Source organism: Tachyglossus aculeatus, chromosome 22, assembly GCF_015852505.1.
Source record: "Tachyglossus aculeatus isolate mTacAcu1 chromosome 22, mTacAcu1.pri, whole genome shotgun sequence".
NCBI lineage: Eukaryota > Metazoa > Chordata > Mammalia > Monotremata > Tachyglossidae > Tachyglossus > Tachyglossus aculeatus.
The window spans coordinates 35,099,235-35,160,182 of NC_052087.1; the positions used below are offsets into that span (position 1 = coordinate 35,099,235).

The window sequence follows — 60,948 nt, forward strand, 5'->3', positions numbered from 1 at the left end:
GTGCTTGGCACATAGTAAGCGCTTAACAATAGAAGCAGTGCGGCTTAGTGGGAAGAGCACAGGCTTGGGAGTCAGAGGTGGTGAGTTCTAATTCCGGCTCCACCGCTTGTTAGCTGTGTGACTTTGGGCAACTCTCTTCACTTCTCTGTGCCTCAGTTACCTCATCTGAAAATGGGGATTAAGGCTGTGAGCCCCACGTGGGACAACCTGATTACCTTGTATCTATCCCAGTGCTTAGAACGGTGCTTGACACATAGTAAGCACTTAACAAATACCACTATTATTATAATTATTAGAACCAGTAGCTCCTAATTCTCCATCCTGTGCTCTTGCCACTAGGCTCTGTTACTTTTTTAAACTAGTATTTGTTATGCGCTTGCTATTCTTTCATTCAATCATTATTTATTGAGCGCTTACTGTGTGCAGAGCACTGTACTAAGCGCTTGGGAAGTACAAGTTGGCAACATATAGAGACGGTCCCTACCCAGCAGCGGGCTCACAGTCTAGAAGGGGGAGACAGACAACAAAACAAAACATGTTAACAAAATAAAATAAATAGAATAGTAAATATGTACAAGTAAAATAGAGTAATAAATCTGCACAAACATATATACAGGTGCCGTGGGGAGGGGAAGGAGGTAGGGCGGGGGGGACGGGGAGGGGGAGAGGAATTGGGGGGCTTGCTATGTACCAGGCACTGTACTGAGTATCGGGGTCAACAGACTGTCTCTATCTTTTGCCGAATTGTACTTTCCAAGTGCTTAGTACAGTGCTCTGCACACAGTAAGTGCTCAATAAATGCGATTGAATGAATGAATAATCAGTCTATATCCCACATGGGGCTCACAAGCTTAATCATCATTTTACAGATGAGCTAACCTAGGCACAGAGAAGTGAAGCAAATTGGCCCAGGTCACACAGCAGATAGAGAAGCAGTGTGGCTCGGTGGAAGGAGCACGGGCTTTGGAGTCAGAGGTCATGGGTTCAAATCCCGGCTCCGCCAGTTGTCAGGTGTGTGACTTTGGGCAAGTCACTTCACTTCTCTGGGCCTCAGTTACCTCATCTGTAAAATGGGGATGAAGACTGTGAACCTGATCACTTTGTAACCCCCCAGCACTTAGAACAGTGCTTTGCACATAATAAGCACTTAATAAATGCCATCACTATTATCATTATTAGTTAAGTGGCAGAGCTAGGATTAGACCCCAGGTCCTTCTGACTCCCAAACCCGTGATCTATCCACTGGGCAACACTGCCTCTTTCCCAGAATGCCCCCCACTTTCCCCCACAGGTGTAGCTCTCCCCACCACCTTCCCTTGCTGGCTTAAAATGTGACTCAGTGGAAAGAGCCCAGACTTTGGAGTCAGAGGTCATGGGTTCAAATCCCGGTTCTGCCAATTGTCAGCTGTGTGACTTTGGGCAAGTCACTTCACTTCTCTGCGCCTCAGTTCCCTCATCTGTAAAATGGGGATTAAGACTGTGAGCCCCCTGTGGGACCACCTGATCGCCTTGTAACCCTCCCAGTGCTTAGAACAGTGCTCTGCACATAGTAAGCGCTTAATAAATGCCATCATCATTGTTATTTAAAAAAACAGGTCCCAAAAGAGACCAGATGAGGAGGAAGGGTCAAGAGGCTGGAATGAGCAGACTAGATCCCAGAAGCCCAGTAAATGGGGGCCTAAGAGGGCAGAGAAGGTCAAGAGTGAGAGCAAGAGTCTCAGTTCCCCCATTTCCTCTACAGTTCCCTCTTCCAAAATAACTACCCCCATTCCCAGCTGCAGACCGGCAACCTAGAGAGAGGAGTAGCTTGCTATTCATTCATTCAATCATATTTATTGAGCACTTACTGTGGGCAGAGCACTGTACTAAGCACTTGGGAAGTACAAGTTGGCAACATATAGAGACGGTCCCTAGGGTAGCCAGCAAAAAAGCAGGAGGCTGGGGGGGATTAAGTAACTCGTTTCTCCCTTGTTCAGCTGGGAGCCCTTCCCAGGTGACCTCTCTCTGCTCACCCAATCCTCCCTCCTCCATATAAACCCAGGCTCCTTCCCCCTTCTCTGTCAGCAGGTGTTACCATGAGGCTGTCTCTTAGGCTTGGGGATGGAGGGCAGAGAAGTTGGCTGGGGTTTCTCTTGCTCCTCTCTGTGGGGCTTAGCTGGGGCTTCCAACACACATACGATTGCGGTAACTATGGGATGCAACTATTGGTTTCCCCACGGCTCGGCCGGACCATCCGTTTCAAGGTTGTGGGTAAGGAGCTGTTTTGGCTGTCTCTGGTTCTCCCTTGATTTCTATGCTCTCTGAGTTATTAGGATTTCCACCCTAGGAAAGCCCCTTTACTGGGTTGCCACTGAAGGGGAATACAATCTGTAGTTTCACTTCTTCCTGTACTGAACAGTTCCCCTATAAGGGCTCTATTTTATCAGAACATGGGTGAGTGGGGAGGGAGCTACAATCCCTCAACTACCGGCTCTCCAGGGCCAATGCTGGTGAGGGGAAAAGAGCTAAGATGTGGCTTCCTCTTTTTTCCTTCTTGCCTGTGGCCCAACATACCTTGTAGGTTTTTATGAACTGATCTCAGGGAAGGAGTCAGGGCTCTTCATGAGTGACTCAGAACTACATCCTGAGAGTGGTTACTGTCAGGACATTCTCAGTGATGGCGATCTTACCTGTTACCCCTAGGATAGGGCTTTTCTGCTAGATGGGAGGGTACTGTGCTTCTCATAAAAGGGGCTATTTATTCATTCACTCATATTTATTGAGCTCTTACTGTGTGTCGAGCACTGTACTAAATGCTTGGGAAGTACTATTCATTAATTCATTTGTATTGAGCATTTACTGTGCGCAGAGCACTGTACTAAATACTTGGGAAGTACAAATCATTAATTCATTTGTATTGAGCATTTACTGTGTGCAGAGCACTGTGTACTAAAAGCTTGGGAAGTACAAATCATTAATTCATTTGTATTGAGCATTTACTGTGTGCAGAGCACTGTGTACTAAAAGCTTGGGAACTACAAATCATTAATTCATTTGTATTGAGCATTTACTGTGTGCAGAGCACTGTACTACATGCTTGGGAAGAACAATTCAGCAACAAATAGAAAACATTCATTCGATCATATTTGAGTGCTTACTGTGTGCAGAGCACTGTACTAAGTGCTTGGGAAGTACAAGTCGGCAACATACAGAGACAGTCCCTACCCAACAATCAACATCAATCGTATTTATTTACACATGGGCTCACAATTTATTTACAATGGGCTTACAGTCTAGAAGGGGGAGAACAATAGGCTCACTGGCTAGGAGAGGGGAAACAGACTTCAAAACAAGTAAACAGGCATCAGTATAAATAAATAGAATAATAGATCTAGGCACATCATTAATAAAAAAATATAATTATAAACGAGTGACATGGGGAGGGGAGTAGAGCAAAGGGAGTGAGTTGGGGGGGATGGGGAGCAGAGGAAAAGGGGGGCTTAGTCCAGTCTGTCTTCTAGCTGGGTGTGCTGGCTTAAACCCTCTCCTCTTCTCACCCTCCCACTAGATGAATTTGGGACCCGCTTTGAAGTGACAAACTGCTCAATCTGCCTCCACTGGATCACCACCGACCCCCAAGGAACCGCAGTCTTCTCAGCCGGATACAAGGGCTGCCACGTACTGAAAAAGGAGGTAATGATAGGTTGTGGAAGGCGGGTAATCTCCAGTCCCTGGAGGCTACTACAAACTCCCCTTAGTTCCATTGCTCCCTAGAGGGTCTCTGACTAATAATAATAATGGTTTTAAGTGCTTAGTACAGTGCCCGGCACATAGTAAGTGCTGGGGTAGATACAAGCTAATCAGGTTGGACCCAATCCCTGTCCCACGTGGGGCTCAGTCTTAATCCCCATTTTACAGATGAGATAATCGAGGCACAGAGAAGTGAAGTGACTTGCCCAAGGTCACACAGCAGAGAAGTGGCAGAGAAGGGATTAGAACCCTTGTACATATTTACTATTCTATTTTGTTAATGATGTGCATTTAGCTTTAATTCTATTCTGGTGACTTGACACCTGTCCACCTGTTTAGTTGTCTGTCTCCCCCTTCTAGACTGTGAGCCCGTTGTTGGTTAGGGACCGTCTCTAGATGTTGCCAACTTGTACTTCCCAAGCGCTTAGTACAGTGCTCTGCACACAGTAAGTGCTCAATAAATACGATTGAATGAATGAGTGAGCCCATGACCTTCTGAATCATAGGTCTGTGCTCTATCCACTATTCCACACTGCTTCCCTACTAGTTTCAACTCCAAAAGGGTAGCTCAGGTTGTTCCAGAGGGAGATTAGTGGTAACAGCTGACCTCTGAATCCAAGGCTTCACCCCCCTGGTCACTTCATCATTAGAGAAGCAGTGTGGCTCAGTGGAAAGAGCCCGGGCTTGGGAGCCAGAGGTCATGGGTTCTAATCCCAGCTCTGCCACTTGTCAGATGTGTGATTTTGGGTAAGCCACTTAACTTCTCTGTGCCTGTTACCTCATCTGTAAAACGGGGATGAAGACTGTGAGCCCCAAGTGGGACAACCCAATCACTTTGTATCTCTCCCCCCCCCCAGTGCTTAGAACAGTGTTTTGAAAATAATAATAATAATAATAATGGCACTTATTAAGCACTTACTATGTGCAGAGCACTGTTCTAAGCGCTGAATAATAATGGCATTTGTTAAGCGCTTACTATGTGCAGAGCACTGTTCTAAGCGCTGGGAGGGATGCAAGGTGATCAAGTTGACCCACGTGGGGCTCAGTCTTAATCCCCATTTTACAGATGAGATAACTGAGGCTCAGAGAAGTTAAGTGACTTGCCCAAGGTCACACTGCAGACATGTGGCAGAGCTGGGATTCGAACCCAAGGCCTCTGACTCCAAAGCCCGGGCTCTTTCCACTGAGCCACGCTGCTTTAGTAAGCACTTAACAAATGCTATTATTATTACTATCAGAATAGAACCACCTTAGATGTCCCCCTCCCCCCAGCCCTTTCTTGGTGACACACACACACTGTCTTCACAGGATGGACGTTACTACCTGAGAGTGTATGTGGAGGAGCTTCTAGCCGATGGAGCTGCTGATGGAGGCCAGGAAGTACAACTCATCTGTCCTAAACCTACTGACCGCCCCCGGACCCCTAGCTACTCTCTCACCCCTGCGCCGTCAACAGCTGGTCGCCGTCCTGGACAACCTGACTCTCTTCCTGGTCATCCTAGCCCAAAGACTGGCCGCCCCCATCCTGGCCATCTCCCCGCTACGGTGCCTCGGCCCTACCCTGTTCCAGTCTGGCCCAGCCCAGATGCTTCGGGGCCTAGGATCATCTATCCTCCTTTTGACATAGGTATGCTCCCAACTCTTCATCATCATCATCAATCGTATTTATTGAGCGCTTACTATGTGCAGAGCACTGTACTAAGCGCTTGGGAAGTACAAATTGGCAACATATAGAGACAGTCCCTACCCAACAGTGGGCTCACAGTCTAAAAGGGGGGAGACAGAGAACAAAACCAAACATACTAACAAAATAAAATAAATAGAATAGATATGTACAAGTAAAATAGAGTAATACATATGTACAAACATATATACATCATCATCAATCGTATTTATTGAGCGCTTACTATGTGCAGAGCACTGTACTAAGCACTTGGGAAGTACAAATTGGCAACATATAGAGACAGTCCCTACCCAACAGTGGGCTCACAGTCTAAAAGGGGGAGACAGAGAACAAAACCAAACATACTAACAAAATAAATAGAATAGATATGTACAAATGAACAAACTCTTGATACTAAGTGCTTACTATGTGTCAAGCAATGGGGTAGATACAGGATCAGCAGGCTGGACACAGTTTCTGTCCCATGCTTAGAACAGTCAGCGCTTACAGCAGTGCTTTGCACATAGTAAGTGCTTAAAAAATGCCATCTATTAATATTGGCTCACAATCTAATTGGGAAGCCATTTATTATTATTATTATTATTGGGGGCTCACAATCTAACTGGGAAATATTTTATCCCAATCTCACAAATCCATCTATTATTATTATTAGGGGCTCACAATCTAATTGGGAAACCATCTATTATTATTATTATTATTATTATTAGGGGCTCACAATCTAATTGGGAAGCCATCTATTATTATTATTATTATTATTGGGGGCTCAAATCTAACTGGGAAATATTTTATCCCAATCTCACAAATCCATCTATTATTAGGGGCTCACAATCTAAAGGGGAAATATTTTTATCCCAATCTCTCAGATGAGGAAGTGGGGTCATGGAGAAGTGAAGTGACTTGCCTACAGTCACACAGCAGACAAGTGGCAGAGGCAGGACTAGAACCCAGGTCCCCTAAATCCCAGACCCATGCTCTTTCCACTGGGCCACGTAATGCTGTGAGGCTCTATCATCAATCATATTTATTGAGCGCTTACTGTGTGCAGAGCACTGTACTAAGGCTCTAGACATAAGGAAGCCAATGACTAATTGAGTTTGAGCCCTGCCAGAGATAGTCTGGTCTCTCCTTCATCTAAGAGAAGCAGCATGGCTCAGTGGAAAGAGCCCAGGCTTTGGAGTCAGAGGTCATGAGTTCAAATCCCAGCTCCACCAATTGTCAGCTGTGTTACTTTGGGCAAGCAACTTTGCAGATTTTTGATGAATGGGGAAACGTGGCCTGACCATTTTTGTAGAATAATGCTCTGGGCAGCAGTGAAGTATGACTTGTAGTGGGGACAGATTGGAGGCAGGGAGGTCAGCAATAAGGTTGATACAGCAATCAAGACAGGGTAGGAGAAGTGATTAGATTAATATGGTAGCAGTTTGGATGGATTTTTAGCGAGGTGAAGGTTGAACTGACAAGATTCAAAGAGACTGAATATTCAGGTTGAAGGATAGAGAGGAATCAAGGATAATGCCAGGGTTATAGGCTTGGGGGATCAGTATTTATTAAATACGAGATGTCACAAGGGCAACAAATTGAAGAAACGCATGGCATTAATTGTATCTACTAGATAAAGTTTCTCCATCTCTATTCTCTAGTAGATAGAGAAGTGTGGCTCAGTGGAAAGAGCATGGGCTTTGGAGTCAGAGGTCATGGGTACAAATCCAGGCTCCGCCAATTGTCAGCTGTGTGACTTTGGGCAAGTCACTTCACTTCTCTGGGCCTCAGTGACCTCATCTGTAAAATGGGGATTAAGGCTGTGAGCCCCCCCGTGGGACAACCTGATCACCTTGTAACCTCCCCAGCGCTTTGAACAGTGCTTTGCACATAGTAAGCACTTAATAAATGCTGTTTTAATTATTAGTAGGAGCTTAAATGCCAGCAGCATGGTCAAGTGGAAAAAGCACAGGCCTGGGAATCAGGCCCTGGGGTCTAATTGCAGCTCTGCTATTTACCTGCTGTGACCTTGGTCAAGTCACTCAGTATCCCTGTACCTCAGTTCCTTCATCTTCAAAGTTGGGATTCAGTACCTGGTCTCTCTATTTAGAAGCAGCGTGGCTCAGTGGAAAGAGCCCAGGCTTGGAAGTCAGAGGTCATGGGTTCTAATTATGACTCTGCCACACCAGCTATGTGACTTTGGGCAAGTTACTTAACTTCTCTGTGCCTCAGTTCCCTCATCTGTAAAATGGGGATTAAGACTTTGAGCCCCACGTGGGACAACCTGATCACCTTGTATCCCCCTCCTTAAAATAGTGTTTTGCACATAGTAAGCGCTTAACAAATGCTGTCACTATTATGTGCTTAATAAATACCGTTATTGCATCTTTTTCTTTGCCTCTTGAAGAGGATCTAAAGGCTTGCCTAATGGCTGCTTGTATCATAGTGACTTTGGGCAAGTCACTTAATTTCTCTGAGCCTGTTACCTCATCTGTAAAGTGGGGATTAAGACTGTGAGTCCCACATGGGACAACCTGATCACCTTGTATCCTCCCCAGAGCTTAGAACAGTGCTCACATACTAAGTGCTTTACAAATGCTATTATTATCGCTCAATAAGAACCTGAGTGAGACCAGTTAAGCCAAAGACTAGGCCTAAACTGTCTTTCTCTCTGTCTCTGTTCCAGGTACCCACCTAACCCCAGAGCAGTGTGTAGTGGATTCTGGGCACATCCCCTGTACAGATGGCCGGAGCTCAGCAGCCTGTGTCCAAGCTGGCTGTTGCTATGATGAGTCAGCTGTGACTACTCCATGTTACTATGGCAACACAGGTATCCTTTCTCCTTCTAAAGGTAGAGAAAGCACCTCAGTGCCCCAGGCTGCAAGGGGCTCTAACTGACTTCTGGGCCAGACCATCACACTCTATGCTTCCTCTTCCTCAGTTACCGTCCAGTGCTTCAAAGATGGTCACTTTGCCCTGGTGGTTGCCCGAGATACCTCAGAAAACCCCATCATCCTGGACAGCATAAGACTGGCCTATGCGCAGGAGGGATGTGGCCCCACCCAGAAGACTGAAGCCTTTGTGCTATTCCACTTCAGTGTCACAGAGTGTGGGACGACTGCCCAGGTAAGAGGAGGGGAGGGCCTGCGTAGATTCCTCTTCCACCTCTCAGGGGAGCTCACCCCCAAACCCATCATGTGAAGCAGCGTAGCTCAGTGGAAAGAGCCCGGGCTTTGGAGTCGGACGTCATGGGTTCACCTACACATCAGGCAAAAACTCCTCTCTTGGCTTCAAGGCTGTCCATCCCCTCGCCCCCTCCTACCTCACCTCCCTCCTTTCCTTCTCCAGCCCAGCCTGTGGCCTCTGCTCCTCTGCCGCTAACCTCTTCACTGTGCCTCGTTCTCGCCTGTGCTGCCGTCGACCCCCGGCCCACGTCCTCCCCCTGACCTGGAATGCCCTCCCTCCACACATCTGCCAAGCTAGCTCTCTTCCTCCCTTCAAAACCCTACTGAGAGCTCACCTCCTCCAGGAGGCCTTCCCAGACTGAACCCCCTCTTTCCCCTCCCCACAGCACCTGTATATATGTTTGTACATATTTATTACTCTACTTGTACATATTTACTATTCTATTTATTTTTGTTTTGTTGTCTGTCTCCCCCTTCTAGACTGTGAGCCCGCTGTTGGGTAGGGACCGTCTCTATATGTTGCCAACTTGTACTTCCCAAGTGCTTAGTACAGTGCTCTGCACACAGTAAGCACTCAAATACAATTGAATGAATGAAATCCCAGCTCCGCCAATTGTCAGCTGTGACTTTGGGCAAGTCACTAAACTTTTCTGTGCCTGTTCCCTCATCTGTAAAATGGGGATTGAGACTGTAAGCCCCCTGATAACCTGAACACCTTGTAACCTCCCCACTGCTTAGAACAGTGCTCTGCACATAGTAAGTGCTTAACAAATGCCATTATTATTATAATCATCATCTCTGCCACAGGTGGTTGGCAACAGACTAATCTACGAGAACCAGCTGCTTTCTGGCATAGATGTGCGTGCTGGACCAGATGGTTCCATCACCCGGGATGGCGTCTTCATGTGAGTGAAGTCGTGGTGGGCCCTGAATCTGGAGAGGGCAGGATGGGGGAGGCTTAGCTCTTGGACAGCAAGCCCCAAATCTAAGTTTTCTTTCTCCCCTCCACTCCTGACTAAAGCAGCTGGTCAAATGTGCCCTGGGGCTGGGCCCTGAAGTGTCCCTTCATCCATGCAGTTTCGTGAGGCTGTGGATCCTGAGAGAAAAGTGTCTCATTTTTCCTCAAGGATGAAATACCTCCCTCCTACTTAGTGAACCCTATGCAGGACTGTCTGACCTAGTTAACTTGTATTTTAAACAGTGTTTGACACCTAGCCAGTACTTAACAAAAACCATAAAAAAAATCAGTGGTATTGACTAGAGAAGCAGCATGGCTTAATGGAAAAATCATAGGCCTGAGAGTCAGGACCTGGGTTCGAATCCCAGATCTGCCTCTTGTCTGTTGGGTGGCCTTGGAAAATCCCTTCTGTGCCTCATTTCCCTCTTCTCCAAAATGGGGATTCCATACTCTGTTTTCCATCCTACTTTAGCTGTGGGATCTGATCATCTTGTATCTACTCCAGGGCTTAGTACAGTATTTAGTACAGGGTAAGTGCTTTACTATAATTATTCAGCATTATGTTGTCTATCTCCATCTCTAGACCCTAAGCTGGTTATGGGCAGGGAGTATGCCTGCCAATTCTCTTGTACTCTTCCAAATGCTTAGTACAGTACTTTGCTCATAAGTGCTAAATGCAACTGATTGTATTAAGTGCTTGGAAGAGTACAACACAGTCAGTAGACACATTTCCTGCTTACAATCTAGAGGGTGGGAGCAACAGACATCAAGATAAGTTTATGGACTCAGAAGGCCTAGAACAATCCTCCCCAAGAGGAGGCTGCAGTGCCAATTTCACATTCACACTTGTGAGTTTCTCTGCTTATCCAGATGCTCAATTAGAACTCACTTTGGGCCCCCTACCCTGGGTTCTGCATGACCTGCTCTGGAATTAAGCAGAGGCAGGTACAAACTCCTACAGGAGACTCAAGTCGGGGGCTGAGAGGCTTCAGTAGCCAAAGGGTAGGGTGAAATCAATCACTTATTAAGCATTGTATAAAGTGCTTGGGAGTGTACAATACAACAGGATCTGCGGGCATGTTCCCTGCCTGCAATGAGCTTACAGGCTAGAGGAGAGGGATGGGCGGGGAGGGGGAATGTAAATCAATTGTATTTATATTTGTTGAGAACTCTAACAATGAGTAGAACACTTGGGAGAGGCCAAATTGACATTGGTAGGTAGGTTCCCTGCCCAAAATGAGCTTACAGTCTAGAGAGGGAAGCAGACATTAAATAAACTACAGATTTGTACATAAGTGTTGTGGGGCTGAGGAAGGGTTGAATAGAGAGAGAGAGAATCTGGGCAACTCAGGAGGGAGTGAGAGGGTTTAATCAGGGAAGGCAGATTTTAGCAATGCTATGAAAACACAAAATGAGTCTTGTGCCTCAAACTGGGTGGAGGAATTATAGACTTAGTACTACGGCCTTCAACTGGCACTATTTGATTGTATTTATTGAGTGCTTAGTGTACAGAGCACTGTACTAAACATTCATTATTGTATTGTACTCAACTAAACAGACATATTTCCTGTCTACAATAAATTTACAGTCTAGACAAGACCAAGGTGTAGAGATTGGGGGGTGGGGTGTTCCCCACCCCAATTCCACTTTCCATAGTCCCTGCGCTCTCCCTTAATCTAGCTGGCCTCTCACTGTCTCAGTAACAAATGGCCACAGATCTTTAACCGAAGCACTCCTTCCTCTTTTCCCCCTTGGCAGCCTCCATGCCCGCTGTATTTACAACGCCAGCGACTTCGTGCCCATCCTAGCAGAAGTCTTCCTCTCTCCGACACCGGCTCCGGCGGTCCAGACTGGGCCCCTCCGGCTGGAGCTGAGGATTGCTGAGGGTAAGGCCAAGCAGCAGCTGTTCCACTCAATTGGGGCCAGATATTCTGTTTTCCAATAGTGTTTCTCCCTCACATCTGAAAGAGGACTTCAGTGTGTTGATTGAGGGTAAAGGTGTTATGCTGAGACTCTTAAACATTTACAATCCTTTACATCTCAGAGCCCATCACAAGTTGTGGCTTGAACTGATAATGGGGATTTTATCCACTTTACAAATGGCTAAATTGCGACTGTGAACATCGTAATGTTTTGTACATATTTATTATTCTATTTTGTTAATGATGTGCATCTAGCTTTACTTCTATTTATTCTGATGACTTGACACCTGTCCACATGTTTTGTTGTCTGTCTCCCTCTTCAAGACTGTGACCCCACTGTTGGGTAGGGGCTGTCTCTCTATGTTGCCAACTTGTACTTCCCAAGCGCTTAGTACAGTGCTCTGCACACAGTAAGTGCTTAATAATACGATTGAATGAATGAAAGGCCTTCTGAACGCCAACTTGTACTTCCCAAGCGCTTAGTACAGTGCTCTGCACACAGTAAGTGCTTAATAATACGATTGAATGAATGAAAGGCCTTCTGAACGCCTTCCGGTTGGCAATGGGAGGCTCCCCACTTGAGCATTCCCCATCTCCTTGCCACAGATTACCACTACCGCGTCTTCTACACTGCCAAAGACTACCCTTTGTCCAGGGTGCTCCGGGAGCAGGTCGCCGTGGAGGTCCGGCTCCTCCAGAGAACAGACCCCAACCTGGAACTGGTTCTTCACCATTGTTGGGCGACTCCCAGTACCAATCCCTTCCAGGAACCTCAGTGGCCCATCCTGTTGGATGGGTGAGTGACAGATTGCTTTCCTCGGGGGAGGGAGAGGGGTTTACACCATCACCGGGGCCTCACCAACCTTCTCCCTAGATGCCCGTATTCCGGTGATAGTTACCGGACCCAGCTGGTACCTGTGGAGGCCTCGTCAGAGCTTCGCTTCCCAACTCATCACCAACGGTTTATTGTTACCGCTTTCACCTTCGTGGACTCAGATTCCCAGAGAGCTCTCCGTGGGCCGGTAAGGATCGCTCTCCTGGGCCTACTAATGATGCTCGGAAGCTGGTGGGAAGACGTTCTCCTGAAATTAATCCTCGAGTTGGAAACATGTCCATGACTTAGCAGACTACATCTTAGTGGAATCACTAGTGGGGAATCGAGGGACCTGGTTTCTAATCCTATCTTATCACTTGCTTGCTATGTGACCTGGAGGAAGTACTAAATGTCTCTACTTCCCCTTCCTCATCTGCAAAATGGGAATTTAAATACCTGTTATCCCTCACCTCCCTTACACTGATTCCTTTGTGGGGCAGAGATTGAGTCCAACCTGATTATCATGTATCTAGCCCAACACTTCATCAGTGTCTAATGAATGATTTATTTTATTATTTTTTTAATTCGGCCCAGACACCTGCCCACCTCCGTGAGTCTGAACTAGGTTGTTTCTGCTCTGGATCCAGGGTTGAGATGCTCTCTGCTTCAACCCTGACCACCACAACAGAGTCTTGGGAGTCGGCAGTGCTGGCTTTTTTTTTTTTTTTTGTCCATTCAATTGTATTTATTGAGTGCTTACTGTGTGCAGAGCACTGTACTAAGCGCTTGGAAAGTACAAGTTGGCAACATGTAGAGACGGTTCCTACCCAACAACAGGCTCACATTGTTTTTTCTGTTTTGGGGTGTGTTTTTTGGGTTTTTTTTTTTTTTGGTCTGGGTTTTTTTATTTATCTTCTTTGTGGTGGTTGTTGTTTAAGTGCTTACTACATGCCAAGCAGTGTTCTAAGCACTGGGATAGAAATACTTTAACCAGGTTGTTGACCACAGTCCCTGTCCCACATGGGGGTCACAGTCTTAATCTCCATTTTACGGATAAGGTAACAGACATAGAAGTGAAATGATTAACCCAAGGTCACACAGCAGATGTAGCAATGCTGGGCTTAGAACCCAGGCCCATGTTCCATCCACTAGAACACATCTGGACCCCAGCCCTCCCTGCCAAGTGACTGCCCCTACCAATCAATCAATCAATCGTATTTATTGAGTGCTTACTGTGTGCAGAGCACTGTACTAAGCGCTTGGGAAGTATAAGTTGGCAACATAAAGAGACAGTCCCTATCCAACAGTGGGCTCCCAGTCTAGAAGGGGGAGACAGAGAACAAAACCAAACATATTAACAAAATAAAATAAATAGAATAGATATGTACAAGTATAGAGTAATAAATATGTACAAACATATATACGGGTCAGTCACCCTGAGTCTTACCAGTCACTCTGAGTCTTGGAGTCCAATTAATCAGCTCTGTCCTGTCCATTTTTTTTGTTTGGTTTTGAAGCAGTGTGGCTCAGTGGAAAAAGCCCAGGCTTTGGAGTCAGAGTTCATGGGTTCAAATCCCAACTCTGCCAATTGTCAGCTTTGTGACTTTGGGCAAGTCACTTAACTTCTCTGTGCCTGTTACCTCATCTGTAAAATGGGGATTAAGACTGTGAGCCCCTCGTGGGACAACCTGATCACCTTGTAACCTCCCCAGTGCTTAGAACAGTGTTTCGCACATAGTAAGTGCTTAATAAATGCCATTATTATTATTCTACTGTCTCCGTTCATGTTAACCAGGCAGGGGGGCCACTCACCACTCGGGCCTGTGGTCCTTCCGCTACCTCCTGTTGCTCTGGCAACATCTGAGAGCCATCCTCAGGAGACCAAAGGCCACCTTTCTCTCCTCCTAGGTCTACTTCTTCTGTAGTGCCTCTGTTTGCTACCCTTCCGAGCTGGAGTCCTGCAAGACTGAGTGTCACTCCGGAGCTGCAAGTGAGTCTTAACCGGGGTGGGAGAGGGAATCACCGGGTTGGTTTGGGGGTTGGAGGCTGAGTCACCCCTTCACTCCACCTTAGGACCTCAGAAAATAGGTCAACTTAAACACACACAGCCCCTTTCTACTAATTTATTTACTTATAATTTTGATATATGCAAATACAAGGATGCTGTGAGCCCACTGTTGGGTAGGGACCATCTCTATATGTTACTGACCTGTACTTCAAGCGCTTAGTACAGTGCTCTCCACACAGTAAGAGCTCAATAAATACAATTGAATGAATGCTGAAGTAAAAATGTCTAAATGTTTACTGTCTATTAATTAACTAATCACTGATTAGGGATGAACCGGTTGGGCCAAGCGGCACTTTACTTGTCGAGACTTCAAACTGTGAGCCTGTTGTTGGGTAGGGACTGTCTCTAGATGTTGCCGACTTGTACTTCCCAAGCGCTTAGTACAGTGTTGGGCACACAGTAAGCGCTCAGATATGATTTAATGAATGAATGTAGACTGTCAGAAGACAGAACTGCACGAACTGAAGCCAGGCTTGCCTGGTGCTGGATCATACAATGCTTGGCACATAGTAAGTGCTTAACAAATACCATTATTATTATTAGATATTTAAGTGCTTACTATGTACCAGACACTGTACTAAGTGCTGGGGCAGATACAAGCAAATGGGATTAGACATAGTCCCTGTCCCAAGTGGGGCTCAATCTCCATCCCCATTTTACAGATGAGGGAACTGAAGCAGAGAGAAATGAAGTGATTTGCCCAAGGCTACACAGCAGGCAAGTGGCAGAGCTAGGATTAGAACCCATGACCTTCTGACTCCTAGCCTCCTGCTCTATCCATCTACCTAGAGAAGCAGCGTGGCTTAGTGGAAAGAGCACGGGCTCCGGAGTCAGAGGTTGTGGTTTTGAATCCCAACTGCCCCTTCTCAGCTGTGTGACTCTGGGCAAGTCACTTCTCTGTGCCCTTCTGGACTGTGAGCCCACTGTTGGGTAGGGACTGTCTCTATATGTTGCCAACTTGTACTTCCCAAGCGCTTAGTACAGTGCTCTGCACACAGTAAGTGCTCAATAAATACGACTGATTGCCTGTTACCTCATCTGTAAAATGGGGATTAAGACCGTGGGACAATCTCATAGCACTGAGGTAGATACAAGGTTTAGAACAGTGCTTGGCACATAAGTGCTTAAACACCAGTATTATGCCGTGCTGCATCATAATGTTGGTCTCTCCCTCTAGACTATGAGCTTGCTGTGGGCAGGGAATGCCTGTTGACTGTGCTCTCCCAAGCGATTAGTATAGTGCTCTGTACATAGTAAGGGCTCAAACACAGTTGAATAAATGAATGAAAAGGCAGTTGCCACCAATGGAGATGAAACTTGAGCATGTTCCTCTCTCTCTCTCTCTCTCTGCTAGAGCACCGCAGATTTGTGACCTCCAACAGCACCAGGGTACTCCAGGACATAGTGAGCTCACAGGCCCCAGTGGACTTCAGGAGCCCAGAGGAGCAGAAACAAACCTTGGCTAGCAGAGGTGTGCATCAGTCCCATCCCAGGTCACTTCTTTCCCCACTGTCTCCTCCCCTCTATGCCCATGTCTCCCAAGTGGGACAGCCAAAGGACCAATCTAACACCCCTCAGGGTGGGGGGGAGTGTCCTATGAAACCCTTCCTCCCTCTGGGCAATATGGGGATGGGAGGAGACAACAAGTCTGGCTCCTGGGGCAAATGCAGACTCTCTGCTTCTTTGCCAGCATCTCCCTGGAGGTCGAGCCTTCTGCCCGCACTGTGGCTGGTTCTGTCTCTGGTGGTCATCGTGGCCCTGATGTTGGTCCTGGTCCTGTGGGGAAGGAGCCAGAACTGGCTGCAGAAAATTCAAGGCCGGTGTGGCCAAGGAGGTCGATAGCCTCAATAAAATGGGCCAATGATGCAGAAGCAGCTAGTGACTGAGGTGTATGTATTGATGTGGGGGCGTGGCCTGGTAATGATTTGGAGGGTGGAGAGAGGGTGCTGATGACTGGGGGTGCTCTTCCCCTTGGGTGGAAACAAATGCAGCTTCAGTATAGTTAAACAACCTGGCACTCTCTCTTTTTTTTTTTTTTTTTTTTTTAAAAAAAAAAAAAAAAACTCCCAGATCTCTGACCTTCAGCCCTCCCTCCTCTCCCTTGCATGCGCTTTAGGGAACAGTAAGTAGCCAAGGATATCTAGGGCAAACAAACCTGAAAGTTGTAACTGGTGGGAGGTGTCTAGTACATCTAGTGGGAAAAGAGGATCTTTTGTTGCTAATTCCAGGCTTTCCCTCCTGCTTACCTGGGTCCAGGTCTATTATTATTATTATTATTATTTATTACTACTCATCTCCCCTTAGCACCTTGACTAGGATGAGCGCCCTGCTCTCTCCCAGATGTCCTAAGCCTAGGCACTAGTGGGGCAATATTATTAGTAGTAAGTGCTTATGTGCTAAGCACTGGGGGGAATACAAGCAAATCAAGTTGGACACAGTTGCTGTCCCACATCAGACTAAGCCCCCATTTTACAGATGAGGTAAGTGAGGCACACCAAAGTGACTTGCCCAAGGTCACACAGCAGACAAACGCTGGAGCTGGGATTAGAACCCATGACCACCTTCTGACACCCAGGCCCAGGCTCTATCTACTAGACCCTGCTGCTTCTCAGTTTAGCTACATGTGACGAGAGCCAGGATCAATCCGTTTCTCAAGATGAGCATTCTCTGCTTTCAAGCATGCATTGACCACCCTGTTTCTGTCCTCAAATTCCTGAAGAGTCTGGTTTCTCCTAGCTAACAATATGGTAGCTGACTGGGTAAGTCTCTTGGTCCTCCCCACATCTGGCCTAGCAAGGCTGTGTTGCAGTCGATTGTTGCCCCACTCCTAGTGAACTCTGAGAGCCTCTCGGCTAACAATAATAATAATAGCATTTAAGTGCTTACTATGTGCAAAGCACTGTTCCAAGGCTGCTGTTGTCACAACCCAAAAGCAGCTCAAGTGACCCTGCTACTTGCCTGCTCTGACCTTGGGCAAATCACTTCTGTGCCTCAGTTTCCTCGCTTGTAAAATGGGGATTAAATACCTCTCCTTCCCTGCCCTAAGTAAGCCCCATACGGGACAAAAGTTGTCCAACTGGATTAGTTTGTATCATCTACCCCACTGTCACGCACATAGCAAATGCTTACTACCATTATTGTCAGGGCCAGAATTACCCTCAGAAGTAGGGTGAGGGCTTAGGGCTGGACTTCTGGCTTATTTAAAAATAAATAAAACTGAACAACACCTTGGCTCTGGGAAACTCAAGCTCTTTTGACTTTGTCCAGCAACAGCTTAACACTAGTTCAGCTCCCTAAAGAGGCCCTCTTTGGATCCAATGCTCACTATTTGTCAGTGAGAAGAGGGAAATGCAGCCAACGTGAGTTTCCCTTTCTCTAAAGGGCTCACTCTTAATTTCTCAGAGTTTGCCCCTTAATCAGAATGTGTTTTGATAGTGCAGACGGTTAGGGCTAGAGCTAGCTGTTGGGGTTAGATAGGGTGGGGGTGGTGGGGGTAACTTTTTAATTTTTTTTCCCCAGAACTTTGACCACAAAATGAACAGGGGAACCAACGTGGGAGAGGCAAGAGTGAAATTGGGTGGAAGTACATGTTGGGAGGCATTTAGCAAGCTGAGTTTCAATGAGTGAAGGGAACTGAGAGGGGAGATTGGTGGTAAGCCTTGACACTAACCAACTGGCCTCTTTTTTTGAGGCTGAGGGAAATGGGAAGCCACTGGAGGGTTCTGAGGAGCAGACAGATGAGCTGTCATACTGCAAGAAGACGATCACAGGAGGGCTTAAGGCTGTGCAATGATCAAGGTTCTGAGGTTGTGGGGGTGAGATCACATCAACTGTCTCGAATCAGAAGTATTCACGATCACTGTCTGGCCCTAGAGCCGGGACTCATCCAGAACCAGGGCTGGCTCTGTGTTGTTCTGTGAACGTTAGTGATTCCTGTGCTTAGAACAGTGCTCTGCTCAGAGTACGTGTTCAGTAAATACCACTGACTGGTGCTGCCTAGTTCTGAACTTAGTATGTCATTGGTTAAGCGCTTACTAGGGGCCAGGCACTGAACTAAGGGCTGGGGTGGATACCAGCAAACCGAGTTGGACACAGTCTGTGTCCCACACGGGGCTCAGTCTTCATCCCCGTTTCCACGCAGCAGACGTGTGGCAGAGGCAGAATTAGAACCCATGACCTTGTGACTGCCAGGCCTGTGCTCTAGCCATTGTGCCATGCTGTTCCTCTGTGTTTCAGGTAATTTGCAGCCCCTAACTAGTCTAGAAGTTCAAACCCTCCTCTGAGCCACTTCCTGGCTGCCAGAACATCAGGGGAATATGGGAACACCAGCACTACTACTACTTCCTCCTTTTCCTCCTTTCTGTGTGTTTCCTTTTTTCCTCTTTTTTTCTCTTCTTTCTCCCTCCTCCCTCTTTTTTTTTTCCTTTCTCCCTCCTCCCTCTTTTTTTCTTCTCCCTCCCTCCCTCCCTCCTTTCTTTCTTTCCTTCTCCCTCCCTCCCTCCTTTCTTTCTTTCCTTCTCCCTCCCTCCCTCCCTCCTTTCTTTCCTTCTCCCTCCCTCCCTCCTTTCTTTCCTTCTCCCTCCCTCCCTCCTTTCTTTCCTTCTCCCTCCCTCCCTCCCTCCCTCCTTTCTTTCTTTCCTTCTCCCTCCCTCCTTTCTTTCCTTCTCCCTCCCTCCTTTCTTTCCTTCTCCCTCCCTCCTTTCTTTCCTTCTCCCTCCCTCCTTTCTTTCCTTCTCCCTCCCTCCCTCCCTTCCTCCTTTCTTTCCTTCTCCCTCCCTCCCTCCCTTCCTCCTTTCTTTCCTTCTCCCTCCCTCCCTCCCTTCCTCCTTTCTTTCCTTCTTTCCTCCTTTCTTTCCTTCTCCAACTGCTCCAGAAGGGTCTCCAGATATAACATAGAAAGCTTGGGCTTTTCCCCCCTTCTCACTTCCTATAATAATAGTATTTAAGTGCTGGGGAAGATACAGTTAACCAAGTCAGACGTCATCCCTGTCCCACACAGGCCTCCCAGTCTAAGCATAAAGGAGAACAGGTCATCGAATCCCCATCTTCTAGTCAGGGAAAAGCGAGGCACAGCAGTTAAGTGACTTGCCCAAAGTTACCCAGCAGGCACAGGGCAGAGTTGGGCTAAGAACTCAGGGACTCTGGCTCCTAGGCCCGTGTCCTTTTCACAGAGTCACGCTGCTTCCAGTAACTGTTCTGCAGTGCACTGGCCAGTCTTCTTCCACTAACAAGTACCAGTCTACTAGAGAGAGTGGGACTTCTTATTTCACTAACCCAGGTCAGTGTAAGCAGATGGTATGGAGCAGACCTGCTTCTATCCCCTGAAGAACTACCACAAGTAGGTCACTCCTGAGTCAAAAGTAGCAGCCGCTATCTCTGCTGCCTAACTTGCTTAGTGCTGCCTCATCTGCTGCCCCTCCCTCCTCTTCCCCCAGCCACTGGGCCTCCTATACACCCCTTCTGAAAAGGAGGTGGCAGGGAGAAGCAAAGTTGAAAATGATGAAAGAACTCTTACCCAAACCAAGATGACCAGCTCTGCTTCCTCACCAGGTCATCTTTACTGCCCCAAGCTGCATCACGGAACCTCAATCGAAAGTTTTCAAGTGCTCACTCTGTGCAGAGCACTGTTCAGAGCACGTGGGAGAATATGATAAAAGTGGCAGGCCTGATCCCTGCCCTCTTATAGTCTAACCTCCTGGTACAAGGGGGGTTGGAATGGAGGGTGACTGAGTTCTCTGCTCAGTAGAGCTCTGAATGTTATTCCCTTTTCTTGAGGCTGGAGAAGGCTTAAACTCATGGTCAGAATATAATGTGAAAGCAGTAGGGTGGGAGGATGAAGAGCCAGACCAGGAATTAGATTTGCCCTTCTTCCATGCAATAGTATTGACTCTGGGCTTCCTGTATGGAGATCACTGAATTAAGGCCTGGGCCGAGGTCAAGAGTTAATGTGATCCCTAATCCAGCTTGTCCGTTGTATTTAGTGAGTGCGTACTGTGTGCAGAGCAATGTACTAAGCATGTGGGAGAGTGCAATATACAGAACCATCCCCTGCTCACAACAAGGTTACAGTCTAGAGAGACAGACGTTAAATAAATTACAGAAAGGTATATCAGTATTGTGGGGCTGGGAGGGGGCAAGGAATTAAAGGAGCAAGTCAGGGTGACCCAGAAGGGAGGGGGAGAAGAGAAAAGGAGGGCTTAGGAAAGGCCTCTTAGAGGAGATGCATCTTCAATAAGGTTCTGAAGGCAGGGACAATAATTCTGTCGGATGTGAAGGAGAATATTTCAGGCCGGGGCGAGATGTGGGCGAGAGGTCAGCGATGAGATAGATGAGACCGAGGAACGGTGAGAAGGTTAGGTCCTCTCCTCCTCTTCTCAAGCCCCCGAAACTGTCAAACTCCGGGCTGAGACTCAAACAGCTTGCCTCTGACCATTGCTGGGAGAACCTGCACAGTGGGCCCTGCCGATCTTGGGTGATGATGATGTTACCTGACCACCTTGGGTCAGTCTCAGAACTACCTCTGGTCACTCGCTTGGTTGCCAAGTGGTGGAAGGGAGGCCTTCAGGCTCCTCCTTGGCCTGCCCCTTGAGTTCTCTCGCTTTCCTGCTGCTCAGCCAACAGGCACGGGGCCTAGAGAAGCAGCGTGGCTCAGTGGAAAGAGCCCGGGCTTTGGAGTCAGAGGTCATGGGTTCAAACTCCAGCTCTGCCAATTGTCAACTGTGTGACTTTGGGCAAGTCACTTAACTTCTCTGTGCCTCAGTACCTCATCTATAAAATGGGGATTGAGACTGTGAGCCCCGCATGGGACAGCCTGATCACCTTGTAACCTCCCCAGCGCTTAGAACAGTGCTTTGCACATAGTAAGTGCTTAATAAATGCCATTATTATTATTATTAGGGGGGAAGAAAGAGGGCTGTGGCCCTGTAGTTTGCAGTAATAACTCTGTTGGCAGCAGCCCCCAGGGCTGGTGACCTGTTCTGGTAAGCAGGCTGGCTCTGGTCCCCAAAAGCCAGAATCTTCACCCTGAGAACAGACTAAAAGACAGGGATAGTGTTCCTCCCCCTCAGAGAAACAACTAGCTTGTCAGCATTCTGCTTAAGGTGGTGAGATATATTGACAGGGAGCACATTTTCATTCATTCATTCAATTGTATTTATTGAGCGCTTACTGTGTGCAGAGCACTGTACTAAGCCCTTGGGAAGTACAAGTTGGCAACATATAGAGATGGTCCCTACCCAACAGTGGGCTCGCAGTCTAGAAGGCGGAGACAGACAACAAAACATGAACAGGGTGGGATGACTGGGCCTCCCACCCCAGCCAGAACAACGCCCTGTTTCCTGAGTGGATTCTTGGGGGTTAGGGAGGGAAAACTATGTACTTGGATCTGCATTCATTCATTCAATCGTATTTATTGAGTGCTTACTATGTGCAAAGCACTGTTCTAAGTGCTGGGGAGGCTACAAGGTGATCAGGTTGTCCCATGTGGGGCTCACAGTCTTAATCCCAGTTTTACAGATGAGGTAACTGAGCCCCAGAGAGCACTGTACTAAGTGCTTGTGAAGTACAAATCACCCTTTGTACCCTTTAAACCTTTAATATACCCTTTTAAATCCTTTATTCGTTCATTCAATCGTATTTATTGAGCGCTTACCATATGCAGAGCACTGTACTAAGGGCTTGGAAAGTACAATTCAGCAACAGAGACAATCCCTACCCAACAAAGGGCTCACAGTCTCTGCCCCCGACACTTATCTCCACAGCCGTAGCTTATTTCAGGGTCTCTCCCTCTCTAGATGTGGGCAGACAACTTGTCTACCATGTCTTATATTGTACACTCACAAGCATTTAGTATAGGGCTCTGAACATACGAATTGCTCAATAAATACCGTTGATATTGACTTTTGGGGAGAAAAACCATCTGTGAACATCATCAGGTTCTTATATCTCCTTCTCCAGGCCAAGCGCTTCCCGCTTCTCCAAAGGAGCGGGGGCAGGAGGAGTAAGGGATCGCTCAATTAAGTTTGATTGAGTTTGACAACACAATTAACAACTGTTCATGTCAAGCAGGGGTCCAGTGATGCCCTTCAGATGGTAGATCTGGGTACCTCCTGCTCTCTGAATGGGTTAATAGCTAAGAGATATCTAGTGGCCATCCCTAGCCCCTTTGCCTATCAGCTAAGCATTTATTATGTGCTAGGTACTGTACTAAACACTGGGCTACATGAAAGGGTGGACACAGCCCTTATAATAATAATAATGGCATTTATTAAGCACTTACTATGTGCAAAGCACTGTTCTAAGTGCTGGGGAGCCTACACGGTGATCAGGTTGTCCCACGTGGGGCTCACAGTCTTAATCCCGGTTTTACAGATGAGGTCACTGGCACAGAGAAGTTAAGTGACTTGCCCAAAGGCACACAGCTAAGTGGCAGAGGCAGGATTTGAACCCATGACCTCTGACTCCAAAGTCCATGCTCTTTCCACTTTGCCACGCTGCTTCCCTAACCCACCTGGGGCTCAGACTCCATCCCCACTTTACAGATGAGGTAACTGAGGTGTGGAAGTGAGGTGTCTTGCCCAAGGTCACGGGGCTGGGATTAGAACCCAGGTCCCCTCAAGGGGTTGAGACCCAGCCATCAAGAAGGGGGGAATAATAGTTTATTAATAATAATGATACTTGTTAAGCACTATGTGCCAAGCACTATTCTAAGCATTGGGGTAGATACAAGGTAATCAGGTTGTCTCACGTGGGGTTCACAGTCTTAATCCCTATTTTACAGATGAGGTAACCGAGGCCCAGAGAAGTTAAGTGATTTGCCCAAAGTCACACTGATAAGTGGCAGTAGGGATTAGAACCCATGACCACTGACTCCCAAGCTGAGGCTCTTTCCACTGAGCCACGCAGCTTCTAAGTTCTTATTGTGCAGAGCACTCAATCAAATTTATTGCGCACTGTGTGCAGAGCACTGTACTAAGCACTCCCTTCAAGCCCCTACTGAGAGCTCACCTCCTCCAGGAGGCCTTCCCAGACTGAACCCCCTTTTCCCCCTCTCCATCCACCCCGCCTTACCTCCTTCCCCTCCCCACAACACCTGTATATACATTTGTATGTATTTATTACTCTATTTTATTTGTACATATTTATTCTATTTATTTTATTTTGTTAATATGCTTTGTTTTGTTCTCTGTCTCCCCCTTCTAGACTGTGAGCCCGCTGTTGGGTAGGGACCGTCTCTAGATGTTGCCAACTTGTACTTCCCAAGCGCTTAGTCCAGTGCTCTGCACACAGTAAGCGCTCAATAAATACGATTGAATGAATGAATAAGCACTTGGGAGAGTACAATGTAACAACAGACACAGTCCCTGCCCACAGTGAGTCTGTAGTCCAAAGGATAGAGAAAGAAATTATCTGTCATAAGTGGGAAATAAATATGACCCCTGTCCTTCATGGGGCATGCATTGTAGAAGTTTAATCGGTATTGACACCTGTCTACTTGTTTTGTTGTCTGTCTCCCCCTTCTAGACTGTGAGCCCGTTGTTGGATAGGGACCGTCTCTACATTCATTCATTCAATTGTATTTAAGCGCTTCCTGTGTGCAGAGCACTGCACTAAGCACTTGGGAAGTACAAGTCGGCAACATATAGAGACGATATAAATATAGCACATGAGCACATGTAGAGTCTATATGTTGCCGATCTGTACTTCCCAAGTGCTTAGTACAGTGCTCTGCACACAGGAAGCGCTCCTTAAATATGATTGAATGAATGAGTGAATGAAGTTTAAGTGGGGAAAATGGATTATAATAATAATAATGATGGCATTTGTTAAGCGCTTACTATGAGAAGCAGCGTGGCTCAGTGGAAAGAGCACGGGCTTTGGAGTCAGAGGTCATGGGTTCGAATTCCGACTCCGCCACATGCCTGCTGTGACCTTGGGCAAGTCACTTAATTTCTCTGAGCCTCAGTTACCTCATCTGTAAAATGGGGATTAAGACTGTGAACCCCACATGGGACAACCTGATCACTTTGAATCCCCCCCCCAGCGCTTAGAACAGTGCTTTGCACATAGTAAGTGCTTAACAAATGCCAACATTATTATTATTATTATTATTATTATGTGTGAAGCACTGCTCTAGCACTGGGGTCGATACAAGGTAGATTGTCCCATGTGGGGCTCACAGTCTTAATCCCCATTTTACAAATGAGGTAACTGAGGTCCAGAGAAGTGAAGTGACTGCCCAAAGTCACCAAGCTGGCAAGTGGCAGAGCCGGGATTAGAACCCACGACCTCTGGCTCCCAAGCCCAGGCTCCTTCCACTGAGCCAGGAGTGGAGGCAAGACAGAGCAGGAGTGATGAAACTCTGAAACATCACACAAGCACTACACAAAATAGGCTAAGTTTCAGGAGTGACAGAATTTGAGGGCATAAGTAAAACTGCGAGCCCACTGTTGGGTAGGGACTGTCTCTATATGTTGCCAACTTGTACTTCCCAAGCGCTTAGTACAGTGCTCTGCACACAGTAAGCGCTCAATAAATATGATTGATGATGAAGTAAGCAGGGCAGGAGGGAAGAGGGTGCTTAGGTGCTTCTCATGGCATCGACGGAGGAGTCTGAGGGCACGCGGGAGTGATTCTTAATCCCTGCCTGGTGTGTGTGAGGCAGGCTGGGAGCCGACAGCTGAGGTGGCAGGAAGGAAGGTGACAATTACCACAGTGCTTTACCTTGGAGGGGATGGAGGGTTGGGCATTTTTCTTTTATTTTCTTGAGGAATTAGGTTAACATATCTGCCTGGGGCAGCCTAGCACGGTGAGCAGTCGAGGCCTGGGCCTGATTTGGGTAATGATTGTCTGTCTGTCTTAGCAGCATGATGTAGTGGCTAGAGCTCCGACTTGGAAGTCAGAGGGTCTTGGGTTCTAATCCCTGCTCTGCCACGTGTCTGCTGCATGACCTTGGGCAAATCTCTACACTGGGCCTCAGTTTTCTCCTCCGTATAATGGGGATCGAGACAGAGAGCCCCTCGTGGGACAAGGGACGGTGTCCAACTCAATTTGGGCATATTCATTAATTCATTCAATCGCAACTCAATTTGGGTATATTCATTCATTCAATTGTATTTGAGCGCTTACTGTGTGCAGAGTATTGTGTTAAGCGCTGGGTCAGTTCTTGGTCCCCTTCCATTCTCCATCTACACTCACCCCCACGGTGAACTAATTCGCTCCCACAGCTTCAACTATCATCTCCACGCTGCTGACACCCAAATCTACATCTCCGCCCCTGCTCTCTCTCCCTCCAGGCTCGTAGCTCCTCATTCATTCATTAATTCAATCGCATTTATTGAGCACTTACTGTGTGCAGAGCACCGTACTAAGTGCTTCAGGACATCTCCATCTGGATGTCTACCGCCATCTAAAACTCAACATGTCCAAGACTGAGCTCCTTATCTTCCCTCCCAAACCCTGCCCTCTCCCTGACTTTCCCGTCACTGTTGACGGCACTACCATCCTTCCCGTTTCACAAGCCCACAACCTTGGTGTCACCCTCGACTCCGCTCTCTCATTCACCCCTTGCATTCAATCCATCACCGAAATCTACCGGTCTCACCTCCGCAACATGGCCAAGATCCACCCTTTCCTCTCCATCCAAACCGCTACCCTGCTGGTTCGATCTCTCATCCTATGCTGACTGGATTACTGCATCAGCCTCCTCTCTGATCTCCCATCCTCCTGTCTCTCCCCATTCCAGTCTATACTTCACGCTGCTGCCCGGATTATCTAAGTACAGAAACACTCTGGGCATGTCACTCCCCTCCTCAAAAATCTCTAATGGCTGCCTGTCAACCTACGAATCAAGCAAAAGCTCCTCACTCTGCTTCCAGGCTGTCCATCCCCTCACCCCCTCCTACCTCCCCTCCTTTCTCTCCTTCTCCAGCCCAGCCCGCACCCTCCACTCCTCTGCTGCCGCTAACCTCCTCACTGGGCCTCATTCTCTCCCGTCCTGAGATCGACCCCCGGCCCACGTCCTCCCCTTGGCCTGGAATGCCCTCCCTCCGCACATCCGCCAAGCTAGCTCTCTTCCTCCCTTCCAAGCCCTACTGAGAGCTCACCTCCTCCAGGAGGCCTTCCCACACTGAGCCCCCCTTTTCCTCTGCTCCTCCCACATCGCTCCAACTCCCTCCCTCTGCTCTACCCGCCTCCTCGCCCCACAGCACTTGTGTATATAGGTACGTATTTATTTTATTAATGATGTGTATGTTTCTATAATCCTATTTAAATTGATGCTATTGGTGCCTACTTGTTTTGTTTTGTTGTCAGTCCCCCCCACTTCCAGACTGTGAGCCCACTGTTAGGTAGGGATTGTCTGTTGCCAAATTGGACTTTCCAAGCCCTTGGTACCGTGCTCTGCACCCAGTAAGCGCTCAAAAAATATGACTGAATGACTCATAAGTCAGCCTAGCCTGCTGAGGGTTGCAGGCTTTGGCTGCCACTTTTTAAAGTGCGATGGAAACAGCATGAACTGCAAACTGGAGTCCAGTCCCCATATTTCAGCCCCTATCGGGCTGGCTGGTGGAGGGGGTGAGGGCTCGGTCCTGGCTGACTCCCAGCATGCAGCTCAATTATATACTTCCCACCCAGGGCCACAGCATAGGTGAAGAAATTTAATTACAGTACTTATTAATAATAATGATGGCATTTATTAAGCGCTTACTATGTGCAAAGCACTGTTCTAAGCACTGGGGAGGTTACAAGGTGACCGGGTGGTCCCACGAGGGGCTCACAGTCAATCCCTCATTTTTACAGATGAGGGAACTGAGGCACAGAGAAGTGACTTGCCCAAAGTCACACAGCTGACACGTGGCGGAGCTGGGGTTTGAACCCATGACCTCTGACTCCAAAGCCTGGGCTCTTTCCACTGAGCCAGGCACTTACTATGTGTCAAGAATCGTTCTAAGTGCTGGGGAAGATACAAATTAATAATAATAATGGCATTTATTAAGCACTTCCTATGCGCAAGTCAGAATTAATCAGGTTGGACACAGTCCATGTCCCATGTGGTGCTCACGGTCTTAATCCCAGTTTTACAGATGAGGTAACTGAGGCACAGAGAAGTGAAATGACTTACCCAAAGTCACGCAGCAGACAAGTAGCGGAGCCAGGATTAGAACCCAGGCCCTTCGGACTCCCGGGCCTGAGCTCTATGCGCTAAGCCATGCTCCCAATCCCCTCCAAGTCACGGAGGCCAGGGTTGCTGCTGTCATAGTTTTAATTCTATTTGTTCTGACGATTTTGACACCCGTCTACATGCTCTGTTTTGTTGTCTGCCTCCCCCTTAGAGACTTTGAGCCCACTGTCGGGTAGGGACCATCTCTATATGTTGCTGACTTGTACTTCCCAAGTGCTTAGTACAGTGCTCTGCACATGGTAAGCGCTCGATACGCTTGAATGTATGAATGAAAGCTGTCAGTGCTGCCTGCCAGGTGTAACTGTGGATGGCAACAAAGCCACTTCTCCCCCACCCTTTTCTTTCTCCATTAATCCAGACAACAGAGAGGTGCAAATTCATTTTTTTTTTACTGAAACTAGATCACTGCTTACAAAAACCAGTCCTCGCCCACCCCCTTCACAGTCCTCGCTGTCAGCCTGGAGCCCCGGCTCCAAAGCTGAACGCTCCACTCAGGAAAAGAAACAAAAAAAAATGACAAATGAAGCCCGCGGGATGGGCACGCCCTCCCGGCTGTGGACGCTGAGTCCTGGCACCAGACCCATGGGCAGGGGTGGAGGGTGTGGGCTCTGGATGCCAAGTCCTGGATGTGTCCAGTCGCAGCATGGAACGGGGGGGGCTCCGGGACCCCCACTTCAACTGCCACAAGCCACTTCGCAGACGTGAAATGTCAATTTCCCCCACCCACCCACCTCCCCGTTCCCTATCTTCCTTTCCAAAGTCTCTCCCCGTCCCCTCCCGCTGCACCCAACCCCCCCCCCCGGCCCACCCCAACCCCCGTCCTCCCTGCTACTGAAATGAGACCCCCGCACCCCAGGGAACCCTGGATGGGGCAGAGCCTACAGGCTGTAGAATTTGAGGCTGCGATCCATGCCGGTCGAAGCAATGAACTTGGCGTGATGACCGAAGGCCACGCCCGTGGTCAGGCCGCTGTGCTCTGAGGGAACAAGAGAGACGCGAGGTCAATTCTCCTCTCTGCCTGAGACCGTAGATCCACGGATCATCATCATCAATCGTATTTATTGAGCGCTTACTACGGATCACACCGGAGTCCGACTCCCACAAACCCCGCGGGTCCTTAGGCCGAACAAAACGGCAACCAGCCCACGCGGGGGCTCCTCCTCCAATTTCTGGAGTCAATCGTATTTATTGAGCGCTTACTGTGTGCAGAGCACTGTACTAAGCGCTTGGGAAGTACAAGTTGGCAACATATACAGTCCCTACCCAACAGTGGGCTCACAGTCTAGAAGATCCTGTATTAAGCACTTGGGAAAGTACAGCACAAAAACAGAGCAGACATTCCCGGCCCACGGTGAGTTTACAGGCTAGTATACAAGAGAAGCAGCGTGGCTCAGTGGAAAGAGCCCGGGCTCTGGAGTCAGAGGTCATGGGTTCAAATCCCCACTCCGCCAGCTGTGTGACCCTGGGCAAGTCACTTCACTTCTCCGTGCCTCAGTTATCTCATCTGTAAAATGGGGATGAAGACTGTGAGCCCCCCGTGGGGCAACCTGATCACCTCGCAACCTCCCCAGTGCCTAGAACAGTGCTTTGCACACAGTAAGCGCTTAATAAACGACATTAGTAGTAGTAGTAGTACTATAAGTGCTATGGGGCTGAGGGAGGGGTGAATAAAGGGTACAAATCCTAGTGCAAAGGAGACACAGAAGGGAGCGGGAGAAGAGGAAATGAGGGGGGAAAGAAGTGATATATCACCGTGCCCATCACAAACTTTTCCCATGTAATTGGGATCACAGCCTTTGTGTTTTCTAAGTTGGGTCGGGACCATCTCTATATGTTGCCAACTTGTACTTCCCAAGCGCTTAGTACAGTGCTCTGCACACAGTAAGCGCTCAATAAATACGATGGAATGAATGAATGAATGAACACGAGACTGCTCCTCCCTGGCTGGAGTCACGCCGCACTCTGCGGCAACTGGCCCGGAGTCCCGGGCGAAGGGAGCTTAAAGCTCACCCGAGGGGGCCCCGGCTGACCTCGGCGGCCCCGCTCCTCCCCGGGGGGCCTCCCCCCAAGAGACCCCCCCGCCCCGGCAATCCGGGGACGGAGCTCTCACCTGTGAAGTGGAGAATCTCTGTCCACTGCTTGCAGATGTAGATCTGGACGTCGGTACCTCCCAGGGCTAGGTAGGTGCCGCTCTGGTCAAAGATGAGGGACTTCACCTGCCAGGGGATGGAGACGGAGATCGGAGGTTGGCACGGAGACCTAGGTCGGATGGGGGTGGGATGGAACCACGGGCCCCCCGCTGCCCGCCACAGGTTCCCACCTCGAAGTTGTTATCCAGCTGCAGGGTCTTGAAGTTCTTGAGCTTGCGCAGATCCCAGAGTTTGACGGAGGAGTCGTCGGCCGCGGTGGCTAGGTAGTAACCGTTCTCCGAGAAGGCGATGCTGGTGATGGGGCCCGAGTGGCCGGGGAAGTTGGCCACGTTGGTGCGCTCCTGTGGCCGGTGGGGAGGGAGACAGAGAGATGGAGCAGCGGAGGTCAAGGGGGCCAAGACCCACCGCCGCTGGCAGGAAAAACTCCTCCCTGTTGGTTTCAAGGCTGTCCATCCCCTCACCCCCTCCTACCTCCCCTCCCTTCTGTCCTTCTCCAGCCCAGCCCGCACCCTCCGCTCCTCTGCCACCACTCATCTCCTCACCGTACCTCTTTCTCGCCCGTCCCGCCGTCGACCCCCGGCCCTCGTCCTTCCCCTGGCCCGGATGCCCTCCCTCCGCACATCCGCCATGCTAGCTCTCTTCCTCCCTTCAAAGCCCTACTGAGAGCTCACCTCCTCCAGGAGGGTCACACTGAGCCCCCCTTTTCCTCTCCTCCTCCCCACCTCCTTCCCCTCCCCACAGCACCTGTATATGTTTGTACAGATTTATCACTCTATTTTACTTATACTTATTGTTCTATTCATTTTGTTATTGACGTGCATTTAGCTTTAATTCTATTTGTTCTGACGACTTGACACCTGTCCACATTTTGTTTTCAATCAATCATATTTACTGAGCACTTACTGTGTGCAGAGCAATCAATCAATCATTCGTATTTATTGAGCGCTTACTCTGTGCAGAGCACTTTACTAAGCGCTTGGGAAGTACAAGTTGGCAACATATAGAGACAGTCCCTACCCAACAGTAGGCTCACCGTCTAAATCGCTTGGATATTGTTGTCTGTCTGCCCCTTCTAGACTGTGAGTCCGTTGTTGGGTAGGGACTGTCTCTAGATGTTGCCAGCTTATACTTCCCAAGCGCTCAGTACAGTGCTCTGCACACAGTAAGCGCTCAATAAATACGATTGAATGAATGAATGAATGAAATGCAAACGTCCCACCGAGGCCGTGCGGAGGCCCGGGTGTCCTGGCATAGACGCGGGGATAACGGGCCTGTTCCAAGGGCTGGACCCAGATCTCCACCCCTTGAAAGCCAACTATCCAAACCAAGACTGGCGACATGAGGCGGGTTCAAAGTACGGCAGAAAAGGAAAAAAAACAAAACACCTCCACTAGGAGAACTGAACGATGGCGGAGGGGACTGCCGAAGCTATCCTCTGGAGGCCGTGGGTAAGGACTAGACTGTGAGCTCGTTGCGGGCAGGGACTGTCACTGTTTACTGCAATATTGTACTCTCCCAAGCGCTTAGTACAGTGCTCTGCATGCAGTAAGTGCTCAATATAATAATAATAATAATAATAATGGTATATGTTAAGCGCTTACTATGTGCAAAGCACTGTTCTAAGCGCTGGGGAGGTTACAAGGTGAACAGGTTGTCCCACGTGGGGCTCGCCATCTTAATCCCCATTTTACAGATGAGGTAACTGAGGCCCAGAGAAGTGAAGTGACTTGCCCAAAGTCACACAGCTGAGAAGTGGCGGGGCCAGATTTTGAACCCATGACCTCTGACTCCAAAGCCCGGGCTCTTTCCACTGAGCCATGCTGCTTCTCCATTGTGGGCAGGGAATGTGTCTACCAACACTTTGTATATTTCATTCTCCAAAGCATTTAGTAAGCACTCAACAAATACGATTTACATCTGCCCATTTCCCCCATTAGATTGTAAGACAAGCAGCGTGGCTCAGTGGGAAGAGCTTGGGCTTGGCAGTCAGAGGTCATGGGTTCTAATCTCTACTCCACCACTTGCCAGCCAATTCAATATGATTGAATAATAATAATAATGGCATTTATTAAGCACTTACTTACTAACCTCTGGGGAGGTTACAAGGTGATCAGGTTGTCCCACGGGGGGCTCACGGTCTTCATCTCCATTTTACAGGAGGGAACTGAGGCCCAGAGAAGTGAAGCGACTTGCCCAAAGCCACCCAGCTGACAATTGGCAGAGCCGGGATTCAAACCCATGACCTCTGACTCCAAAGCCCGGGCTCTTTCCACTGAGCCACGCTGCTTCTTGAATGAATGGCGGATTTAGGCCCGGCTGCCTCCAACCAGGCCAGAAGGAAGCCACGGCCTGAGACTCTTTCCTGACTGGAAAATGGAGACGGGGCCGCTCCCCGGCACCCCGGCTTTTGACTGCGGAGATGAGGTGAGGGCAAGAGAGGGAAATCGGAGTGTGCCAGAGTCTAGGACTTCTTGATGCGTTATTACCTCATCCTCCCTCCTCCTCCACCCCACCGACTCCATCCCACCAGGCCAGACCGTGCTGACCGTCATCAGGCCATCCCCGGTGGACAAAGGGGGCTTGCCGCGTGGCTCAGTGGCAAGAGCCTGGGCTTTGGAGTCAGAGGTCATGGGTTCGAATTCCGACTCCACCACATGTCTGCTGTGTGATCTTGGGCAAGTCACTTAGCTTCTCTGGGCCTCAGTTACCTCATCTGTAAAATGGGGATGAAGACTGTGAGCCCCACGTGGGACAACCTGATCGCCTTGTAACCTCCCCAGCGCTTAGAACAGTGCTTTCCACATAGTAAGCGCTTAATAAATGCCAATCATTATTATTATTATTATTATTATTATATCACTAGGGCTGGGTGCTGGGGAAGCGGCCAGGGAGAGAGAGGAGAGGGGAGGTGGGTTACTCTGCCTGGGATTAGAAGACGGAGCCCGCTGATCTGCCCTGCCCACTCAAAACCCCGGTGCCGGCCACTGAGGCAACTCTACGTGACGTCAGGAACCCGGGCCCAGCCCGTTCTTAGAAATAAAAGCAGGGTCTTCCTGACCTTCAAGTCCCAGATCTTGATCTGCGAATCCATCGTCCCGGTTCCAAAAATGAGTCCGTCCGGATGGAACTGGGCGCAGGTGAGAGCTGCGGGAAGAGAGGCAGAGGGGTTCCTCATCGGAGGGCCGGCCGGTCGGACGGCCCCCGTGGGCTCTGGGAGGAGAGGGGAGAGGAAGGAGACTTCGGGCCTTTTTCAGATGGGAGCGGCGGGAACTTACCACAGCCGGAAGTCTCGTCGGTCACCTTGGTGAGCACGCGCCCCGTCTGGATGTCCGAGAAGGCCCAGTACTGGGAGAGAAGATGGCAGAGCCAGGTGAGGAAGGTACGGTCCGGATTCTGGCCAGCTGCAGCCCTGGGCGGGGCGGGGGCGAGGGAGAACGCAGGGATGAAACGACTTGTGTCCCCGGCCCCGGACGGAAGGCTCACCTGGTCGTCGGAGGAGCTGAGGAGATAGTCCCCCGTGGCGTGGAGGCTGAGCCCGGTCACGGCGCTCTCGTGGGCACGCACCACCTGCACGCAGGAGGCGTTGGGCACGGACCAGATGCGGATGGTGGCGTCCGGAGAGGCAGAGAACACCAGGTCCTGAAAGGTGGGGGAGCAGGGTCACTTCGGCAAGAGGGTCTCACAGCCCCGGTGGCGAGGGCAGTGGGGCAGGGACCGGGCCATGACCGCTAAGCAACTAACGATTCTTGGCACAAGTAAGGCCGGAAGGGACTTGGACTTTTAAACCATTTCTGCCGACCTCTGGGCAAGGCAAGCGCTACGACGACCGGGATGGGTTCTTTCCGAGCCCCGAGCCCAATCCATCCCCACAATACCTCACCCTCTGACTTGCCCTGGCTTAAGGCAGAGGAGTACCCCATCTGGGACCCGGTGGGTTCAAGGGGGCCACCCTCGGGTCCCCACTGCTTACCACCCTAGAGTGAACAGAACTTCTCCGAAACTTTTCTCGGCCCCTCCTACCAAATGGAACCTCCAATCCTGACTGTCGGCTTCAAGGCCACCCCGAACCTATCTCCACTGCTTATCATCATCAATCGTATTTATTGAGCGCTTACTGTGTGCAGAGCACTGTACTAAGCGCTTATCTGCCCTCCTCTCCCATTACACTCCAGGAGCACAGGCTTTGCCCCTCTCGTGCCAACTTCCTGTGCCTCGCCCTTGTCTCCTGCCATCTTTTGCTCACGCTCCCCCCCGCCCCCCCCAGCTCGACTGTACAGCCCGGGCTTTGGAGTCAGAGGTCATGGATTCAAACCCCGGCTCCGCCACGTCTGCTGTGTGACACTGGGCAAGTCACTTAACTTCTCTGAGCCTCAGTTCCCTCATCTGCATAATGGGGATTAAGACTGTGAGCCCCACGTGGGACAACCTGATCACCTTGTATCCCCCCCAGGGCTTAGAACAGTGCTTTGCACATACTAAGCGCTTAACAAATGCCATCATAATTATCATTATTATTATTGAGGGCAGGAATCACGTCTGTTAATTCCATCGTGCTCTCGCAAGCTCTTGGTATCCTGCACCATGCATGGTATGCTCTCAATCGATACCACTGAGGGGTTGGCCTTAACCCGAACACTTGGCCAGCCCAGATGCCCAATACAGAGATGTAGGAAGAGAAAAGGTACAGCAATAATTGTGGTAGTCGTTAATCCCTTACTATGAGCTAAACACTGAACTAAGCGCTGGGTTAGGTACAAAAATCAGGCCCCACAAGGGGCTCACAATATGGGAAGGAGGCTGAACAGGTATTGAATTCCCATTGTGCAGGTGAGGGAACTGAGGCGCAGATAAGTGGCAGAGCCACGATTAGAACCCAGGACCTCTGACCCTCAGGCCCGTGCTCTTTCCACTAGGCCACGCCGCTTCTCAGGGGATGGCTGGAAATGCTCTTACCTGGGAGGGGTGAAACACGACACTGGTGACTTTCTTGGCATGACCCTTGAGGGTGGCCAGGATCTGCTCCGAGCTCTTGTCGAAGACGACCACGTTTTTATCCGCCCCTCCTGGGGACGACCCGAAGTGGGAGAAGTCAGAGGGGCTCGCGACGCCCGCGGTTGGACGACGCTCACCCCAGCCCTGCTCCGACCGGGCCACCCACCTGTGAGGATCTTGTTGGTGTCGGAGGGGCAGAGGTCCAGGGCGAGGATCCCGGGGATGCTGGCACTGTGCAGGCCCTGAGAGGAAAAACGCCCCCCAAATTCAAGCTGAGGCGCTTGGGGAAGAGTTGAGTGAGGGTCAGCCTCGGGGAGCCGGTATTTCCTAAGTCCTTTGATATCCCTCGGGGCTCTTGCTTTGCACTGAGCCGACGTCTCCCTCTCGAAAGCAAGCTCTTTTCCATGATGCCTTCCCCATCGAGACTTGCTGAGGCACAGGAGACAAAGCCAACTAGGTGGCCGTGGGAATGGGGGTAGGGGACAGTTACCAAGTTATCTGTCCAACAACCACAGAGACAGCATTTGCCGGGGGCACAACTGGGCAGGAACGGCCCAGTAGCGCCCGCTGCCCAGCCAGGGCACCCAACACTGGCTTCCCTGTAGGGCCCCAGATAAGCAGAGAGCAGCCAGGTGCCTCATTACGAGGCCTAAGCACAGGTCCTGTTGCCAATTCCCAGAGTCCACCCGCCTTAAAGCCTGCACTTGGAATCAAATCCCACTGGCACGACCCCATTCTGGTGATCTGGGATTGGAGAGACGGGCCATGAATCTGCTTCAAGCGCCTAAGTCAGTAACTACGGTATATCAGGTAACAACTTTGGAGTTTTCCTTAAGGGTCCGTGGCCAGTACACTGTCCCGCGAGCCCGTGAGACAGGTTTTAACAAGTCCAAAAATGGCAAGAGCGCATCTTTCAATGTTGCAGTTCAGAGAACCATTTACAGCACTGTCCTCCTCTTCTAGAACTTTAAGCTGTTGCCAGTTGGTTCAGAGAGGTCCCTCCCCATTCCCCCCACCCTACCTCCTTCCCCTCCCCACAGCACCTGTTATATATGTTTGTACGGATTTATTACTCTATTTTACTTGTACATATTCATTCTATTCATTTGGTTAATGATGTGCATCTAGCTTTACTTCTATTTATTCTGATGACTTGACACCTGTCCACATGTTTCGTTTTGTTGTCTGTCTCCCCCTTCTAGCCTGGGAACCCGCTGTTGGGTAGGGACTGTCTCTGTATGTTGCCAACTTGTACTTCCCAAGCGGTTAGTACAGTGCTCTGCACACAGTAAGTGCTCAATAAATACGACTGAATGAATGAATGAATGAATGAGAGGGATCGTATAGAACCGCAGTAGGGTCAACGTAATGCCAACTTTTGGAATGAGGTTTTTTTTGTTTGCTGCCGCTTTGAATTTCACTTGGTGTGACCAAAGCTGCTACCGGTTTGATTGAGAAAGGCCTGGAAAAAAGATCTGCCCCGCTGCATCTCCCTGGGATGTGGAAAGGATAACAAGAGGCCGCGCATATGAAAGTCCTCTGGAAAACCAAACTCTTGGCCTCTTCTTCGCCGGAGAGCCTCACCCTCGCCTTACACCCCCGAACCCGAGGGACCCCCGGATAATAATGATGGCATTTATTAAGCGCTTACTATGTGCAAAGCACTGTTCTAAGCGCTGGCGGATGCCACTCACCACGTGGGATGCCACCTGCCGATACTTGCTGAGCTCCTCCGGCTTCACCAGCTCCTCGGGCACGGTCTTTCCTCTCTGTGGAAGGAGAACCCGCCGAGGGGTGCGGTCAGACTGGATTCTCCTCCAGCTCCTCCCGAGGGTGAAGGCCACCCTCCTGCCCTGGAGCCCAGGTAAGACTCACCTTCTTTCGCTCTGTGGTCAGCACCGTGGCCTTGTCCTGAAGCTGGAAGAGAAAGCGGGGACAGGGAAGGACTCACCCATGAGTCCACGGGCCTGGATGCCGGCCAAGAGCGTCCCAGGGCGTCCAGAAGGCCGGTACCCACCCGCCCCACCCTAAGTGAGAGCTCGGCCTCACTTTAGTCCTGAAGAACGACATTCTCCCTCGCAGCCTCTCACCCCTACAGGTCTGAGAGGTGCCAAGTTGCCAGGCCAGGGTGACCAGGCGCGAGATGAAGACTGAAGGGGTTCCTCCTCATGGCTGGAGCTGAGCTACGTACCTTTTGGATGATTTCGGGGGTCATTCCTACCAGCTCGCCCAAGTCCATCGGCTCGCCAGCGCCCTGTGGGAAGGGAAGGGAGGAGGTGTGAGAGGAGCGGCACCACATTTACCCCGAGACGCACCAGCTGACGTGCCCACAGGCCTACAGCAAGGGGACTCACCACGGCGCTGGGCTGCGAGCTTGGAACTGCCTGGGGAACGATGAGACCGGCCTGGGGCTTCAGCGTGGCCAGGGCTGGGGGGTGAAGGGGTGACTTAGGGGAACATTTTCGAAGGGGGGCCGCCCCTCAGTCCTCCCAGCTTCCACTCTCCTGGTGGGACCCTTCCCCTCCCCGGGCATCTCTACCTTCTCGGGCGGCAGTGACCTCCTTGGTGAGGCGGGCGATGACCCGGCAGGCGGCATCGTGCTGGTACAGGGCGTGTGAGAGTTCCTGGCGTGTGGTCTGCAGCTGCTGGCGCAGGGTGAAACTGTGCAACATGACGGCATCCTGGGGTGGAGGGGACCGAGTGAGAAGATGGGGCGGTTCGCCTCCACCGGCCCAACCAGAGAGGACTTCCCTGGGGTGCCAGAGCCACCCCGAGATCTGCTCACTCTCATCTCTCCTTCTCCCACCCTTATGTAGGTGCAGGGGAAGGAGGGCATTCTCTCTCTCTCTCTCCCTCCTCCCGTCCTTTTTCCCTCTCCCACCCTTATGTAGGTGCAGGGGCAGGAGGGCGTTCTCTCTCTCCCTCCCTCCTCCCGTCCTTTTCCCTCTCCGACGAGGAAAGGCGGCATCACAACTCCTGGAACAGAGTGTCCCCCGCCCAACTGCCAGCCTTGAGAGCTCAGCTGACACGACGACGAGGAATGAACTCGCCCACAGGCCCAGCTCCCCCGCAGTGAGCCGGTGAGCACCTGGGCCACCCGGGCTGTATTCTGGGAGTCGGCCCGAGCGGCGGGGCTTGAAAACGGTCCCGTCCCCTTGGCCACCCAAGGGGAGAGAACGGCTCCCTCCAGACGACTCACCCACTCGTCCTGCAGGGCCTTCAGGATGGCCGGGATGCTGGTGGCCGAGGGGGGCTTTGGCCGGATCGGGTGGGCGACTGGCAGGGAGACGGGGTGCACAGGGTGGTGAACGTCAGCGCTGATGGTTAACTTCCCCCCGCGCTGTCCGGCCCTTCCCTGCCTCCTCCCCCCGTCCCCCCTCTCCTCCCAGGGCAGCCCCTGGCACCTTTGATGTCGATGAGCTGCTCCTCGGACAGAGGCTGGTTGTTGATGGGGTCGGTGCCGTTCTCGGCGATGTACTTCTCGATGAGCCGCCGCTCGTATACATGGTTGGACACGGGGGACACGCAGGGGTGCTCCGGCACCTCATTGGAGACTGGGGGGGCGGAGAGGGGAGTGCACAGGTGCCACACTGTGAGGCTGCCCCGTTCCTTTCCCTCGTCCCAACCCATTCCCAAGCAGAACCAGTCCCTCTAGACTACAAACTCATTGTCGGCAGGGAAGCGCTTAGGACGGGGCTGTGCATATAGTAAACGCTCAAATACCACCGATGGATCGACCGCTACTTTGGAGACTTCCCTTCGTGCAGCAGATTTTGCAGCTGGACCAGGGCTGGGTCTCCAAAAGTAACCTCACCCCAAACTAATTTGGCCGTCACTGGGCAAAACTTTATCCCCCTTAGAACCTTCACCCCACGGTGTTAACTTCCTTGAGGGTGGGTCTGTGGTTGGAACTGAAGCCGTTGAGATTGGAAGCTCGTTGGGGGCGGGGAATGTGTCCGTTATGCTGTACTCTCCCAAGCGCTTAGTACAGCGCTCCGCACACAGTAAGCACTCAATAAATACAACTGACTGACCGCTGCGGAGTAGAGAGTTGGCAATTGGCTAATGGCACTGGTCTCTATGGAAAATTCAGGAGCCGAAGTAGAGATCGTAGCTTGCCGGCAGAGACTGAATCCACCGCTCCCTCCCCTCCAGGGAGGCCGAGCCAGTGGGGTCACTCCGGCCTCGGGCCCAGAGTTCCCAATTGCTTTTATTATTATTATTTTTATTATTGTTATTATTATTATTATTATTATTCCCCTGCCAAGTCCCAGGGACCCCTGTGCCTAAACTGGGCTGTGAGCCCAGACTGGGCCAGTGAGACTGTGAGCCTGCTATTGGGTAGGGACCGTCTCTAGATCAATCAATCAATCAATCGTATTTATTGAGCACTTACTGTGTGCAGAGCGCTGTACTAAGCGCTTGGGAAGTACAAGTTGGCAACATATAGAGACGGTCCCTACCCAACAGTGGGCTCACAGTCTTGAAGACGTTACCAACTTGTACTTCCCAAACGCTTAGTACAGTGCTCTGCACACAGTCAGCGCTCAATAAATACGGTTGAATGAATGAATATTCGCTATGTGCTAAGCACTGGGCTAAGAGTTGGAGTAGACCCAAGACAACTAGATCAGATCCTTCCCACACTGAGCCCCCTCCTTCCTCTCCCCTCCTCCCCCCCGCCTTACCTCCTTCCCCTCCCCACAGCACCTGTATATATGTATATATGTTGGTATGTATTTATTACTCTATTTTATTTGTACATATTTATTCTATTTATTTTATTTTGTTAATATGTTTTGTTTTGTTCTCTGTCTCCCCCTGCTAGACTGTGAGCCCACTGTTGGGTAGGGACCGTCTCTATACGTTGCCAACTTGTACTTCCCAAGCGCTTAGTCCAATCAATCAATCAATCAGTCGTATTTATTGAGCGCTTACTGTGTGCAGAGCAGTGCTCTGCACACAGTAAGCGCTCAATAAATACGATTGAATGAATGAATGAATGAATGAGAGATCCCACACTGGGTATCCTGTTCAAGAGGCTGGACCTCCCCATTTGACAGATGAGGAAACTGAGTTCTGGAAAGATCGAAGTCACTTGCCCAAAACCATTCAGGTAGAGATGGGGCAGGGGCCGTTATCAGAACCCAGGTCTCCTGCCTCCAGGCTCTGTGCTCTGCCCACCATCATCATCAATCAATCGCATTTATTGAGCGCTTACTGTGTGCAGAGCACTGTACTAAGCGCTTGGGAAGTACAAATTGGCAACATATAGAGACGGTCCCTACCCAACAATGGGCTCACAGTCCACACTGCCTCTTTCCCGGCCGATACAAGCCTCGGCCCAGGGTCCAAGGGGGGCAACTGGCAGAGTCCCTTTGGCCACCTATCGTGTGACCCAAGAGGCAGCAAGGGGACAGAGCTCGAGCTTGGGCGTCTGAAGGACCTGGGTTCTAATCCCAGCTCCGTCGCTTTTCTGCTGTGTGACCTCGGGCAAGCCGCTTTGCTTCTCTGGGCCTCGGTTCCCTCGTCTATAAAACGGGGAATCATCATCATCATCAATCGTATTTATTGAGCGCTTACTATGTGCAGAGCACTGTACTAAGCACTTGGGAAGTACAAATTGGCAACATAAATAGACGGTCCCTACCCAACATTGGGCTCACAGTCTAAAAGGGGGAGACAGAGAACAAAACCAAACACACTAACAAAATGAAATAAATAGAATAGATATGTACAAGTAAAATAAATAAATAAATAGAGTGATAAATCTGCACAAACATATATACATATATACAGGTGCTGTGGGGAAGGGAAGGAGGTAAGATCGGGGGGATGGAGAGGGGGATGAGGGGGAGAGGAAGGAAGGGGCTCAGTCTGGGAAGGCCTCCTGGAGGAGGTGAGCTCTCAGACTGGGAACCCCATGTGGGGTTGCGTCCAACCCGATTAGCTTGTATCTTCCTTACCTCTTGGTTACAGCGCCTGGCCCATAGTAAGCGCTAAACGGATGCCAACAGTAAGGGGATCGTCCTCACCGCTTAGTACAGTGCCTGGCCCTTAGTAAGAGCTTAACAAGAGCCAAGGGCATCTTCCTTACCGCTTAGTACAGTGCCTGGCCCATAGTAAGAGCTTAACAAGAGCCAACAGTAAGGGGATCGTTCTTACCACTCAGTACAGTGCCTGGCCCTTAGCAAGAGCTTAACAAGAGCCAACAGCAAGGGTATCTTCCTTACCGCTTAGTACAGTGCCTGGCCCATAGTAAGAGCTTAACAAGAGCCAACAGCAAGGGTATCTTCCTTACCGCTTAGTACAGTGCCTGGCCCTTAGTAAGACCTTAACAAGAGCCAACAGCAAGGGTATCTTCCTTACCGCTCAGTACAGTGCCTGGCCCTTAGTAAGACCTTAACAAGAGCCAACAGCAAGGGTATCTTCCTTACCGCTCAGTACAGTGCCTGGCCCATAGTAAGAGCTTAACAAGAGCCAACAGCAAGGGTACCTTCCTTACCGCTTAGTACAGTGCCTGGCCCATAGTAAGCGCTTAAGAAGAGCCAACAGCAAGGGTATCTTCCTTACCGCTTAGTACAGTGCCTGGCCCATAGTAAGAGCTTAACAAGTGCCAAAAGCAAGGGTATCTTCCTTACCGCTTAGTACAGTGCCTGGCCCTTAGTAAGACCTTAACAAGAGCCAACAGCAAAGGTATCTTCCTTACCGCTCAGTACAGTGCCTGGCCCTTAGTAAGACCTTAACAAGAGCCAACAGCAAGGGTATCTTCCTTACCGCTCAGTACAGTGCCTGGCCCTTAGTAAGACCTTAACAAGAGCCAACAGCAAGGGTATCTTCCTTACCGCTCAGTACAGTGCCTGGCCCATAGTAAGAGCTTAACAAGAGCCAACAGCAAGGGTACCTTCCTTACCGCTTAGTACAGTGCCTGGCCCATAGTAAGCGCTTAAGAAGAGCCAACAGCAAGGGTATCTTCCTTACCGCTTAGTACAGTGCCTGGCCCATGGTAAGCACTAATAATAATAATAGTAGTAATAATAATAATAATGATGGCATTTGTTTAGCACTTACTACGTGCCAAGCACTGTTCTAAGCACTAGGGGAGATACAAGGTAATCAGGTTGTCCCACGTGGGGCTCACAGTCTTCATTCATTCATTCAATCATATTTATTGAGCGCTTACTGTGTGCAGAGCACTGGACTAAGCGCTTGGGAAGTCCAAGTTGGCAACATATAGAGACGGTCCCTACCCAACAGTGGGCTCACAGTCTAGAAGGGGGAGACAGAGAACAAAACATATTTACAAAATAAAATAAATAGAATACATACAATAGAGTAATAAATACATACAAACATATATACATATATACAGGTGCTGTGGGGAAGGGAAGGAGGTAAGGCGGGGGGGATGGGGAGGGGGAGTCTTCATCCCCATTTTGAAGAGGAGGCAACTGAGGCACAGAGAAGTTAAGTGACTTTCCCAAAGTCACCCAGCTGACAGGTGGCTCAGTGACAAGAGAAGCAGCGTGGCTCAGTGGAAGGAGCCTGGGCATTGGAGTCAGGGGTCATGGGTTCGAATCCCGGCTCCGCCAACTGTCAGCTGGGTGACTTTGGGCAAGTCACTTAACTTCTCTGGGCCTCAGTTACCTCATCTGGAAAATGAGGATGAAGACTGTGAGCCCCCCGTGGGACAACCTGATCTCCTTGTAACCTCCCCAGCGCTTAGAACAGTACTTGGCACATAGTAAGCGCTTAATGAATACCACCATCATTATTATTAATAATAATCCCTGCTCCGCCACTGATCAGCTGTGTGACTTTGGACTTTTAGACTGTGAGCCCACTGTTGGGGAGAGACTGTCTCTATATGTTGCCAACTTGTACTTCCCAAGCGCTTAGTACAGTGCTCTGCACACAATAAGCGCTCAATAAATACAGTTGATGATGATGAAGTCACTTGACTTCTCTGGGCCTCAGTTCCCTCATCTGTCAAATGGGGATGAAGACTGGGAGCCCCCCGTGGGACCTGATCACCTTGTAACCTCCCCAGCCCTTAGAACGGTGCTTTGCACATAGTAAGCGCTTAATAAATGCTATCGTCATCATTATTATCGATCCCAGCTCAGCCACTGATCAGCTGTGTGACCTTGGGCAAGTCACTTGACTTCTCTGGGCCTCAGTTCCCTCATCTGTAAAATGGGGACGAAGACTGGGAGCCCCCTGGGGGGCAACCTGATGACTTTGTATCTACCCCAGGGCTTAGAACAGTGCTTTGCACACACTAAGCGCCTAACAAATGACATCACTATTATTATTATCTGGGCCTCAGTGACCTCATCTGCAAAATGGGGATGAAGACTGGGAGCCCCACGTGGGACAACCTGATGACCTCGTATCCTCCCCAGCACTTAGGACAGCGCTTGGCACATAGTAAGCGCCTAATAAACGTCATCATTATTGTCTGTAAAATAGGGATGAAGACTGGGAGCCCCACGTGGGACAACCTGATGACCTCGTATCCTCCCCAGCGCTTAGAACAGTGCTTTGCACATAGTAAGGGCTTAATAAATGCCATCATCATCATCAAGTGACTTCACTTCTCTGGGCCTCAGTTCCCTCATCTGCAAAATGGGGATGAAGACTGGGAGCCCCCCGGGGGACAACCTGATCACCTCGTATCCTCCCCAGCGCTTGGCACATAGTAAGCGCCTAATAAACGCCATCATTATTATCTGTAAAATGGGGATGAAGACTGGGAGCCCCATGTGGGACAACCTGATGACCTCGTATCCTCCCCAGTGCTTAGAACAGTGCTTTGCACATAGTAAGGGCTTAATAAATGCCATCATCATCATCAAGTGACTTCACTTCTCTGGGCCTCAGTTCCCTCATCTGTAAAATGGGGGTGAAGACTGTGAGCCTCATGTGGGACAACCTGATGACCTCGTATCCTCCCCAGGGCTTAAACTAGCGCTTGGCACAGAGTAAGCGCTTAATAAACACCATCATTATCTGTCAAATGGGGATGAAGACTGGGAGCCCCCCGGGGGACAACCTGATCACCTCGTATCCTCCCCAGCGCTTAGAACAGTGCTTTGCACATACTAAGCGCTTAATAAATGCTGTCATCATCATCAAGCCACCTGACTTCTCTGTGCCTCAGTTCCCTCATCTGCAAAATGGGGATGAAGACCGGGAGCCCCCCGGGGGATAACCTGATGACCTCGCACCCTCCCCAGCGCTTAGAACAGTGCTTTGCCCATAGTAAGCGCTTAATAAATGACGTCATCATCATCATCATGTCACTTCACTTCTCTGGGCCTCAGTTCCCTCGTCTGCAAAATGGGGATGAAGACTGGGAGCCCCCCGGGGGACAACCTGATGACCTCGCATCCTCCCCAGCGCTTAGAACAGTGCTTTGCACATAGTCAGCGCTTAATAAATGGCGTCATCATCATGTCACTTCACTTCTCTGTGCCTCAGTTCCCTCATCTGTAAAATGGGGATGAAGACTGGGAGCCCCCCGGGGGACAACCTGATGACCTCGCATCCTCCCCAGCGCTTAGAACACTGCTTTGCACATAGTCAGCGCTTAATAAATGACGTCATCATCATCATCATGTCACTTCACTTCTCTGGGCCTCAGTTCCCTCGTCTGCAAAATGGGGATGAAGACTGGGAGCCCCCCGGGGGACAACCTGATGACCTCGCATCCTCCCCAGCGCTTAGAACACTGCTTGGCACATAGTCAGCGCTTAATAAATGGCGTCATCATCATGTCACTTCACTTCTCTGTGCCTCAGTTCCCTCATCTGTAAAATGGGGATAAAGACTGGGAGCCCCCCGGGGGACAACCTGATGACCTCGCATCCTCCCCAGCGCTTAGAACAGTGCTTTGCCCATAGTCAGCGCTTAATAAATGACGTCATCATCATCATCATGTCACTTCACTTCTCTGGGCCTCAGTTCCCTCGTCTGCAAAATGGGGATGAAGACTGGGAGCCCCCCGGGGGACAACCTGATGACCTCGCATCCTCCCCAGCGCTTAGAACAGTGCTTGGCACATAGTCAGCGCTTAATAAATGGCGTCATCATCATGTCACTTCACTTCTCTGTGCCTCAGTTCCCTCATCTGTAAAATGGGGATGAAGACTGGGAGCCCCCCGGGGGGCAACCTGATCACCTTGTAACCTCCCCAGCGCTTAGAACAGTGCTTTGCACATAGTCAGCGCTTAACAAATGGCGTCATCATCATCATGTCACTTCACTTCTCTGTGCCTCAGTTCCCTCATCTGTAAAATGGGGATGAAGACTGGGAGCCCCCCGGGGGGCAACCTGATCACCTTGTAACCTCCCCAGCGCTTAGAACAGGGCTTTGCACATAGTCAGCGCTTAACAAATGGCGTCATCATCATCATGTCACTTCACTTCTCTGGGCCTCAGTTCCCTCATCTGCAAAATGGGGATGAAGACTGGGAGCCCCCCGGGGGACAACCTCATCACCTCGTATCCTCCCCAGCGCTTAGAACAGTGTTTGGCGCATAGTTTGGTGCATAGTCATTATTCCAGCGCTGAGCCCAGTGCTGTGCACGCAGTAGGCGCTCAATAAATAGGACTGACTGAATGAATGAATGAACGAATGAATGAATCCTGGCTGTCAGAGGCGGGGTGGGGGGGGAGGGGACGCCCCCTCCCCGTCCCCTCCCCCTCCCCCGGAGCCCCGGGGCCGGGGGAGGGGAAACTGAGGCAGGGCGGGCGGCGGGAGGGGGGGAGGTCGAGGCCCGGCCCGTACTCACTGGAGCAGATGAGGGACATGGCGCCGCGCCGCGCGGGGGGACACTTCCGGTCCCGCCCCAACACTTCCGGTCCCGCCCGCGCGCGCGCGCGCCATCCCGTCACTTCCGGCCCCCGCTCGGGCGCGGCGCTTCCGCAGGGAGGGGGAAACTACATTTCCCAGAATGCAAAGGGGAGGGGGGAACTACATCTGGGCATGTCGCTCCCCTCCTCAAAAATCTCCAGTGGCTACCAATCAATCTGCGCATCAGGCAGAAACTCCTCACTCTTGGCTTCAAGGCTGCCCATCCCCTAGCCCCCTCCTACGTCCCCTCCCTTCTCTCCTTCTCCAGCCCAGCCCGCACCCTCCGCTCCTCTGCCACCGCTAGCCTCCTCACTGGGCCTCCTTCTCACCCATGAATGCCCTCCCTCCACGCATCCCCCAAACTAGCTCTCTTCCTCCCTTCAAAGCCCTACTGAGAGCTCACCTCCTCCAGGAGGCCTTCCCACACTGAGCCCCCTTTTCCCTCTCCTCCTCTCCATCCCCCCTGCCCTACCTCCTTCCCCTCCCCACAGCACTTGTGCAGGTTTATCACCCTATTTTACTTGTACATACTTACTATTCTATTTACTTTGTTAATGATACGCATATAGCTGTAATTCTATTTGATCTGACAATTTTGACACCCGTCTCCATGTTTTGTTTTGTTGTCTGTCTCCCCCTTATAGACTGTGAGCCCATTGTTGGATAGGGACTGTCTCTGTATGTTGCCGACTTGTACCTCCCAAGCGCTTGGTATAGTGTTCTGCACACAGTAAGCGCTCAGTAAATACAATTGAATGAATGAATGAACGAACGAATGAACGACTGAATGAATGAATTAATGAACGAACGACTAACTGGATGGATGGATGGATGGATGAATGAACGAACGAACGAACGACAGACTGAATGAATGACTGAACGAACGAAATGACTGAATGAATGAATGAACGACTGACTGACTGGATGGATGGTTGGATGAATGAATGAACGAACGACTGAATGAATGAATGAACGAACGGACGGATGAATGAATGAATGAACGAACGGACGGATGAATGAATGAATGAACGAACGATTGGCTGACTGACTGGATGGATGGATGGATGAAGGAATGAATGAATGAGTGAGTGAATGGAACGAACGACTGACTGACTGAATGAATGAATGCACGAACAGACGAACGACTGACTGACTGACTGAATGAACGGCCGAACGACTGACTGACTGGATGGATGAATGAATGAATGAACGACTGAATGAATGAATGAATGAATGAACAGACGAACGACTGACTGACTGACTGACTGAACGAACGACTGAATGAATGAATGAATGAACGAACGACTGACTGGATGGATGGATGAATGAATGAACGAACGACTGACTGGATGGATAAATGAATGACTGAATGAATGAACGAACAACTGACTGGATGGATGGATGAACGATCGACTGAATGAATGAACGAACAACTGACTGACTAAATGAATGAACGAGTGAACGGACTAACGACTGACTGAATGAATGAATGAACGAACGACTGACTGGATGGATGGATGAACGAACGACTGAATGAATGAACGAACAAGTTACTGACTAAATGAATGAACGAGTGAACGGACTAACGACTGACTGACTGAATGAATGAACGACTGACTGACTGGATGGATGGATGAACGAACGACTGACTGAATGAATGAATGAACGACTGACTGGATGAATGAATGAACGAACGACTGACTGGATGGATGAATGAATGAACGAACGACTGACTGGATAGATAAATGAATGACTGAATGAATGAACGAACAACTGACTGGATGGATGGATGAACGAACGACTGAATGAATGAACGAACAACTGACTGACTAAGTGAATGAACGAGTGAACGGACTAACGACTGACTGAATGAATGAATGAACGAACGACTGACGGATGGATGAACGAACGACTGAATGAATGAACGAGCAAATGACTGACTAAATGAATGAACGAATGAACGGACTAACGACTGACTGAATGAATGAACGAACAATTGACTGACTAAATGAATGAACGAATGAACGGACTAACGACTGACTGACTGAATGAATGAACGACTGATTGACTGGATGGATGGATGGATGGATGAACGAACGACTGACTGACTGAATGAATGAATGAATGAACGAACGAACGACTGACTGAATGACTGACTCTCCCCCTCGTCCCCCTCTCCATCCCCCCATCTTACCTCCTTCCCTTCCCCACATATGTTTGTACATATTTATTACTCTATTTTACTTGTACATATCTATTCTATTTATTTTATTTTGTTAGTATGTTTGGTTTTGTTCTCTGTCTCCCCCTTTTAGACTGTGAGCCCACTGTTGGGTAGGGACTGTCTCTATGTGTTGCCAATTTGTACTTCCCAAGCGCTTAGTACAGTGCTCTGCACATAGTAAGCGCTCAATAAATACGATTGATGATGATGAATGAATGACTGAAAGAATGAAATGACTGAATGAATGAACGAACGACTGACTGAATGAATGAACAAACGACTGACTGGATGGATGGATGGTTGGATAATAGAATGAACGAACAACTGAATGAATGAATGAACGAACAGACGACTGACTGAATGAATGAATGAACGAACGGACGAATGACTGACTGAATGAATGAACGAACGACTGAATGAATGAATGAACGAACGACTGACTGGATGGATGAATGAATGAATGAACGAACGACTGACTGGATGGATGGATGAACGAACGACTGAATGAATGAACGGACAAGTGACCGACTGAATGAATGAACGGACTAACGACTGACTGAATGAATGAATGAACGACTGACTGACTGGATGGATGGATGAACGAACGACTGACTGAATGAATGAATGAATGGACGAACGACTGACTGAATGACTGACTGACTGGATAGATGGATGGAAGAATGAACGAACGACTGAATGACTGAATGACTGAACGAACGACTGACTGACTGGATGGATGAATGAATGAACGAAGGACTGACTGAATGAACGAACGGACGAACGACTGACTGAACGAACCAACGACTGAATGAATGAATGAATGAGCGAACGACTGACTGGATGGATGAATGAATGAACGAACGACTGAATGACTGAATGACTGAACGAACGACTGGCTGACTGGATGGATGAATGAATGAACGAACGACTGACTGAATGAACGAACGACTGACTGAATGAACGAACGACTGACTGGATGAATGCACGAACGAACGACTGACTGGATGAATGAATGAACGAACGACTGAATGAATGAACGAACGAACCGACGAACGACTGACTGACTGAATGAATGAACGACTGACTGGATGGATGGACGGACGAACGACTGACCGAGTGAATGAACGAACGACTGACTGAATGACTGACTGGATGATGGATGGGTGAATGAACGAACGACTGACCGACTGACTGACTGAATGAATGAACGAACGACTGACGACTGCATGAATGAATGAATGGGCGCACGCACGCACGCACGAAGGAGGGGCCGGCCGGCCGGAGGGTGTGGACGCGCTGCGCATGCGCCGGCCGCGCGGCGGCGCTGGAGAGCGAGCTCCTCGGCTGCGCATGCGCCGGCCCCGCGGCGGCGCTGGAGAGCGGGCTCCTCGGCTGCGCATGCGCAGAGGGGAGCCCAGCAGGACCCGCGGAGCGGAGCACGCCCGGCCCTGGTGAGTGCGGCCTGGAGGAGGCGGCCCGGGGGGGGGGAATATGGGTGACTGATCCCATCTATTACCGTTTAGTACGGGCCCGGCACTGTTCTGAGCGCCGGGACACATACGTCGTCATCAGGTTGGGGATGAAGACTGGGAGCCCCACGTGGAACAACCTGATCACTTTGCATCTACCCCAGCGTTTAGAACAGTGCTTGGCGCATAGTAAGCGCTTAACAAATACTGACATTATTATTTTGAGAAGCAGCGTGGCTCAGTGGAAAGAGGCCGGGCTTGGGAGTCAGAGGTCGTGGGTTCGAATCCCAGCTCCACCACAAGTCTGCTGTGTGACCTTGGGCAAGTCACTTCACTTCTCTGAGCCTCAGTTCCCTCATCTGTAAAATGGGGATGAAGACTGGGAGCCCCACGTGGAACAACCTGATTACCTTGCATCTACCCCAGCGCTTAGAACAGTGCTTGGTGCATAGTAGGCGCTTAACAAATACTGGCATTATTATTTTGAGAAGCAGCGTGGCTCAGTGGAAAGAGCCCGGGCTTGGGAGTCAAAGGTCACGGGTTTGAATCCCGGCTCTGCCACATGTCTGCTGTGTGACCTTAGGCAAGTCACTTCACTTCTCTGAGCCTCAGTTCCCTCATCTGTAAAATGGGGATGAAGCCTGTGAGCCCCACGTGGAACAACCTGATCACCTTGTATCTACCCCAGCGTTTAGAACAGTGCTTTGGCGCATAGTAGGCGCTTAACAAATACTGACATTATTATTTTGAGAAGTAGCGTGGCTCAGTGGAAAGAGGCCGGGCTTGGGAGTCAGAGGTCATGGGTTTGAATTCCAGCTCTGCCACATGTCTGCAGTGTGACCTTGGGCAAGTCACTTCACTTCTCCGAGCCTCAGTTCCCTCATCTGTAAAATGGGGATGAAGACTGGGAGCTGTGTGGGAGCAAGGACTGTGTCTAATCTGATTAACTTGTATCTGCCCCAGCGCTTAGAACAGAGCTTGGCACATAGTAAGCTCATAACAATTAGTATAGTAAGTATATATGTTTGTACGTATGTATATATGTTTGTACGTATGTATGTTTGTACGTATGTATATATGTTTGTACATATTTATTACTCTATTTTATTTGTACATATTTATTCTATTTATTTTATTTTGTTAATATGTTTTGTTGTCTGTCCCCCCCCCGTCTAGACTGTGAGCCCACTGTTGGGTAGGGACCATCTCTATATGTTGCCAACTTGTACTTCCCAAGCGCTTAGTACAGTGCTCTGCACACACTAAGCGCTCAATAAATACGATTGAATGAATGAATGAAAGTACCATTATTATTATTAAGCGCTTAGAACAGTGCTGTGCACACAGTAAGTGCTCAGTAAATATGAATGAATGGAGTGCTTACTGCGCATAGAGCACTTTACTGAGCACTTGGGAGAGGACAGAGAAGCAGCATGGAGCAGTGGAAAGAGCCCGGGCTTTGGAGTCAGAGTTCATGGATTCAAATCCCGGCTCTGCCAATTGTCAGCCGTGTGACTTTGGGCAAGTCACTTCACTTCTCTGTGCCCCAGTTCCCTCATCTGTAAAATGGGGATGAAGACTGTGAGCCCCCGTGGGACAACCTGATCACCCTGTAACCTCCCCAGAGCTTAGAACGGTGGTTTGCACATAGTAAGTGCTTAATAAATGCCATTATTATTATAATAAAGCAGAGTTAGCGCCAATCTACCTCCATCCTGGTCTCAGTGTGCATCGCAGCCGCTCGAAAGATCCCAAATCCGGGATTTGGGGAGGAAGTCCTGGTGGATCCAAGGCTGAGTCTTCCTCCTCCGGTTGCATTCCAGGCCCCGGACCTAGCCGTTCTTCCAGTCGAGGCCAGATGGTAGCCTCCCTTCCGACGCCTGCTAAAGGGCTAGGGTTCCTGGAAGGGGCCCCGGGATTACCGGGGAAAGGCCGGACACTTGGCCGTTTCATCATCATCATCATCAATCGTATTTATTGAGCGCTTACTATGTGCAGAGCACTGTACTAAGCGCTTGGGAAGTACAAATTGGCAACATATAGAGACAGTCCCTACCCAACAGTGGGCTCACAGTCTAAAAGGGGGAGACAGAGAACAAAACCAAACATACTAACAAAATAAAATAAATAGAATAGATATGTACAAGTAAAATAAATAAATAGAGTAAAAAAATATGTACAACCATATATACATATATACAGGTGCTGTGGGGAAGGGAAGGAGGTAAGATGGGGGGATGGAGAGGGAGACGAGGGGGAGAGGAAGGAAGGGGCTCAGTCTGGGAAGGCCTCCTGGAGGAGGTGAGCTCTCAGTAGGGCCTTGAAGGGAGGAAGAGAGCTAGCTTGGCGGATGGGCAGGGGGAGGGCATTCCAGGCCCGGGGAATGACGTGGGCCGGGGGTCGATGGGGAGGGGTGGTTGGGGAATCTAAACTGCAGGTATGAATCGTGGAAACTCCCTGGAGCTACAGCGGTGAACCATCCCACCCTCTGCTCCCTGTCCTCCCGCTCCCGGCGTGCTGGGTAGGCACAAAAGTGATCTTAAAAGCTTTTTTATAGTTCATCCTGACCACAGACCTTTACAACCATCATTATTATTATTATTATTACAACATGTTTGTACCGTTTGCCCCATTTTGCAGCTGGGGAAATTAAGGCTCGGAGAAATTCAATGATTTGCTTGGGCTCACGGCCTCAGTAAGTAATCAGTCGTATTTATTGAGCGCTTACTGTGTGCAGAGCACTGGACTAAGCGCTTGGGAAGTACAGGTTGGCAACATATAGAGACAGTCCCTACCCAACAGTAGGCTCACAGTCTAGAAGGGGGAGACAGAGAACAAAACCAAACATACTAACAAAATAAAATAAATAGAATAGGTACAAGTAAAATAAATAAATAAATAGAGTAATAAATATGTACAAACATATATACATATATACAGGTGCTGTGGGGAAGGGAAGGAGGTAAGATGAGGGGGATGGAGAGGGGGACGAGGGGGAGTAGCAGCGTGGCCTAGTGGGAAGATCACGGGCCTGAGAGGCAGAGGACCTGGGTTCCGATCCCGACTCGGAACCTGTCTGCTGCGCGACCTGGGCAAGTCACTTAGTTTCTCTGTGCCTCAGTTACCCCATTTGTAAAATGGGGATTAACTCCGTTTTTCCTCCGATGTAAGACTGTGAGCCCTATGTGGGATCGTGGCCGGGTCCAACCTGATTACCTTGTATCTACCCTGGCTTTAGAACAGTGCTTGGCAGATAGTAAGCACTTAACAAATGCTCTATTTTGTTGCCAAATTGTACTTTCCAGGCGCTTAGTACGGGGCTGTGCACACAGTAAACGCTCAATAAATACAGATGAATGAATGAATGAGCTCACAGTCCAACCTCCCACGCCCTCCGAGCTGATTGCGAACTTGGCCCCCCGTTCCTTCCCCTGCGGGTTCGGACCTGGAAGAGTCCCGGGGGAGCACAGAAGGAGAAACAGAGACTCCCCAGTTTGGGCAAGGTCTTCCCTGGGATCATCACCCTGTCACCCCGATACCTACTGAGGGATCTAATCAGACTTCCCAGGGAAGGGGAAGAGTTTGTCTATCCAGTAGGTAATGGTATTCATTCATTCAATCGTATTTATTGAGCGCTTACTGTGTGCAGAGCACTGTACTAAGCTCTTGGGAAGTACAAGTTGGCAACATAGAGAGACGGTCCCTACCCAACAGTGGGCTCACAGTCTAGAAGGGGGAAGTGGAGAACAAAACAAAAGATATTAACAAAATAAAATAAATAGAATAAATATGTACAAGTAAAATAAATAGAGTAATAAATGCGTACAACCATATATACATATATACAGGTGCTGTGGGGAAGGGAAGGAGGTAAGGCGGGGGGATGGAGATGGGGAGGAGGGGGAGAGGATTCATTCAATCGTATTTATTGAGCATTTACTGTGTGCAGAGCACTGTACTAAGCACTTGGGAAGTACAAGTTGGCAACATAGAGAGACGGTCCCTACCCAACAGTGGGCTCACAGTCTAGAAGGGGGAGATGGAGAACAAAACAAAAGATATTAACAAAATAAAATAAATAGAATAAATATGTACAAGTAAAATAGAGTAATAAATGCGTACAAACATATATACATATATACAGGTGCTGTGGGGAAGGGAAAGAGGTAAGGCGGGGGGATGGAGATGGGGAGGAGGGGGAGAGGATTCATTCAATCGTATTTATTGAGCGTTTACTGTGTGCATAGCACTGTACTAAGCACTTGGGAAGTACAAGTCGGCAACATATAGAGACCGTCCCTGCCCAACAACGGGCTCACTGTGTAGAAGGGGGAGACAGACAATAAAACAAAACATGTAGACAGGTGTCAAAATTGTCCGAACAAAGAGAATTAAAGTTAGGTGCACATCATCATCATCAATCGTATTTATTGAGCGCTTACTGTGTGCAGAGCACTGTACTAAGCGTTTGGGAAGTCCAAGTTGGCAACATATAGAGACAGTCCCTACCCACCAGTGGGCTCACAGTCTAAAAATCATTAATTAACACATCATTAACAAATTAAATAGAATAGTAAATGTGTACAAGTAAAATAGAGTAGTAAATCTGTACCAATATATATATGCAAGTGCTGCGGGAAGGAGGTAGGGCGGGGGGGATGGGGAGGAAGAGAGGGAAAAGTTGGCACGGTATTGAGCGCTTGTTGGTTAGGTTTGCCCAGCCTGCTCACCCCTGTTTCCTGTCCTGCCCCGAAGGCGGAACGATGACTCCACGGGGCAGCCGGTGCCCGAGGATGTGGCCGGCGCGGCCGGGGACCGGGCCGCTCCTGGTGACCTTCATCCTACTGGCCGCGGCCCCGGCGAGCCCCCAGCACGACTTTCCCTCCGCCGGGCGGCAGAAAGCGAACGTCCCTCCTGACTTCCTGTCGCAGGCGGGGCGGTCCGTCCGGGAGACCCTGGAGGCCTGGATCGGGCCGGAGACCTGGAGCTTGGTGGCCGAGGTGAGGAGGGGGTCGCCGGCTACCTCGGCGGGCGGGTGTCACCCGTCGTCCGGGGACGGGTTCGTTCAGTGATCGGCGAGGCGAGAGAGAGAGAGGCCGGGGACGGAAAGCCTAAGTTTTATATAAAATTGATTCCGCGAGGTGAATTGAATTTATGTAATTGTTTAGGCGCAATGGATTGAGCTTCCCTTTCGGGAGGAATATAATCAATTAGCAATATTAGAGCTTCCCTGCACGGGAGGAACACAATCATCCGTTAATCGCACGTGGGTGAGTTGGTTAACTCTCACCCATGTGCACTTCCCACTCGGGAAGAATCCACTTACTTTCCCACATGGGAAGAATTCATTCCATTCCCCGCACACGTGGTGGGCGGCTAGCTCTCACAGTGTGCTCTCCCTACATGGGAGGAATCCACTCATAATTCCCATCAGCAGCGGGATACCTGGGTCCCACCCACGAGACACTCACCCATCCCGCGGCCCTTGCCTCAGTGTGTTGGTTCTGGTTGTAGAGCGGGCATCTGGCCTTCTGGGCAGGGAGAGACACGTGGGCTGCTGTGGCTGCAGCGGCAGCTCCTGCTGCTGCGTGTCCTGGTGTTCTGACCCCGAAGGTCAGAGGCGACAGGTATTTATTGCCTGTGGCCCTAGGCCATTCCAGCTTCCTGCCTCAGTCTATCTAATCTCTGCCCTCCCCGCCTCCTCCATACCTAATTTGATTGGCACGGGGGTGAGGGACACCTTCTGTATTCCCAGCTTGGGCTGTCAATCTAGCAGATTTGGTCGTGGGGGCCGTATCCCACCCTCACTTCCGAGTTCCGCCTGCTGGCTCAGGTGGTCACGAGATAGCTTTTGACCTTGAGATGGCCGGTACCCAAGGGTCACCTCGGGACAGCGGGAGGAGAGCCGAGGGAAGCGGGGTGGGCCCGCCAGGGCGATCCGCCACAGGGGAAAGGTCTTGGAGGTGACGATGGAGCCTAAGAATTGGACCTCGCACCTGTAGTATTGGGGAACGTCCCGCTCCTCAATTTTACTCGCTTTTGGCCCGCTACACATCCGCCATACACCCTCTGGCCTGGAATGCCCTTCCCTCCCCCCTACATCCGCCAAGCTTGCTCTCTTCCCCCCTTCAAGGCCCTACTGAGAGCTCACCTCCTCCAGGAGGCCTTCCCACACTGAGCCCCCTCCTTCCTCTCATCATCATCATCAATCGTATTTATTGAGCACTGTACTAAGCGCTTGGGAAGTACAAATTGGCAACATATAGAGACAGTCCCTGCCCAACAGTGGGCTCACAGTCTAAAAGGGGAAGACAGAGAACAAAACCAAACATACTAACAAAATAAAATAAATAGAATAGATATGTACAAGTAAAATAAGTAAATAAATAAATAGAGTAATAAATATGTACAAACATATATACATATATACAGGTGCTGTGGGGAAGGGAAGGAGGTAATATGGGGGGATGGAGGGGGGACGAGGGGGAGAGGAGGGACAGGGCTCAGTCTGGGAACCATCCCTCCCGCCTTACCTCCTTCCCTTCCCCACAGCACCTGTATATAATAATAATAATAATGATAATGATGGCATTTGTTAAGCGCTTACTATGTGCAAAGCACTGTTCTAAGCGCTGGGGGGGATACAATGTGAACAAGTTGTCCCACTGGGGGCTCACAGCCTTCATCCCCATTTTTCCAGATGAGGGAACTGAGGCTCGGAGAAGTGAAGTGACTTGCCCAAGGTCACACAGCAGACTTGTGGCAGAGCCGGGATTCGAACCCATGACCTCTGACTCCAAAGCCCGGGCTCTTTCCACTGAGCCACGCTGCTTCTCTGTATATATGTATATATGTTTGTACGTATTTATTACTCTATTTATTTTACTTGTACATATCTAGTCTATTTTATTTTGTTAATATGTTTGGTTTTGTTGTCTGTCACCCCCTTCTAGACTGTGAGCCCACTGTTGGGTAGGGACCGTCTCTATGTGTTGCCAACTTGTACTTCCCAAGCGCTTAGTACAGTGCTCTGCACACAGTAAGCGCTCAATAAATACAATTGATTGATTGATTGATTGATTAAGAAGGACAAACACCACAGAGGGTTGGCCCGGCCGACTGTAAGCTCTGGAGGGCAGGGACTGCGCTTTTAACGCTTATCGTACAGCGCCTTGCCCATAGGGAGGGCTTATCTTGCACCCCTCCATCTGACCTTACCCACTCCCCAACACCTAGAGAAGCAGCGTGGCTCAGTGGAAAGATCCCGGGCTTTGGAGTCAGAGGTCATGGGTTCAAATCCCGGCTCCCCCAAGTGTCACCTGTGTGACTTTGGGCAAGTCACTTCTCTGGGCCTCAGTTCCCTCATCTGTAAAATGGGGGTGAAGACTGCGAGCCCCCCGTGGGACAACCTGATCACCTTGTAACCTCCCCAACGCTTAGAACAGTGCTTTGCACATAGTAAGCGCTTAATAAACGCCATCATTATTATTAGTAGTAGTAGTAGTAATCAATCAATCAGTTGTATTTATTGAGCGCTTACTGTGTGCAGAGCACCGTACTAAGCGCTTGGGAAGTCCAAGCTGGCAACATCTAGAGACAGTCCCTACCCAACAGTGGGCTCACAGTCTAGAAGGGGGAGACAGAGAACAAAACCAAACATACTAACAAAATAAACTAAATAGAATAGATAGGTACAAGTAAAATAAGTGAATAAATAGAGTAATAAATATGTGCAAACATTTATACATGTAGTAGGGTGTTAGAGAAGAACAGCATTATTGAAAACCCCTTTTCCCCTCATCTCTCTCCTCAGACCCTGACTCAGGTACTGTGGGCCATATCTTCTGCCATTTCCGTGGCTTTCTTTGCATTATCCGGGATCTCTGCCCAGCTCCTCAATGCCCTGGGGCTCAACGGTAAGTACTGGGGACCGCCCAGCTGTTCAAGCCGGCACTTGTCCTGTTCCATCTGTTATTTATTGAGCGCTTACTATGCGCAGAGCACTGTAATAAGCTCTTTGGGAGAATATACAATCCAACAGAATTAGGAGACACATTCCCTGCCCATAAAGAGCTTACAGTCTGGAGTGAAACGACAGCCTGCCTATTCAGTTGGGCTTGTTTAGAACAGAGAGAAGGCCGTCCAGATCATCACAGAAGTATCTCTCTTAATAATAATAATAATTATTATTATTATTGTGGTATTTGTTAAGTGCCAAGCACTGTTGTAAGCACAGGGGTAGATATAGAGTAATCATGTCCAGTGTGAGGCTCACAGTTTTAATCTCCATTTTACAGATGAGGTAACTGAGGCCCAGAGAAGTGACTTACCCAAGGTCACACAGCAGACAAGTGGCGGAACCAGGATTAGAACCCACGTCCTCTGACTCCCAAGCCTATGCTCTTTCCGCTAAGCCACGCTGCTTCTCTCTTCCCCGGCTTCCCTTCCCGCAAACCTGCTGGGGCCCCGGGAGTGGAGGGGGACTCATTCTTTTGGAGGGGCTCGCCCCACTTCCTTCCCTCACCGAAAAGCCCCTCTGGAATGATTTTTCCTCTGGGTCAGTCAGCTTCCCCTCCTTTCTGGGAATCCCGATACTTTCATTCATTCCATCGTATTTATTGAGCACTTACTGTGTGCAGAGCACTGTACTAAGCGCTTGGGAAGTACAAGTCGGCAACATCTAGAGACGGTCCCTACCCAGCAACGGGCTCAAAGTCTAGAAGGGGGAGACAGACAACAGAAACAAAACATGTGAAACGCTCACTACATGTAAATGCTTACTAAACATACACTGTATGTACGTTGGGGTACTCACAGCGCGCACAATTCATTCATTCAGTCATATTTATTGAGCGCTTACTGTGTGCAGAGCATTGTACTAAGCGCTTGGGAAGTACAAGTGGGCAACATATAGAGGCGGTCCCTACCCAACAACGGGCTCACAGTCTAGAAGGGGGAGACAGACAACAAAAACAAAACATGTGAAACGCTCACTACATGTAAACGCTTACTACTAAACGTACACTGTTATTAAACATGCACTGTATGTACGTTGGGGTACTTATAGCGAGCACAATTCATTCATTCATTCAGTCGTATTTATTGAGCGCTTACTGTGTGCAGAACACTGTACCAAGCGCTTGGGAAGTACAAGTGGGCAACATATAGAGGCGGTCCCTACCCAACAACGGGCTCACAGTCTAGAAGGGGGAGACAGATGACAAAACAAAATATGTGGACAGGTGTCAAGTCGTCAGAACAAATAGAAATAAAGCTAGATGCACATCATTAACAAAATAAAAAGAATATCAAATATGTACAAGTAAAATAGAGTAATAAATCCATACAAACATATATGCAGGTGCTGTGGGGAGGGGAAGGAGGTGGGGAGGAGGAGCGGAAAAGGGGGGCTCAGTCTGGGAAGGCCTCTTGGAGGAGGTGATCAGTCAATCGTATTTATTGAGCGCTTACTGTGTGCAGCGCTTGGGAAGGACAAGTCGGCAATACGTAGAGACGGTCCTTACCCAACAACGGGCTCACAGTCTAGAAGGGGGAGACAGACAACAAAAACAAAACATGTTAAACGCTCACTCTGTGTAAACGCTCACTAAACGTACACTATACGTACATTGGGGCACTTATAGCGAGCACAATCAGAGCGGTCCCGATCCCCATCCCACTCGGGGCTCACCATCGAAACAGGGAGGGAGAACAGGTGTCGAGTCCCCAGCTGGCGAATGAGGACGCCGGAGAGGTTCGGCCCGGCCGAGGTGGCACGCCGGGCGAGCCGCGGGTCTCCCGATCGCAGCCCCATCCCGTTAACCCTTGTGCCACCTTTTTTTTTTTCCAGGGGACTACTTGACCGAAGGCCTGCAGCTGAGCCCCGGGCAAGTGCAGACCTTCCTTCTGTGGGGGGCGGGAGCCTTGGTGGCCTACTGGCTGCTGTCCCTGCTCCTGGGGTTAGTGCTGGCCGTGCTGGGCCGGATCCTGTGGGGGCTGAAGCTGGCACTCTTCCTGGCGGGCTTCGTGGCGGTGGTGCGGACGGTGCCGGAGCCCTCGGCGCGTGCCGTGGCGCTGCTGGGGCTGCTGACGCTGTACGCCCTGCTCGGCCGGCTGAGCGGCGGCGGGGCCTCGGGTGCCGCGCGGCTGGAGGCCAAGGTGCGCGGCCTGGAGCGCCAGCTGGAGGAGCTGCGATGGCGTCAGCGGAAGGCCACCAAGGCCTCCAGGAACGCCGAAGAGTGAGGGCGGTCGGGCCGGCGTGGAGGGAGAGGGACGCCCATCACGACCTCTCGTCCGTCAAACCAAAGAGCCGAGCGGCTTCCAGCTCCTTCCTTCTGGCCTTCCGCCCTCCCCTCGTCCGCTCCTTAATGCCGCCCCATCCTTTCGGTGGTCCTGCTCCAATCCCCTCCCACCTTCTTTTTCTCTCTCCTCTCTCCCACCCTGCTCATCCCCGGGGCACCGGGGAGGGATCTTTATTTGGAGAGAGTTCTCTTATCCGTTCCCTTGCCAGCTAGCCCATCAGAGCCCCAACTCCTGCTGCCCCAGTGAGGTCACAGGTCCCGCTCCAATCCCCTCCCACCTTCTTTTTCTCTCTCCTGTTTCCCACCCTGCTCATCCCCGGGGCTCCAGGGAGGGATCTTTATCTGGAGTGAGTTCTCTTATCCCTTCCCTTGCCACATAGCCCATCAGAGCCCCAACTCCTGCTGCCCCGGTGAGGTCACAGGTCCCGTTCCAATCCCCTCCCGCTTTCTTTTTCTCTCTCCTCTTTCCCACCCTGCTCATCCCCCGGGCTCCGGGGAGGGATCTTTATCTGGAGAGAGTTCTCTTATCCCTTCCCTTGCCAGCTAGCCCATCAGAGCCCCAACTCCTGCTGCCCCTGTGAGGTCACAGGTCCCGCTCCAATCCCCTCCTGGTTTCTTTTTCTCTCTCCTCTTTCCCACCCTGCTCATCCCCGGGGCTCCGGGGAGGGATCTTTATCTGGAGTGAGTTCTCTTATCCCTTCCCTTGCCACATAGCCCATCAGAGCCCCAACTGCTGCTGCCCCTGTGAGGTCACAGGTCCCGCTCCAATCCCCTCCTGCTTTCTTTTTCTCTCTCCTCTTTCCCACCCTGCTCATCCCCGGGGCGCCGGTGTGGGGGGGGGGATCTTTATCTGGAGTGAGTTCTCTTATCCCTTCCCTTGCCACATAGCCCATCAGAGCCCCAACTCCTGCTGCCCCAGTGAGGACACAGGTCCTGCTCCGATCCCCTCCCACCTTCTTTTTCTCTCTCCTCTCTCCCACCCTGCTCATCCCTGGGGCTTCAGGGAGGGATTTTTATCTGGAGTGAGTTCTTATCCCTTCCCTTGCCACATAGCCCATCAGAGCCCCAACTCCTGCTGCCCCGGTGAGGTCACAGGTCCCGCTCCAATCCCCTCCCGCTTTCTTTTTCTCTCTCCTCTTTCCCACCCTGCTCATCCCCGGGGCGCCGGGGAGGGATCTTTATCTGGAGTGAGTTCTCTTATTCCTTCCCTTGCCAGCTAGCCCAATCAGAGCCCCAACTCCTGCTGCCCCAGTGAGGTCACAGGTCCCACTCCAATCCCCTCCCGCTTTCTTTTTCTCTCTCCTCTCTCCCACCCTGCTCATCCCCGGGGCGCCGGGGAGGGATCTTTATCTGGAGTGAGTTCTCTTATTCCTTCCCTTGCCAGCTAGCCCATCAGAGCCCCAACTCCTGCTGCCCCAGTGAGGTCACAGGTCCC

At 50.1% G+C, this 60,948-nt stretch overlaps 3 protein-coding genes across 3 annotated transcripts; 2 read left to right on the plus strand and 1 right to left on the minus strand.

The window, feature by feature from the left end:
- The first annotated feature begins 2,075 nt into the window (after nucleotides 1-2,075).
- On the plus strand, nucleotides 2,076-16,190 carry ZP1 (zona pellucida glycoprotein 1). The gene is given in 12 exon segments (XM_038765337.1): nucleotides 2,076-2,250; nucleotides 3,548-3,672; nucleotides 5,038-5,356; nucleotides 8,079-8,222; nucleotides 8,334-8,518; nucleotides 9,385-9,482; nucleotides 11,294-11,421; nucleotides 12,064-12,253; nucleotides 12,332-12,479; nucleotides 14,180-14,261; nucleotides 15,694-15,810; nucleotides 16,030-16,190. Coding segments are annotated over 12 exon segments (1,872 nt in total).
- Nucleotides 16,191-28,338: 12,148 nt separating this feature from the next.
- Nucleotides 28,339-45,521, minus strand: PRPF19 (pre-mRNA processing factor 19). The gene is made up of 16 exons (XM_038764497.1): nucleotides 45,458-45,521; nucleotides 38,066-38,215; nucleotides 37,861-37,937; nucleotides 37,201-37,342; nucleotides 37,016-37,089; nucleotides 36,853-36,915; nucleotides 36,537-36,578; nucleotides 36,356-36,430; nucleotides 34,828-34,903; nucleotides 34,623-34,732; nucleotides 33,153-33,308; nucleotides 32,945-33,014; nucleotides 32,728-32,813; nucleotides 29,840-30,010; nucleotides 29,630-29,735; nucleotides 28,339-28,495 (listed from the first exon to the last, which is right to left on the minus strand). Exons 1-16 carry the CDS (start codon nucleotides 45,474-45,476, stop codon nucleotides 28,398-28,400), a joined length of 1,515 nt encoding a protein of 504 aa, XP_038620425.1. The 5' UTR covers nucleotides 45,477-45,521; the 3' UTR covers nucleotides 28,339-28,397.
- A 3,615-nt stretch (nucleotides 45,522-49,136) lies between these two features.
- Nucleotides 49,137-60,347, plus strand: TMEM109 (transmembrane protein 109). The gene is made up of 4 exons (XM_038764482.1): nucleotides 49,137-49,194; nucleotides 53,968-54,212; nucleotides 57,026-57,128; nucleotides 59,063-60,347. Exons 2-4 carry the CDS (start codon nucleotides 53,976-53,978, stop codon nucleotides 59,452-59,454), a joined length of 732 nt encoding a protein of 243 aa, XP_038620410.1. The 5' UTR covers nucleotides 49,137-49,194; nucleotides 53,968-53,975; the 3' UTR covers nucleotides 59,455-60,347.
- The last annotated feature ends 601 nt before the right edge of the window (nucleotides 60,348-60,948 follow it).

Coding starts and splice junctions, on each gene's coding strand:
- PRPF19 (XM_038764497.1), bottom strand. Junction 36,579..36,852: donor CCCCCGAAATCATCCAAAAG/GTACGTAGCTCA, acceptor TTTCTCTTCCAG/CTTCAGGACAAGGCCACGGT. Junction 30,011..32,727: donor TCAAGATCTGGGACTTGAAG/GTCAGGAAGACC, acceptor CACCGGCCACAG/GAGCGCACCAACGTGGCCAA.
- TMEM109 (XM_038764482.1), top strand. CDS start 53,976: ATGACTCCACGGGGCAGCCGGTGCCCGAGGATGTGGCCGGCGCGGCCG. Junction 54,213..57,025: donor CCTGGAGCTTGGTGGCCGAG/GTGAGGAGGGGG, acceptor CTCTCTCCTCAG/ACCCTGACTCAGGTACTGTG. Junction 57,129..59,062: donor CAATGCCCTGGGGCTCAACG/GTAAGTACTGGG, acceptor TTTTTTTTCCAG/GGGACTACTTGACCGAAGGC.